General features: G+C 51.7%; 3 protein-coding genes across 5 annotated transcripts; all 3 read left to right on the top strand.

The window, feature by feature from the left end:
- The first annotated feature begins 6,242 nt into the window (after positions 1-6,242).
- LOC144266954 (sulfotransferase 1C2-like) lies at positions 6,243-13,339 on the top strand. Its single transcript, XM_077820550.1, has 8 exons — positions 6,243-6,383; positions 7,681-7,950; positions 9,245-9,370; positions 9,440-9,537; positions 9,783-9,909; positions 10,510-10,604; positions 11,029-11,209; positions 11,840-13,339. Exons 2-8 carry the CDS (start codon positions 7,782-7,784, stop codon positions 11,950-11,952), a joined length of 909 nt encoding a protein of 302 aa, XP_077676676.1. The 5' UTR covers positions 6,243-6,383; positions 7,681-7,781; the 3' UTR covers positions 11,953-13,339.
- Positions 13,340-25,916: 12,577 nt separating this feature from the next.
- FUS (FUS RNA binding protein) lies at positions 25,917-40,352 on the top strand. 3 transcript variants are annotated; one of them, XM_077820540.1, is made up of 15 exons: positions 25,917-26,005; positions 27,330-27,354; positions 28,353-28,507; positions 29,458-29,599; positions 30,036-30,235; positions 30,694-30,886; positions 32,514-32,548; positions 34,029-34,061; positions 34,388-34,497; positions 35,476-35,605; positions 36,979-37,080; positions 37,712-37,850; positions 37,945-38,033; positions 38,177-38,327; positions 38,970-40,352. In XM_077820540.1, exons 1-15 carry the CDS (start codon positions 25,993-25,995, stop codon positions 39,007-39,009), a joined length of 1,557 nt encoding a protein of 518 aa, XP_077676666.1. In that variant the 5' UTR covers positions 25,917-25,992; the 3' UTR covers positions 39,010-40,352. The 3 variants fall into 3 exon arrangements, with proteins under 3 accessions (XP_077676666.1, XP_077676665.1, XP_077676667.1); XM_077820539.1 differs by having other exon boundaries at positions 37,945-38,327; XM_077820541.1 differs by lacking the exons at positions 34,388-34,497; positions 35,476-35,605.
- A 13,011-nt stretch (positions 40,353-53,363) lies between these two features.
- PRSS8 (serine protease 8) lies at positions 53,364-60,231 on the top strand. The gene is made up of 6 exons (XM_077820548.1): positions 53,364-53,412; positions 57,054-57,080; positions 58,087-58,249; positions 58,744-59,015; positions 59,402-59,568; positions 59,854-60,231. The coding sequence occupies exons 1-6, from the start codon at positions 53,364-53,366 to the stop codon at positions 60,229-60,231; spliced, it is 1,056 nt and encodes a 351-aa protein (XP_077676674.1).
- The last annotated feature ends 717 nt before the right edge of the window (positions 60,232-60,948 follow it).

Below are 60,948 nucleotides of genomic sequence, written 5' to 3' on the forward strand. Positions count from 1 at the left end.
CCCAGGCTAGCCTGAACACTTCCCTCCTGAAGGCTGCTGTGTTATACCTTCTGTTTGCTCTGGTTTGTTGCATAGTTTTGCTTTATCCTCTTTGGTGATTTTTTGTAAGTGTTACACAAATAAAATTCTTTTCTGCATCAAAAAAAAAAAAAAATTGGTCGTTTTGGTCAGGTGCCAGCGAGGTTACCTTTAGCTTCTTAACCCTTTCCAGGTGAGAGGATTTTTCCTCTGGCCAGGAGGGATTTTAAAGGGGTTTACCCTTCCCTTTATATTTATGACAGGGGCGCTGTGCTGCAGGGTGCCAGATGGGGGGCTCAGTAGGGGGTTCCCCTCGTGCCACACTGGAGTGAGCACGGTCTGCCGCAGGAGAGCGCCCCTTATCATCTCGCGGGCATTGGGGACTGTACTGAGTGTGAAGGGGAAGTGCCTGCACCCTGCACCCTGCAGCACAGCGCCCCCAGCAGCTGGCTCCAAGGAACTGCGCTACCAGCTCCCTTTCCCGCCTGCCCCTGGCCAGCCCAACCCCGTTTGGCTCAGGAGAACGGTTCTGAGAGAGCCCCGTTGGCGGGCTCAGCCTAGCCAATGCGTCCCCATGGTTCCTTGCGTGGGGCGTGCTACCGCCGCCCTGATTAGACGATTCAAACACATGTGCTCTGGGTCACAAAGTGGGTGCGGGATGGACTCGGGGGCCATCAATCACGCCAGCAGCAGGGTATTTGAACAAGAAGGAGCCCTCGATAAGGCCACTCCCTGCTGGTTCGCACGGCACAGCTTGACTGACCTGCATATAAAACAGGAGGGTTTATTAGTCGACAGGAACACTGTCTAGAACAGAGCTTCTTAGCACAGAAAGCAGGAACAGGCAGTAAAGTCCATCTTGGGGGAGGGGAGCCCTGGCCCTCCCTCTGAATCCCAAGCCAGGAGAGACTGGCCACTTTCCAGAGCTGCCATCATGATATATCACAACTGGCTGACATGTCCCCTCTATTCCTACCCTGGCACAATTTGGAAGTTCATGGCACTTTCACTTCTGCCAGCTGTTTGATCTTCAGGAGTAGCTCCGTCAGCTGGTAGCAGCAGAAGGGTCTTATCCTCTCTGGGAGCCAGTGCACTACAAGGATATGTCTACACTGCATTGTAAGCCTGGTCTGTGGGGCTTGTGGACTCGGTGGGTACGTCTTCGCTGCAATAAAACCCCCACAGCTAGCCGGGGTCAGCTGACTTGGGGTCAGGCGGCAGGGCTATAAAATTGCAGTGTAGACATCTGGGCTTGGGCTCCAGCCTGGGCCTGTGAGGTGCCAGGGGGCCCGGGCTCCAGCCCAAGCCAGCACATCTACATTATGACAGGTTTCAGAGTAACAGCCATGTTAGTCTGTATTCGCAAAAAGAAAAAGAGGACTAGTGGCACCTTAGAGACTAACCAATTTATCTGAGCATAAGCTTTCGTGAGCTACAGAGCTTATGCTCAAATAAATTGGTTAGTCTCTAAGGTGCCACAAGTCCTCCTTTTCTTTTTGCACATCTACATTGCAATGTTATAGCACCTCAGCCTGAGTGCTGTGAGCCCAAGTCAGCTGCCCCGGGACAGCCATGGGGGTCTGTCATGGAGTCACAGGACCAATGCTCTGGAACTGCTCCGAAGGGAGCCAGTCAGGACTCTTGTTTAGCGTGTCTCCTCTCTCTGAGCTTCAAGCTCGGGGCTTGCTTACCTATTAAACCCCTAGACAGTAGAAATAGTGAGAGGGGAAACAGAACCATCTACAGCTCTCAAGGGTAGTGAAATCCAGACATGGGAGGAGTTCTTTAGGGTAGGGTAACAGGGGCACTCGCCTCTGGAGCACCTCCTGCTGCCACGTGCGGTACCGCAGGCCTTTCCCATTCCTGGGACCCTCAGGGTGGGCTGCCGACATCACCTGGCAGGTCTTCAGTGAGGCAGCCCTCTGACTGGGTCACTCTCAGCAGTCAAAATGAACCCCTTCCAGGGTAGCACAGAGTCCAACAAAACGGTCTGTCTGCCCTCACCCTCGCCAGCCCCGAGGCAGGGCCAGGCTGGGCCAAGACAGGACCTGCTAAGCACCTTTTATCTGAGCCTGCTAGGCTCACATTGGCTGCATCCCTGTGCAGCCTCCCTTGGCAGACCTAGAGGGCCTTCCTCTGACGCTGCTTGTGTGGGGCAGGGTGTAGTAAGACCAGGGGTTCTCCAGCAGGGGGCGACAAAGGCCCAGGAGCACCCCGGCACAGGTCGCGATCCGCATCGAATTCCGGGTGCGGGGATTTGGACGGAATATCAGGAAAACCCCTTGTGGGATGCATCGGAGTCGGGAATCGCCTCCCAAGACCAGGGCTGGGATCTGGAGCCATTTAAAATTGACATTAAGATTAAGATTGAGCAAAGCCTTGGAAAGCTGATTGTAGGGAACAATTCTGTACTGGAGGAGCACGGGGGATAGACTCTGAATAGCTCATAGCGCCCCTTAGCGCAGCATTGAGGTCAGCACTGACTGCCAGGGGAGAGCGCCCCCTACTGAGCCCCCCAGCTGGCACCCTGCAGCACAGCGCCCCCTCGTGCCACACTGGAGTCAGCACGGTCTGCCGCAGGAGAGCGCCCCTTATCATCTCGCGGGCATTGGGGACTGTACTGAGTGTGAAGGGGAAGTGCCTGCACCCTGCACCCTGCAGCACAGCGCCCCCAGCAGCTGGCTCCAAGGAACTGCGCTACCAGCTCCCTTTCCCGCCTGCCCCTGGCCAGCCCAACCCCGTTTGGCTCAGGAGAACGGTTCTGAGAGAGCCCCGTTGGCGGGCTCAGCCTAGCCAATGCGTCCCCATGGTTCCTTGCGTGGGGCGTGCTACCGCCGCCCTGATTAGACGATTCAAACACATGTGCTCTGGGTCACAAAGTGGGTGCGGGGTGGACAGTAGCCGGTTGGACTTGGGGACCATCAATCACGCCAGCAGCAGGGTATTTGAACAAGAAGGAGCCCTCGATAAGGCCACTCCCTGCTGGCTCGCACGGCGCAGCTTGACTGACCTGCTGCGCGGAGTCTAGGTAAGTAACTGTGCCTCGGCCTTTTCTCCTGCGTTCTCTGGCCGTCCAGCCCTTATCAGGGGGCGATGGTGGCTGGCTCTGCATTCCTCTGGGCCCCCTGAACTGTACATCGACGTCTTCCACAAACCGACTGGCAAGTCGTGCATTGTGGAATTCAGGGGACACTGTGCTTTAGTTATAATCCTAAATGCTGCATGACTGGCTGGCTCAGAGAATAGGCTCGGGACCTTTTCCCCTCAAGGGGGTGCTGGCTCTGATCCAGCCCCAGGACAGGGGACTGGCTGGTTTAGGGGATCAGGGAATGGGATGCAGGCCTTTGCTTTCTCAGAACAACAGCTCTGATCCAGTCCCAGGGCAGGGGGACTGGCTGGCTCACGGGGCGGGGAATGGGACACAGGAGCTTTCTTCTCAGCCAAAGTGGAAAGAAGATCCAGGACCCCTGGATCGCAATCTTCCACTGTAACCATTAAACCACAGTCCCCCCGAGAGCTTGGAATAGAACCCAGGAGTCCTGTATTCTAGCCCTCCCCCCCGCCCCCTCTCTAACCCACTAGACTCCACCTCCCTCCCAGAGCCAGGGATAGAACAAGGAGTCCTAGCTCCCAGCCCCAACCCAATGGGCCCCATTACCCTCCCAGAGCCAGGGATAGACCCCACAAGTCTTGACTCTCATCCCCCCCGATGTAACGCCCTAGACGCCGCTCTCCTCCCAGAGCTGGGGCTAGAACCAGGAGTCTAATGTCCATTCCCCTGTCTTCTAACCACTAGCTCACCCAACTAGCTCAGCCTCCTGTGTGCTGTTACCACTGGGATACCAAGACATCAGGCACCTTATAAATATAACAGGGACACCTACATGTCAGGTTTTCATCAGACGGTAGCACTCAGAGGATGTATCTACCCCAGCTTTTCCCTGCAAACTAGACCCGGCGCTAGCAATCCTCAGCGCTTTCACTGTCCCGTCCTCTAGAACGGCTGCTGTGAGCCTTGCCTGTTTTAGAGCTCCCTCCATGGCTACCGGCAAGGCCACGGGGTCTTCTTCCAGCACAGCACAAAGATGTTATTAACCACTGGAACAAACTTCCAAAGGAAGTGGTGGATTCTTCAGTTCCAGAGCAGTTGCCTTTCTGGAAGAAGTTCTAGTCAAACACAAGTTATTGGGCTCGCTCCAGAGGGAACTGGATTACATTCTCTGGCCTGTGCCACACAGAAGATCAGAATAGATGGACAGGTGCGGAGAAGGGCTACTAACAGGGCTGGTGCATCCACTAGGCAACCGAGGCGGCCGCCTGGGCCACCAAGTGGTTGGGGGCGGCCAAAAGCGCACTCCGGGGAGGCGGTGGAGCGGAGGTGAGCTGGGGCAGGAGGGCCCGGGGATGGCCGCCTGCAGCAAGTAATAGGCTGGGGATGGCGCGCAGGGGAACCGCTCCCCGCCCCAGCTCACCTCTGCTCTGCCTCCTCCCCTGAGCACCGCCCATTCTGCTTCTCTCCCTCCCAGGCTTGCGGCGCCAATCGGGAGGCGGGAGAAGCGGAACTGCGGCGGCGTGCTCGGGGAGGAGGCGGCGCAGAGGTGAGCTGGGGTGGGGAGCTGCCGCATGGCTCCCCGGGCCGAGGGAGGGGGAGCGAGGAGCTCCCCGGGCCGAGGGGAGAGAGGGAGGGCCGGGAAGCTGCTGCACGGCTCCCAGGGCCGAGGAGGGCGGGCGCAAGCTGGAAGTTTCACCTAGAGTGCGAAACATCCTTGCACCGGCCCTGGCTACTAGGATGGTCAGGGGAATGGAGATGAAGGCTGGAGGAGCTTGGCTTGTTTAGCCCAGGTAAATGAAGGCCAAGAGGGGATCTGTTTGCTCTCTATAAATACCTCCAGGGGCAAGCCAGCAGAGAGAGAAAAGAGCTCCTGAAGCAAAGGGCAGTGTTGGAAATCCCAGGAGAATTGGGCTGCAAGCAGCGCCACCTCTTGCTTCCATCAGGATCCTCCTCTCTTACTTCAGTAAGCATTTGCTGATTGTGCGAGAAAGGGCTGATAGCAATAGCTGGGCTAAGCTGGAACGAAGAAGCATCTGGCAAAGATGTAGGAAGAGGAAGCTACCCCCTAACCTTGCTCTAGCAGAAGCCTAGCTTCTCTAGCTAGCCAGGAGAAAAGCTGGCCCTGGTTCTTTCATCTCACTCATTTCTCTTTGGTTTCGGTGTCACCATAAAACAAGCACTGGTGTCCTGTGTCCCATCAGGAACCTCCTGAATTCCTTTAGGAATTGCCATCTAGGGTTCAGAGCAGGGGGGCTGGGAACAACCAGGACTCCTGGGTTCTATCCCCAGCTCTGGGAGGGGAATGGGGTCTAGTGGGTTAGAGCTGGAGGGTGGGGGTTAGCCAGGACTCCTGGGTTCTATCCCCAGCTCTGGGAAGGGAGCAGGGTTTAGTGGGTTAGCGCTGGGGGACTGGGAGCCAGGACTCCTGGGTTCTATCCCCAGTTCTGGGAGGGGAGTGGGGTTTAGTGGGTTAGAGCGGAGCTGGGAGCCAGGACTCCTGGGTTCTATCCCCAGTTCTGGGAGGGGAGTGGGGTTTAGTGGGTTAGAGCGGAGCTGGGAGCCAGGACTCCTGGGTTCTATCCCCAGTTCTGGGAGGGGAGTGGGGTTTAGTGGGTTAGAGCGGAGCTGGGAGCCAGGACTCCTGGGTTCTATCCCCAGCTCTGGGAAGGGAGCAGGGTTTAGTGGGTTAGCGCTATGGGGCTGGGAGCCAGGATTCCTGGGTTCTATCCCCAGCTCTTGGAGGGGAGTGGGGTCTAGTGGGTGAAAACTGCGTGGGGAGGCTGGGCATTCAGAATATCTGGAGACTAGTCCTAGCTCACAGAGGAATTGGAGTCACAGTTCCACCCAGAGTTGAGAACAGACCACAGGAGTCTTGATTTCCAAACCCCACTCTGATCCACTAGACCCCTCTCCCCTGCTTTAGCTAAATAAACCACCCTGCCTCTGTACGTCTGATCTGGGCTCTTTGACTCTTCCCAGCTTCGAGAAGGCCCATTCCATTCACACTAGCGCTTCCTGAGGGTGGAGGGGCCACACCAGGGTTTCAAAGAACAGCGGCAGGACTCTGCAGCAAATGGGGTGAGGAACAGAAACTGCCGAGTCATGGGAAACTGACCAACTTGGATTAAAAATGCTTCCTGCTAAGAGCCGCGCCCTGGCTTTGCCTAGCTGATCTAGAAGGAAACTTTGCTCCCCAGCAGGAGAAAGTTCAGTGTCCAGATTAAGCAGCTTTATAGACCCCGTGTGACCATTTCGGTCACCCATCGGGGGTGTGAAGGAGGCTGGATCAGCTTGTCAAGACAACAGGCGGAAGGTAAAAAGCTGGGGAGGTGTAGGAGGGAATCTTGTCTCAGAGCCACTAAAAAGCCAACAGCAAAATCCATACTTAAGGTCTCTAACTTTTATGGCGTAACGGGGGCCTTAGTTTTAAAGGTGTTATTGCAAGAGATGAACTGATCACTCCCAGAGTTTGGTGATAATTGCGTACAGATTGGGATTCTCTGGTTACTACAGTTCAGCTGGGATCAATCAAATGAGCAAAATAAAAGACAGTTTAAGGCATGAGTGTAACCTGAGAAATGAGCGAGTCTGTTGAAGTCAGGACACCTGGGGTCTCTCTTTGCCACTGACTTGCTGGGCAAATTCTCTTTGTGAATTTCTCCCCTGGCTGGGCTGGATCGAATGGAGTTGGACGTCTCTGGGCCTTTACGCCCACATCTGCAAAACAGAGGCTTATTCATGAAATTATACACCGTATCTATGGTGTTTATATGCTCCAATTATCCTAGTAGCTGAGCACCTCACAATCTTTAATGTATTCACACTCAAACACCTCTGTGGGGCAGGGCAGGGCTATTATACCCATTTTACGGATGGGAAACTGAGGCACCAAGGGTACAGCTACACTGCAAAATAAACCCACAGGAGCAAGTCTCCAAGTCTGGATCTATATACACAGGCTCAAGCTACAGGGCTAAAAACAGCCATACACGCATTCCTTCTCCGGCTCTCAGTTGCACCCCTTTTGCTAGGCTCCAGAACCCTGGTGGGAATGTCTACATGGCTCTTTTTAGCCCCGTAGCACAGGCCCAAGTCTGTAGGCCCATGCTCTGAGACTCCCTGCTCTGTGTGTTTTTCTGCTGGGTAGGCATACCCAGACAGACTAAGTGATTTGCCCAAGGTGACACAGGAAATCTGGCAGTTGAACAAGGTCTGCTGAGGCAAAGGCTGCTGCCCTACCCACAGATCCACCTGTCCTCAACACTTCCTTGAAATGTACAAATGAAATAACTGTTTATTTTCAAAAGCCAGCTTTCGACTCAACTGTTTTGCTCTATGAGCGTGAGTATCAGTGTCCTGTCTTGATGCTTTAACAGCGGTTTTACTCGGTTAGCTTGGTGGAATCAAGATCTGAGCCAGACTCGAATCCGACGCCTGCATCGCACACAGGTTGTTCTTTTTTCTTAACTCAGTTCAGACTGAAGGCCTATTATTGCTGATGGGAGAAGGGGAGACCCCTTCTTATCTCTCTGATCCCCGGCTTGCTTTACAGGGTTGGTATCTAGGCACAGATTAAATGGAAGACAAATACTCTCTTGTTACTTTTTCAGCATCTCAGCCGGGACACTAGTGGGTGTTTAACAGTTGCTGTGCCTCACCCCAGAGGTGGCTGCATTTCAGTGCTGGGTGATCATCTAGTCTGCGATACACTATGTCCAAAGAACAGACTAAAGCGCTCACACCGGAAAAAGAGGGACGTCCAGAACTGGGCCAAGTAGAGGGGATTCTGCTCTCCCAGGCCACCTGTAATGAATGGCAGCGGATCCAGGGTTTCCAAGCCAGGCCCGATGATCTGCTCATCTGCACCTACCCCAAAGCAGGTGGGTGTTTGCTGAGGGGAAGGCTATAGAGAAAGTTAGGAGCCCTGAGACGGCAATGTACGCCCATTCCTGTGGCCGGGAGCATCGTTAAAGGGCTTCTTCCGCTGTGGTGGGGAAGATTCAACAGGCTGCTCAAAGAAGAGCCTTGGAGGTGGTAGACGGCTGGTCAGGTATCATGCAGAGGAGTGTCCGGGTGGGCTAGCTCTTAGATGGGAGATGCAGGGAAAATCCCCGGGTGCTGCAGGAAATAGCATTGGTGACTCAGTAGCAACCTAATACCCTAGTGTGGCACTAGGGGGCACCATGCGGCAGGGGGTGCGGGGCTCAGTAGGGGACGCTCTCCCCTCATGCTGGCCCCAGCGCGGCATTAGGGGGCGCTGGGTTGCAGGAAGCGGGATGGCTGGGGTACTCTGGTCTTTAAATCAGTACTATAACAACCTGACCAACATGGCACCTGGGGGCACTGGGCTGTGGGAGATGATGTCTTGGAGAAGATACACGGAGAATAATACATCCTTACCCCTTTTGGACCTGAGGGAACAGGGAATATTTAGGGTCCTGAGGGTTCTTTTGGTTAGAAAGAGAAACTGAGATTGGAATTGGTATTTCTTTGATGCAATTCTGTTTATTTACAAGGAATATAGAGAGTCCTCTGACCTGAACACAGCAGGGATCAAACCACAGGGGACTGGTTCTTTGCTTACAGTTCCAAGACTCTTTTCCAGCCAACCCTCCACCCAAAAGCTCTCGCTCGCTTAGCTTTGTCTCAGGGTCATGTTACCAGGGCTTTTTTGGCTGTCTCTGGGGCTTGATTGCTGCTGGCTTCTCTTAGACACACAGCTGCAACCAAGTGAGTCGCTCCCCAGCCTCCTGGATTTCCATTCAATCCAGTCTTTGAGCACTGGCTTTTGTTATCAGTCCCCTGGGTGGCTTTTTCCTTTGTTTCGGCTATCACTAAGCAAAAGAGCATTTAGTTGCTCGCTCATGCAGGCTGAATGGAATATCCCTAGTTCTTATATAGCATTTTCTATCATCACATCTCAAAGCACTTTGCACAGGAGGTTGGCATCAGTATCCTAATTTAAAGATGGGGAAACTGAGGCACGGAGTGGGAACGTGACTTCTCCAAGCTCCCCCAGCTGGCGAGAGCCGGGACTAGAACCCAGGTCTCCCAACTCTGGTGTTTTATCCACTAGGCCTTGGTGTCTCAAGGCAGCCAGTAACCCCAATCTCCATAACAATATGGGCACAGCAGGTTTGGCTGGAAAAAACACTCCACTCACCTCCTTTCTAGGCACAACCTGGATCCAGGAGATAGTAGACATGGTCCAGCAGGACGGGGACTTGGAGAAGTGCAAGCGCGCCCCCGTCCACAGCCGGCACCCCTTCATCGAGTGGGCTCGTCCGCCCCAACCCTCAGGTAGGTGCTGCTGAGGTGGGTGGGGTTGGTTCTTCACGCACAACATCTGAACCTCACTCCCACTTGCAGGTGTGGAACAAGCCGAAGCCATGCCCCCGCCACGGACCCTGAAAACCCACCTCCCCACCAAACTCTTGCCTCCATCTTTCTGGGAACAGCAGTGTAAGGTAATCCTTCCTCTAAGTACCATGCCCGCCATGGCAGCCACTGCGCCCCACCCCAGAGGTGGCTGCACTTCAGTGCTAGGTGAGTGATCCCTGTGCAGGGCTGCTGTGTGGGTATTTCACAGCTGGGAACAGAGGTGTAAGGTAACCCCCGCCTCCCAAGCTTGAGCTTAGAGACCCCCCTTGCCCTGCAGCAATGACCCAGAGCAAACCCCTCTCCCTCTGTCGTTCTTGCCCCGTCTACCCAGTTCCTGTACGTGGCTCGTAATGCCAAGGACTGCATGGTCTCCTACTACCATTTCCAGAGAATGAGCAAGGTGGTGCCTGACCCGGGCCCCTGGCACGAGTATTTTGAGAGGTTCATGGCGGGCAAAGGTGAGTTCAGCCCAGCTCCTTGGCTTGGCATCCAGAACTTCCTCTTCCTGTTGTACGTCCTGGGGGGAGCACCCCTGCTGGGAGTCACCCCACCCCCTCAGCCCTGGGGTCCCCCCTAGAGTATCCCACCCTGGGGAGAGAACTCCCTGCTGGGGAGATGTCCCCAGCCATGTGCTCTCAGTCCTGAGGTCCCCCATCCTAGGGAGAGCACACCCTGCTGGGGAGACCACCCCCATCCCTGTGCCCTAAGCCCTGGAGTCCCCCTCGAGCCCCTCCCCGCAGGAAAGTGCCCCCTGCTGGGGAGAGCCCCTGTACCCTTAGCTATGGGATTCCCCCCCTTAAGCTCCCAGCCTGGACAAAGCACCTCCTGCTGGGGAGACACCCCACCCACATGGTCCCACCCCTGGGGTCCCTTCCCAGTGACTCCAATCCTGGGGAGATTGTCCCCTGCTGGGGAGACCCCATCTCTACGCTCTCAGCTCTGGGATCCCCCTAGTACCCCTGTGGTCTCGGAGAGCAGCCCCTCCTGGGGAGCCCCCCGCATTGCTCCGCAGCCCCACTTGTCCTCACGGGGCCGTCTCCCTGCTCTCTCCGCTGCAGTGGGCTGGGGTCCGTGGCATGAGCATGTGAAGGGCTGGTGGAAGGCGAAGGACAAGCACCACGTGCTCTTCCTCTTCTACGAGGACATGAAGAAGGTGAGCGGCTCTGTGGGGAGGCTTCGGGGGGGCTGAGCTGCAAGCCCCATAGGAGCTTTGAAACTGCAGCATCGGGGACTCTGCATGGGAAGGGAGGAGAAATGAACCCTTCCCAGCTTGTGTCTTTCAGGGGAACAGGAGATGGGATTCCAGTGCTGTGAACTTCTCTGCAGCATTGCCCTGCTCTAAATTCTAGGGCTGTGAGCTTCCCCATAGCTGTGTCCTGATTCAAGCTCAATTAAATTCCAGACAGTAGTGCCATGGACTGGCAGGGCCTCTAGTGCTGTGAGCTTCCTCGCAGCAGTGTCCTGTCAGTGCCTCACAGGGGCTGTAGCACTGTGAACTTCCTCGCAGCAGTGTCCTGTCAGTGCCTAGCAGGGACCCTAGTGCTGTGAGCTTCCTCAGAGCAATGCCTTCCCCACAGGACCCAAAGCGTGAGATCCAGAAAGTGGCCCAGTTTCTGGGGAAGAACCTGGACCAGGCGCTTCTGGAGAAGATCGTCTATCACACGTCATTTGATGTCATGAAGGACAATCCCATGGCTAACCGCTCCGGCGTCCCCCTGTCCATCATGGACCAGTCCATCTCCCCGTTCATGCGTAAAGGTAACCCGGTCCTTAGACCTGCCCCTGGGATGGGTTCCAGGGCACCCCCTGCTGGTGATGGATGTGTGACACCCCCTCCCCCGAAAGTAACACACTTCCGAGACAGGCGGTACACACCTCGTTCTTGCCTGGACCTGGGTTGGCTATTAAGCTTCAGAAGGGCATTTAAAAAGGGGATTTGTGGTTTGGGTACCTCATGCTCCCATTCTCCTATATGAGTCACACTTCCTGGCTGGACAACAACTCCCATGAGACACCACAGTCTGCCCCTCCTCTTGAATGCATCCTGGGACTCTGGGCCATGGTGCATCATGGGATATGTAGTCTGGTTAGGTAGCCTGGGAGTCCAGCGTCCAAGGTTCTAGCCCTAGGTCTAGTCAGGACTCCTGGGTTCTCGCCTCAGCTCTTCCACCAACTCACTTCAGAAGGGCATTTAAATGTCGATAGAAGTTTGGGGCCTTGCCCTGCTTGGCTCACAGCCGTGCTCAGCAAGGCCTTGAGAGCTGTGAGCTTCCCCAGAACAGTGCCTTGGCAGCTGTGTTAGGCCTGGGGCAGATGCTGGCTGTGTCTAAAGTCCAAGCCCTTCCCCTCACACGGCAACTCCTGTCTCTGCATCTCTGTTGTCTGCAGGGTCTGTCGGGGACTGGAAGAACCACTTCACCGTGGCGCAGAATGAGCGCTTTGATGAGGACTATGAGGAGAAGATGACTGGGACCAATCTGACCTTCTGCATGGAGCTCTGAGGACCCTGCCTCTGAGCCTGGCAGGATCCACCCAGCCTGCTGCAGCCACCCCTGCAGGCCCCTGCATCTCTACCAGTCTCTTCCAAGGTGATGGACTTTCTGTCACGGACCATTCCCAGGCTCAGCCAAGCCCCAGGGCTTTTCTGTGGGGCAGCGGTGAGGGTTCTTCCATTGTATAACCCTGCCCTCTCTGTCCCATTTTCACCTCTTCTTCCCTTCCCATTCCCACCTACTGCTCCTTCCCTCCTCCTCACCCACCATGGCCCATCTTTACAACTGGCTGGAAAATGGGAGCTATTTCCTCCCATCACAAATGCCAAATTTTTTTGGCAAAAACCTGAATCCACACAATTTTAATTTCGAAATGCTGCCTCATGGGAGTTGTGGTTTGGGTACCTCATGCTCCCATTCTCCTATATGGGTCACACTTCCTGGCTGGACTACATCTCCCATGAGAGACCACAGTCCTCCCCTCTTCTTGACTGCATCATGGGAATTCTGGGCCATGGTGCATCATGGGATGTGTAGTCTGGTTAGGTAACCTGGGAGTCCAGATTCCTAGGCTCTATCCATAGGTCTGGGAGGGGAGTGGGGTCTAGTGGGTTAGTGCACTGGAGGGCTGGGAGTCAGGATGCCTGGGTTCTATCCTCAGCTCTTCCACCAACTCCAGAATTCTTTTTGATGATCAGGTGTTGAGATTAATTCGTTGATTTGAGTTTGATTTGGCAATTGTCATTAACGCTGGTCCCCGTCCCCCAAAAAAATCTTGACTGAAGACTTTTCCATCAATGGTGTATGGATCCAAATTGAAAGGTTTTGTTATCAGCTAAGCTTTTGACAGAAAAAAATCTCAACACAATTCTGAATCAAAATGGAGTATTTTGTTTTGACTTGCTTGTTTTGAATCAACTTATATTGTGAAAGATTAATTGTTGTGCTAACTTGATCTTTTATCACTGAGTTATTAAAACATTCTGATCAGGTGGTGGGCAGGCTTCTGAATCAAAAATTTTCTTTTGAAATTTCCTTTCCATGAAAGCTGCAACTGCTCATCTGGATTGGCAACAAAATTCAGTAATAATAATTTAACTTTGGTCGGGTGGGGGGGTGATTTGAAGTGGCTTTAATAAAATTCATAAAAAGGTACCGAGACACGCCCCTTCCAGTAAGCAATCTGGGTCTGGGTGAATATCCTTGAAGGTCAGGGTGAATATCAGCTGATCAACCTAAAAACCTGACCTTCTCCTCTAAGTTAGTCTCTGTGTCTTACATAAGACAAGTAACGGACAATGAATGGACTGCAAAGCTTAGCCTATGGGTGACAATAAGTGATCTGAGTACACGTGATTTATTTTTTGCTATCAAGTGTGAAATTAATAAAATATGAATGGTCTTAGTTTAATCTCATTCTAGTTCTGTTTATGCTCACAATCTGCTGTTGGACAAATCCTAGGTAAAAACAGATGGTTTTCAGATTAACACCACCTCCCTTCTCCCTACAAGGTATTCTTGGACTCCTTCAGGTTCATCTTCACAGGCGGCCTACCAATGGCTCACTCATTTGGGGCTGAGGCAGAGCTGACAGCGGGGTGGGGAATGTCGGTAGGTAAAAGCCTCACAGAAACACGGCACAGGGATGGCGTGCGCCGGGCTGAGATGCAGCCACCTCTGGTGTGGGGCATCTCAGTTCTTTGGGGATAAAATCTAGGAGTCCTGGCTCCCAGCCCCCCGCTGTAACCAGCTAGACCCTGCTCCCCTGCTAGAGCTGGGAATGGAGGCCAGGAGTCTTGGCTTCCAGCCTCCTCTTCCTTTAGCTACAGGACCACAATGCTGCTCTGTACATCTCATTATACTGCCAGCATTTTCATTGCTAAGGACATTTGCATTCTTAGCATGTCCCCATACCCCTCCTCGTGGCCCATGCCATCTCTTTGTGTGTGTGCAGTGGTGGATTAACCACTGGGCCAACGGGGCTTGTGTCCAGGAGCCCTGGCTAATTTGGGGAACCCCTGGAAAAATGGGCACCCCTATGCCCCAACCCCACTTCCCAGCAGGAGCGCCGGGCAGGCAGGGGAAGCCCCCACACCAGCACCCCAGGAGTGCTGTGCATGGGGCAGGACAGGGCAAGTCCCTGCGCCCTGACTCCATTTCCCCCTGCAGAAGTGCTGGCGAGGGGGCTGGGGGCACTTGCTCTGGCCCAAGGCCCCACAAACTCCTAATCCACCTCTGCTATGTGCCACATTGTCAGCATCATCTCTGTGTATGGAATAGAACCCAGGAGTCCTGACTCTCAGCAGCCCCCACCCCTAATCACTAGACTCCACTGTCCTTCCAGAGGCAGGGATAGAATCCAGAAGTCCTGAGGCCCAGCCCCTGCTCTAACCATCACTCCCCACTCCCCTCCCACTGCTGGTAATAAAACCCAGGAGTCCTGGCTCCCATGCTAAACAGGCTCGAGGTGTGAGATCTTTAAGTCTGGCTTTGCTGTTCAAGGGCCTTCTTAGAGTCTACTTTAAGGAGACAGGGCCCTGCTTGTGAATTTGCCTGGGGGGGTGTTTTATGCATCTTCAAATACAAAGTCTTGCTCGAAATCCTTTCATTAAAGAAAGGAGGCTAGGAAAGGACCAGCTGACCTGGTGCTGCGGCATTCAGAAACCTGGCTCTTAAGTAACTAGGATAAAACACAGGGCCAAATTCATAGAGTTTCTTGCCAGAAGGGACCAGTAGATTAGATCATATTCCGGTGTAATACGGTTTCACACACAAGGCACTCCTGTCTTGAGCCCAATAACTTGTGTTAGACCAAAGCATCTTTCAAAAAGACATCCAGGCTGATTTTGAAAATTTCTAAAGATGGAGAATCCACTGCTGCCCTGGGGAGTTTGTTCCTGGGGTTAATCACCTTCACTGTTAAAAATTGGTGCCTTCTTTCTGACTGGAACTTCGTCTCGCTCTAACTTCCAGCCCTTGGTTCTCCTTCCACCTTTCTCTACTAGTTTAAAAGGGCTGTGGATACTTGGGATATTTGCCCCACAATGGTTCTTGTACACCAGCCTCAAGTCACCTCTCGATCTTTTTGATCAACTAAACAAACCGAGTCTCTCACTCTCAGACATTTTCTCCAGCCTGCCAATCTTTTTTTTTTTTTAATCTCTTCTCTGCACAGTCTCCAGTTTCTCAACCTCCTTCATAAAAATGTGTGCGCCAGAACTGGACCCAGCATCTGTGTCACCAATGTGGTGCAGAGAGGTTAAATGGCCCCTCTACAGATTCCCAGCTGGTGGATATCAGCAGAACTCCCTTGCCTTCAGTGGCACGACAATGATTAACGCTGGCGGACAGTCTGTCCACTCTGTGATAACCAAGTTACCCCGGCCCTGACTCTCTGCCGCCTTGCACCTTGTGCAGTCCCGGGTTTACAATGGCTCCAGTGGCTCCATGGAGCTGGGCCCATGCTCAGAAGTGCCCCAGGCTGCTCTGCTTGCACTGTGCCCCGAGACTCGGCTGGCTCCCCCTGCCCACCACTTGCTCCTCTCTGCCCCCTAGCCAGATCCCAGTGCACCTCCAGCTCTGGGCAGTCTTTGCTTCCCACCACCTGTGGGGCCCCCCGTCTCCCTGGAGCTGAGCTGCCTGTGACTGGTGCAGAAGCCTGGCCAGTTTCAGCCAGGTGTGGGGGAAGAAGAGGACAGCATGGGGAGCTTGGCTGGGCCCGTCCAGGCAAGTGCGTCTTGAGGGAGCCCGGCCGGGGCAGGCCCTGACCTGGCTGATCACACCACTCCCAAGGGACCGGAGCGATTCCTGGCCCCGGGACCAGCCCTAGCTGCGCTGCTGGCTCAGCCTGGCAGATGCAGTAGGATTACCATATCTGAACATTCAGAAAAGAGGACACTCCATGGGGGGGCATTTGCTCACACTCCCCCCAGCCCTGCCCCAACTCCACCCCTTCCCCCACCCTCATTCCAACCCCTTCCCCAAAGTCCCCACCCCAACTCCGCCCCCTCCCTGCCCCAATGGACCCCTTCCCCAAATCCCCGCCCTGGCCCCGCCTCCTCCCCTGAGCACGCTGCATTTCCCCCGCCCCCTTCTGTCCCAGCAGTGCAAAACAGCTAGGGGGAAAAGCGGGCACTCTCGAGTGATCAACATTCACTCTCTTTCTTGAATGATCAACTCTTCTTTGGGGAAAAATAATAAATGGCAAAATCCCGGACATTTTTAGATATTTAAAAATTCCTCCTGGATGGCAATTTAAGAACCAAAAAGCCAGACATGTCTGGGAAAATATGGACGTACGGTAACCCTAAGATACAGTCTCCTCTCAGCAGGGCCAGTGAGTGCAGCTGGGAGGCAGGGTGTAGGGGAGTGGGTCTCTTGGGGATCTGGGGTGGGGGATGCTGGGCTGTGAGGGGGCACTAGGGAGTGGGGGGGGTTCTGTGGGGGGTGCTGGGCAGTTGTGGTGGGGCTGTGGGCCGGGGGGCGCTGGGCAGGAGTGGTGTTGTGCAGGGTGCTGTGTATTTGTGTGGAAGGGGCTGGGGGGACGCTGGGCATAGTGGGTCCAGGGTGGCTCTGGCCATAGGGAGTTAGTAGGGTCTTGGGTGAGGGGGCTGTGTGGCACGGCATGGGCCCACCCCCCGAGGGGAAGGGTCACGCTGTCAGTACAGGGCCCAGCAGACCACTGTGTGGCTGGCAACTGCCGGCTTGTAAATAGTGCCCTTGCACTGGGCTGGGCGGAGCGGGGCCGCCCCTGCTACGCCATGCCCCATTGCCCCTGGCTGGCCCCTTGCTCTGGGGACTGACTTTCCTACGCCATGGTCCACTGCCTGCATGGGGGCCCACAAAAGGTTAATCCGGCCCTGACCTTGTGTTGCCATTTAAATCATATACTTGGTAGTGTGGCCCTAGTGGATGCTGGCATCCCGTTTTCTGCCTGGGGCACACAACAGTTAATCGTCTGATGATTGGAATGCTAGGCCTTGTCTACATGGCCACTTTACAGTGCTGAAACTTTCTCGCTCAGGAGTGTGAAAAAACACACACACCCCCACGGCGATGCAAGTTTCAGCGCTCTAAAGTGGCCATGTAAATAGGGCACCAGCGCTGGTAGCTACACCCCTCGGGGGAGTGGGTTTTTTACAGCCCTGACCACACAGCCACGTTAACATGCTGCCACAGCAACGCTTTAACGCTGGTAGCGAAGACATACCCTAAGTCTCACTAAAGTTGTTGGGCTCAATATAGGGGTATTTATTTGGGTGTAATTGAATGGCCTGTGAAATACATATTAGCTGATCTAATGGACTCTTCTAGGCTTAAACTTTGGGCAACTGGGGCTTAAAGAGAAACACCATATACTGAGAAAAGAAAAGGAGGACTTGTGTCACCTTAGAGACTAACCAATTTATTTGAGCATAAGCTTTTGTGAGCTACAGCTCACTTCATCGGATGCACGAAAGCTTCTGCTCAAATAAATTGGTTAGTCTCTAAGGTGCCACAAGTCCTCCTTTTCTTTTTGCGAATACAGACTAACACGGCTGTTACTCGGAAACCATACACTGAGAGAGATGTATGCAGTGGTTGGATCTGAAACGGCTTTTCATTGATGAAATATAAAAGTGAGGCTGTCCCTTTAAAAAAATAGAGAGTGAAATGCAATTGATTCCTGTAATAAAAAAAGGTAGCACTAAAACCAAGATTGCCCTAGGTGACAGCTCAGAGGAAAACAACAAGGTTTTCAATTTCCCATTCTATGGGTGTGTACAGGTGATCCGTATCTGGCTCTGTGTGTTGGCTTGGTGATCTGTCTTTGGGCTGGAGGTTTTTCATTATATGTGTGTGTGCATGTGATGTGGGTGTATCTGTACGACCATGTGTGAGGGGGAATATTTAGGGTTGGCCGTTTTTGCTGGGCTAATAGACAGGGCACTGGAGTGAGACTCAGGACTCCTGGGTTCTGTTTCTATCTCAGCTGCTGGGTGCCCCAGGTAAGTCATTTCCCCTCCCCGTGCCTCAGTTTCCCCATCTGTACAATGCTACTTATCTCCTTTGCAAAGCTCTTTTGGGACAAATGGATATAAACTGGCCACCAGGAAATTTAGACTAGAAATTAGACAAAGGTTTCTAACTATCAGAGGAGTGAAGTTTTGGAACAGCCTTCCAAGGGAAGCAGTGAAGGCAAAAGATCTATCTGGCTTTAAGATTAAACTCGATAAGTTTATGGAGGAGATGGTATGATGGGATAACATGGTTTTGGTAATTAAATATTCATGGTTAATAGGGCCAATGGCCTGTGATGGGATATTAGATGGGGTGGGATCTGAGTTACCCAGGAAAGAATTTTCTGTAGTATCTGGTGATGAATCTTGCCCATATGCTCAAGGTTTAGCTGATCGCCATATTTGGGGTCAGGAAGGAATTTTCCTCCAGGGCAGATTGGAAGAGGCCCTGGAGGTTTTTCGCCTTCCTCTGTAGCATGGGGCACGGGTCACTTGCTGGAGGATTCTCTGCACCTTGAAGTCTTTAAACTACGATTTGAGGACTTCAGTAGCTCAGACATAGGTGTGAGGTTTTTTTCAGGAGTGGTGGGTGAAATTCTGTGGCTTGCGTTGTGCAGGAGGTCAGACTAGATGATCATAATGGTCCCTTCTGACCTAAATATCTATCAATCAACTGATGAGAAGCTCTACAGAAGCTCTTGTGTGTGGGCCTGTGTGAATCTGTGTGGGATTGGATGTGGGTCTGTGTGTATTTGTGCGGGGCTGGATGTTTCTGGTGACGCATGTGTGGGTCTGTGCAGATCTCTCTGTGTGTGGATCACGGTTCCCTCTAAGCTGTGCACGTGTGCGTGTGCACACAGATCCTAAACCCCGCGCACACGGCGAAACACCGCGCGCACAAACATTTGCACAGAAGAAATTTTTTGCACGCAGGGCCTGTCAAAAATTAGAGGGAACACTGGTGTGGACCTTTAGAGCTCTGCGTACGCCTGCACTCTGTGGTAGGGATCCGTGTGAACCCGTCCTGCACTGAGCCAGTGACCTACTTTCCACGGTTGCCTTGCCAACGCCCAGCAAGGCCATTCATAAATGGCGCATGGGCCTCTGAGCCGGACTGAACCGGTTTCAGCGACACAGACAGGAAAGCCTTGTATTCGGGAAGAAACCATTCTGAAGAGACGAGGGGGATGGCAGAGAGGAGAATCGAGTTTCTTCCTGAATCCTGATCCAAGACACCGACCAAACCTTTTCTATTCTATATAGGTTCTTATACCCCGCTCATCACTGCAGTATCTGACCCTCTGACACAGACCATCCAAGACACAGAATCCAGCCCTACATTTTGTTAATGGGCTTTTTTTCATTTGCAAATTCAGCTCACCTCCCCACGCTCCTTTTTTTAATCAGTCGACTTGCATTCATTTTTTGTCCTGAGGAGAAACTCTGCACCTGGCAATAATTCCATGCCACTGAATGGCCTGTGATCCTGAGGGGTTTTAAAAGAAAGGCTGCTTTAAAAAAAACAAAAACCTACAGTAACAGTTGTGAATCAGATACTCTGGTGATGGGTACAACAGAATTATTATTATTTGTGTTATCACAGCATCTAGGGGCTCCACACCCAAATGTTTCCCCAGGCAAGGAGTGTCTCTGCCCCCCTTCCCCATCTGTGAAACTTTTTAATATCTTATTTTTTATTTCATATGTAGCCCATTTCACGACTTCGATGCACGATTTGCACGCATGATTTATCCCTGTCATACAAGACGATACATTTGCACGCTATAGGATCTGTGTTTATTCATGCCATATATAAGCAAATAAAGAAAAGTGTTTCCTCTAAGCTTATAGAAACTTTTTAATTTTAAGAATAACTGAAATGTACTAACATCCAGAAATTGAACGGTCATCAAACATGACGTGTTAAGCATGGCAAAAGACGTAACAGTACTTCTTTTATATTAGTGCGTAGATAAGGGTTCAATAGATATCTCTGGCATCTTTTTAAATATGTCCTCTATTAGTTGCTATTTACACTCTTCAAGTCTTAAAACACACTTACACAATAAAACAAGGTTCACAATATAGCAGCCGGGCTCTCACTTTAATTTGTTCTTCTATCTCACTGACTGCCTGGTGACGCCCTGCCCCGTATATACCCGTGAGGGCATGGCTGACAGCACTCTAGGAGGTTTAAGGAAAATGTAGTTCTCAGAAAGTCTGGAAGGTTCCACGAGGTTCTACAAAGGTCCAGAACATTCTAGGAGGTCTGTGGAAAATGAATCCACGTACGGACCACCTGAAACCTGTTACTTCAAACATTCTACCTTCCCTTTTGTCACTAACAACAAAAACAGCACCCCGAGCCTGGCACTCCCCAAACCCGGCACCTCAGGCGGTTGCCTGGGATGCCTGCCCCTAAATCCAGCCCTGGGCTATAGTCATGAACTGTATTGGGCCTAAGGTCCTTGGCATGGCCAGGCGCTGTATAAACACAGAACAAAACATAAGAATGGCCATACTGGATCAGACCAAAGGTTCAGCTAGCCCAGTATCCTGTCTTCTGACAGTGGCCAATGCTAGCTGCCCCAGAGGGAATGAACAGAACAGGGAATCATCAAGTGATCCATCCCCTGTCGCTCATTCCCAGCTTCTGGCAAACAGAGGCTAGGGACACCATCCCTGTCCATCCTGGCTAATAGCCATTGATGAACCTATCCTCCATGAACTTATCTAGTTCTTTTTTGAACCCTGTTATAGTCTTGGCTTTCACAACATCCTCTGACAAGGAGTTCCACAGGTTCACTGTGCACTGTGTGAAAAAATACTTCCTTTTGTTTGTTTTAAACGGTGGTCCCTACCCCAAAACATTTACAATCTAAGTATAAGATGAGAGACAACAAATGGATCTAGGTAGAAGAAGGAGTACAAAGAAACAATGAAACATTTGTGGTCAGCACTCCAGCAGCCTAGTCCTGTTTAAAATAGAATGGAGCGAAAATCTAGTTTAGATGGTTGACAGTCAGACTGGGCTAGATTCCCCTGCTCACACCAGTTTTATCCTGGTGCAACACCAGGGGTGTTGCTCCTGATTTACACTGACGTAAATGGGCTCAGAATTAGGCCTTTACTCTGATTAAGCTCCTACTCAGTTCCAGTTCTGTGTTTTTAAAACCCGACATTTTATTGTTACTGAAAAGACGATCTGAATGAGAGAGAGGTTTGTTCAGAGACTGTAAGAATATAAGAACGGCCAGACTGGGTCAGCCCAATGGTCCATCTAGCCCAGTGTTCTGTCTTCTGACGGTGGACGGTGCCAGCTGCTTCAAAGGGAATGAACAGAACAGGCAAATGTCTTGCACTGCATTAAAAGAAGGACATGCTTTAAAAACTGCCTTCACGTCAATGCAGAAAAGCGCATCTCTGTCCAGCCTTGGCTTGTCCAAATTCTTGTTTCCCCAGGGATCTGGAGGCTTTGCATACAGAAAGGGGCTTTTTGAGCCATCATGGCGTTCATGAGCTTCTTTAAACCCAGTGACTGATATCTCACCACACTGTGCAAATGATTGATCATGCTGATTAATTAGCCTAGTAACCGATTAATTAATTAGAGAGACAAGGTGAGTGAGGACCAACTTCTGTTGGTGAGAGAGACAAGCTCCTGATCCTAACAAAGTTCTTCTTCAGGTCTGGGAGAATGAGTTAATTAGCTAAATAACTGCTTTGAACCAGTAAAGGGTCTGGTACTAGCTCCTCTAGGTCAGGCCCTCAGGGTATTTAGGTACCTAATTCCTGCTGAGTTCTGGGCCAAAGTCCCCGCTGCCACCCAATCTGTGCAAATGGGGGTGACAGATATTGCAACCACATGCAGTATCTTTGGGGGCCATGTTGTATTAAGTTCATGGTTTATGTCTCACTGTGGGTCAGGGACTGTATGTGACTCCAGTAGGCCACAGCTTCTTCAGGAACAGTGGGATGTGATGCAGGTGAGTTATTTAGGCTGTAAATACCTAAGAATACCCTAAGAATAAAGGTGTGTTGCCTTGGGAAGTCTGGTTGATGACCATCACATACTGTTGTAGCCCCTGAAGAAAAGCTAATCTCAGGTGTTAGACCCCAGTCCTGGCCGAGGACTCAGTCACGCTAAGGGTTGTACAAACGCAGAAGAGATAACTCCTAACAGCTTTCGTTCCTATATACCAATCCCTGCTGAGCCAGCCAGATGGGGAACCAGGGTCCTAAGGGGGAAAGACTCTTCATCTTCCTTCAACAACGTGCTCTGGAGCCAGATCAGAACAGGAGAGGAAAGGCTGTTTTTTAGGATGTGTTATGTTATGGTTCTCTTAAAATAGGGAAAAATCTGACTCCGTTCTCCCCCACCCAAGGACTGATGTCCTTCCTGCAGCAAATGGAATTACGTTCTAAGGCCGCACTAAACTGGGATGATCCTAAAAAAGGAGGATTCTGCCACCCTGCAAGCCACCCAATCTGTTGCCCTGTAGGACATTGGAGTTAACTGGACCTAAATCACATGGGCAATAATGTGCAAAGTCTTGGGTGACTTCTTAAGACTCATAGCTGCGGGTAACCTTATGCTCTCAGATTCTCCTTGGGACAAGAATTGCTTATGAGAGTTCAGGACCTGCCCCTCTCCCAGGGATGGCTTAGTGGAAGAGCTATCAGATTTGAAATACCCAGAAATCCTGCAAACAGCTCTTTATTTTACCAAGATCTTGTCTCCTCCAGCAAAGGTCCCATGATGCTTTTTTCAGAAGAGCACGGGTTTGCCCTTAGCTCAGCAGGCCAACAGTGGTGGTGGTGTATGTGGCTTGACCACCAGGCTCCACCCCAGAGATGGCTGCACTTTGGCAGAGAAAAGCATAACAAGAACCAGTGGGTGGAACTGAAGCCAGACAAATTCCAATGAGAAATAACAAGGTGCTAACTTTTAACAATGAGGGTAATTAATCACTGGAACAAACTCCACAAGGGAAGTGTTGGATTCTCCATCTTTTCATGGCTTCAGATCAAGACTAGATGCCTTTCTGGACAAAAAGAAAAGGAGTACTTGTGGCACCTTAGAGACTAACCAATTTATTTGAGCATAAGCTTTCGTGAGCTATAGCTCACTTCATCGGATGCATCGGTGATGTGGAAGGTCAGGCGATTGTTACACCAGGGGAGAAGAGGGAACAAGGGCAAGTCATGGGTCTTTAAAAGGGATCAGGGAGTCAGATGCAGAGAAGAAACTTCTGTATATTATCCTTTCTATTGCAGTAGCACTTAAGCCCATTGTACTAGAAAAAAGTGACTAGAAAAGTGCTATTTACCCTTTCACACAATACAAAAACCAGGGGTCACCCGAAGAACTTAATAGGCAGCAGACGTCGTACAAAGAAGAGGAAGTACTTTTTCAAAAAAGTACTGGATAAATGGAGGATAGGTCCAAATAGCTATTAGCCAAGATGGTCAGGGACACAACTCCATGCTCAGGGCGACCCTAGAACTCTGACTGCCAGAGGCTGGGAGTGGAAGAAAGAGGTGAATCACTCTAAAATTAACCTGTTTTGTACACTTCCTCTGAAGCTCTGGGTACAGGCCATTGTCGGGAGACAGGATACTGGGCAAGACGGACCATGGTCTGATCCAGTATGGAAGCTCTTATGTTCTTATATTAGGCACCGGACAAGCCCAGAACAAAGACAGTTCCTGCTCCAAAGAGCTTGCAATCTAATTTATGACGCACTCTTCAGAGATCTTTTTAATCCTTTTAAACACCCCTCCCCCCAATCAGTGCTGAAATCCAGCTGTTCTAAATTCTAGGCAATCTCTATATTGTGCAATCTGAAGTGGTTAAAATCTCCCTGTCTTTGGAATTGCTCTGGCCTGATTCCACCATTAAAATCAACTCTTACTTTTATTAGCATTAATTCTTTCCTGGTTTGTTATCGGAGGGTGGCTCATTAATAAACGTCCCTACAGAACATCATAGCATGGAAGTACTTCTAGGATTTGAGAAGAAGGTGTAGTAAACAACTGAACTGTTGTTATAAATATTTAGATATGTGAACTTTGCAAGCCAGGGAATAAAGGTCAGCCTGGGTTCCCACTAAGCTTTATTAAGCAATTGAACTGGCTTGCCATCTCAAATCAAGAGCAAGACTGGAAATGTGAACGCACTGTATGCCAACACATGATTAATCCAGATTAAAACAGCTTTTGGAAATACCATAAACAAAAATGCACAGGATGATTCAGCTCCTGGAGAAACAAACACAGATCCACACACAGATTTAGACACAAACATGTACCTATCCATCTATATAAACCCATGTACTCAGTCCTGCATATACACACACATACCGTAGCTCTTATCTAGTGCTTTTTGTCTGTCAATCTATAAGCGCTTTACAGAGAAGTTAATTCCTGATTTAATTAGGGAAACTGAGGCACGCCAAGGGGCAGTGACTTGCCCAAGATCACGCAGCAGTCCAGTGGCCTAGAACCCAGGAGTCCTGAGTATTGGTCCAGTGCTTTAGCCACTACTCCACACTGCCCTAAAAGCAACACAACTGGACAAATCCACCGTCTTCAACCGATTCAATGAGCTCTTATTGGTATAACAAGTGTTGCCTGCACACAGACCCACAAACCTCTCTCTCTCTGTCACACACACACACCCCTGCCCACAGACCCACAAATCTCTCTCTCACACACACCCCTGCACACAGACCCACAATGCTCTCTCCCCCCCACGCCGCACAAAGAGCTCTCTGGTTTCAGAGTAACAGCCGTGTTAGTCTGTATTCGCAAAAAGAAAAGGAGGACTTGTGGCACCTTAGAGACTAACCAATTTATTTGAGCATGAGCTTTCGTGAGCTACAGCTCACTTCATCAGATGCATACCGTGGAAACTGCAGCAGACTTTATATATACACAGAGAATATGAAACAATACCTCCTCCCACCCCACTGTCCTGCTGGTAATAGCTTATCTAAAGTGAGTGGTTTTAAACTTGGAGAGTGGTCAGTTTGGATGAGCTATTACCAGCAGGAGAGTGAGTCTGTGTGTGTATGGGGGTGGGTTTTTGGAGGGGGGTGAGGGAGTGAGAGAACCTGGATTTGTGCAGGAAATGGCCTAACTTCATTATCATGCACATTGTGTAAAGAGTTGTCACTTTGGAGGGGCTATCACCAGCAGGAGAGTGAATTTGTGTGGGGGGGTGGAGGGTGAGAAAACCTGGATTTGTGCTGGAAATGGCCTAACCTGATGCTCACTTTAGATAAGCTATTACCAGCAGGACAGTGGGGTGGGAGGAGGTATTGTTTCATATTCTCTGTGTATATATAAAGTCTGCTGCAGTTTCCACGGTATGCATCTGATGAAGTGAGCTGTAGCTCACGAAAGCTCATGCTCAAATAAATTGGTTAGTCTCTAAGGTGCCACAAGTCCTCCTTTTCTTTTTTAAAGAGCTCTCTGTCTCTCTCTCACACACAGACCCCCATCTCACCCCACAGGCCCACACTGCCCCAAGCACTGACCCTGCACACAGACCTCTCCCTCGCACGCATCCCGCCACACACAAAGAGACCCCCCAAAAGCCCATCCCCCACGCACAGAAAACACACACACACACACGAAAACTGCTTCCCCCCCCCCGCCACTTTGGTTCCTTCCACCCTGCCCCATGACCTCATTCCTCTTCCCCCGGGTGGCCTGCGCCATTCCCCCCCGGGGGGGAATGCAGAACAGGGGCTTTTTGTGCACAGCGAAAAGCCCCCCTCCCCCAACCCTCGCCCCATGGACAACAACGCGCCCGGCTGCGGGGCGGCCCCGGAGGGGGGGGGAAGATCCCGCAGCCGCAGCCCCGCGCTGGGGCCGCGCCATCCTCCCCCTGCTGCCGGGGAGTTGGTTCAGGCCGGCGGCAGGGGGTGGGGGAGGGGAGAGTATATGAGGCGCCGGGTGGGGGCGGGACGCTCAGTCCAGCGGCGGCGGCAGCAGCAGCAGCAGCGCGTGGAGGGGACTCGGGGCGGCGGCAGCAGCGGCAGCGATGGCGTCCAACGGTGAGGCGCGGAAGGCTGCGGGGAGCGGGGCGGCGGGTTACAGGAACCATCGGGGCCGCGGGCTGGGCAAGGGCCGCGCCAGACCCCCCCGCCCCACGTGCACCTTGGGGGGCTCGGGGCGGGAGCCACCCCCCTGTGCGGCGGCCGCCGGGGGGAAAAAGGGGCTGAGGGTGCAGCGCAGTCGCCCCCCCGGGGGGGGTAAGTTACCCCGCGGTAACAGCTCCCGGGCGGGGCGAACCCCGCGTGTCCGTCCGTCCGTCCGTCCCCTGCAGAGGGGCTGGGCAAGGGGCGTGGGTCGCTCTCGCCATCAGAGCAACCCCCCCCCAACCGATGCTGGCGGGATGGGAGGCCCAGTGCATTATGGGAAAGGGGTGGGTCCACAGCTCCTCTCCTTGTGGCTGCCGTTTCGTACCTTCTCCGTCCTCGACGCTTTAGGGGCTCGGCCAGCGCCGCCGGCCCCCCCCCTCCGTTTTTTTTAAACTGCGCCACCAAAGCCCTTGGCCGCCATTTTGTGCGGGGGGGGGTAACCGCTTCCCTTCTGCGCGCGCGAGGCAACGGCGCCTGCGCGCCGGAGGCGGGAGGAGGCGCGCGCGTCGGGTGGCCGGTCAGGGCGCGCGTGGTGGCGGAGAAGAGGAAGGGCGTCGCGCGGAGTAACGCATGCTCGGTTGTGACGATCAGGTGTCTGCGCGCGTCTCTAGGAAAGTGAGGGTGCGCATGCGCGGCAGAGGGGGCGGGTGTCGCCCTGGGCACGCATGCTCGAGTTGGCGCATGCGTGCTCCCTCTTTTTTTGCCGCAGTCTTTCATCCGGGGACTTTCTCGCTCCGCCTCTCTTGATCGCGTTTGGCGCGCGGCGCGGGTTCATTGGACCTTAACTGCCCAATCAACCGTCTCTTCCCCCCCCCTTTGCCTTAAAGGGGCCGCCCAGCGCAGTGTGTGAGCCCCAACTAACCCCCAGTGTCCCGTCTCCCCCGGGGTAAATGCTCCCTGATAGCTCCCCTGCGGGGTAAAGGCCCCCCCTTGCCACCCACAGCTGGCTGGGGTGTAAATACACCACCCCTGACATTTCTGCCTCAGTGCTGTGCTACCCACATCAGGGTGAATCCTGGTGATCCATTCCCACTGCACTTGGGGGGAGGGCATGGGGGGGTTGGGTCGGGGCAGTTGGGGGCAGTCCTGCACACACGCAAGGACTGGGGGCTGTAGCAGCCCCCCCTTTCCCCATCCATGTCAATCCCCCACTCCCCCCCAATGTGTCCTCACAGGAGCTGGGTGTTGGTTTGGGATCAGGGCTTTGGTGTCTAATTTGTTCCTTTTCCTCTTGCAGATTACAGCCAGCCGGCCACCCAAAGGTAAACGTCCCCGCTTTTCTGTTTAAAGTGGGGCAGCATAGATTGGTGTTAGTATCTGGTGCGAAGGACGGGAGAGTTAGATACCCCTGCCGAGCTGTCAGTCTGGGCTCTGCAAAAGGGGGGCAGTGCTGGCTCATATCACTGGAACACTGGGAGGATTCATCCCAGGAATCTTTTCCCTTCATCCCGCTTTCATTGGTGTCTTACATCAGTGGTACCATCAAGCCCTGGATCAGAGCCATGGGCCTGCATAGCCCAATAACCCAACCCCTCCCTTATGCCCCGGATTAGACCCAGGGGCCTATCTAGCCTGGTATCCATTCTTGTTCCCTGTGGCCTGGATCGGATCAGTACACCTATCTACCCCAGTTCTTGTTTTTCAACAGTGGCCGGCATTAGCTGGTTTAGAGAAGTCCCCCCAATAACGCCCCACTACAGCGGAGTTAAGCAATAACCTGACCATAAAGGGAGCTTCCCTAGACCCCCTTGATTTGTAAGCTCTTTGGGGCGGGGACTCTGTATCTAGCACAATATTGCAAAGGGTCATGACTGAGACTGCTAGTTGCCACATTAGGACTTGAAGCTTTTATGTCCCTTGCAGGGTACTCTTAAACTCTGGATATTTTTATTGTCCTTAGGAATGTCCAGTTCAGTCATATGCTTTAGGCCCTAACCTGTCATTTTGAATTTTGAGGGTTAATCACTTAATACTTCAAACATGGCAAAAAGCTCTTCTCTACCTGTTGCCCTGTAGGTCAATTGACAAACCCCATCAGTCCCTGCTGTTAAATTCATTGATTTGTGGCTGCTCAGGGCATTCAGGGCTCCTGACATGTTGTGATTGCTCCCAAATTGCACCACATACGGTGCCATGATGTGTCATGGCAATTTCCCTAGGTATATGGGACCTTAAACTGTTGCAGCCTTAACTATGGAGCCTTGCTCCCTCTTATCTGGAATGTTTAATCTGAAGGGTGTGTCTGATCATTCTCCCTCAGCTATGGGGCCTACCCAGCACCACCGGGACAGGGATACTCTCAGCAAACCAGCCAGCCCTACAGCCAGCAAAGCTACAGCGGTTATGGCCAGTCTGCAGACACCTCAGCATATGGACAAAACAGTTACAGTTCTTCCTATGGCCAGAGCCAAAGCTGTAAGTGCCAGAGTCTCTTGATCCAGCTGCATGGTGCATTCTGGGAGATTTTCTCAACTCAGACTAAAGTGAAGCAGGTTTTCACTGGCAGCAAGTCCAATCACTTTGAGTGCTAAGCATTATTTATCGTGTGACACAGAACCAAGTATTTGCCCTTCAGTCTGCTCTCCAGATGGCCAGTCCCATCAAGTAATCAGTTTGTTAATGCAGCTATATTGCTGGTTCAGTCCCTACCCCAGCAACTATTATAAATCCAGTATAACCTTTCTCTGGTACGTGCCTCGAGGATGTGTACGCTCTTTAGCCCCGGATATCCAGGGTAGTTACTCTGTTGCCAGCTTCCTGAACAGGTCATAGTAGCACCTTTGTAACACTTTTTACCTCTGCTGCATAGTACAAAATCTGGCTCTTCTGTATCACCGTCCATCCTGCATGGGGGAGACAGTGAGTCTCTGCATCACCTGATGTATGTACAGGTTAGGAATTGCCTAAAATTTGCTGCACTACTTGGCTTCCTCCCCTAAGCTGTGAATTGTGCATCTGTTAACCAGCTGCTGTATCACATCCCCAGAGGTACCTGCATTTCAGGGCTGATGGAGGGATTGCCCATACATAGCGGTTTAGGGTGTTAATGCTTATTTCTTACCTAGTGCTTTAGAACAGTAAATCTTGTGTCATTGTCCCGGTCTTACAAATGGGGAAACTGAGGCACAGGGCAGCAAAGAGGCTGCCCAAGGGCACCCAGCAGGCTGGTGACAGAGCTGGGAATAGAACTTCTCTCCTCAGTCATGATCCAGTACTTGATGCACTAAGTAACACTGCCTTCCCAAAGCAGCTGTGGGGACATGAAGTGTTGATATGTTGGTGCCTCTCAGTTGTTTCAGTGCAGCTCAGGTATAAAAGGGACCCAGCTTCACCATGTTTTAAGGAGCTCTTAACTTTTTTACTAGCTGGCTACAGCACTCAGTCAACACCTCCAGCTTACGGAACAACAGGATATGGCAGCAGCCAGACCTCTCAGACATCTTATGGGCAACCCTCATCCTATCCTAGCTACTCCCAGCCACCGGCAGCCAGCTCAACAACGGGAAGGTACGGCTAAAGAGTCTTAGTCTTCCCATAGATCTCCCTACATGTGTCCCTTCTCCCCTTTCTAGCACCCTGTGTCTGGATCTTAAAGCACTTTGCAGACGCTTCTATATTTAACATCACAACACCTACTGTGAAGTTTTAATCTCATTTTACAGATTGTGGGGGAGGGGACTTGCGCAGAGTCACAGTCAGTGGCAGAACTGTGTGTAGAACCCAGGAGTCTCAGCTCCCCCTTCCCCCTGCTCTAGCCCACTAGACCCCACCCCCCTGCTGTAACCTATTAGACTCCCCTCCCAGAGCTGCAGAGAGAACCCAAGAGTCAGTCTGGTGCTCTATCTGTTGGACCTAGCTATCTCCCTGATCAAGCCAAATACCTGGTGGGTTGAAAAGAGGCTTGATGTGTACGTAAAGGGCAGTGATCTTTTCTAATCCGTAGTTATGGAAGCAGCTCCCAAAGCACAAGCTATGGCCAGCCCCCAAGTGGAGGCTACAGCCAGCAATCCAGCTACAGCAGCCAACCGCAGAGCTCCTATGGGCAGCAGCCTTCTTACAACCCTCCACAAAGCTACGGTCAGCAGAGCCAGTACAGCAGCAGTAGCAGCAGCGGAGGAGGCGGTGGCGGGGGCAGCAGTGGATGTGAGTTGATCCTAATTGTGCTCTGTGTGTCAGGGTTGAAAGCTGGGGAAACTTGGTGTAAGGGGAATCCAAATTTGTGCAGCCTGATAGTGAGCAGTAGTCACTACAGTCCTCAAAGGAGGATTACACGTGTCTGTCTTAAAGCTGATACGTTACCCTTTTTTTAAGGGTTATTCATGCAGGCATCTTACTTTTAACCCCATGAGTTTATTTCCTCTCCTCCCCAGCCTGCAGGCTTGGATATTGAGAGACTGTTGCAAGGTTATGCAGCAAGTTGGTGGCAGCTCTGGAAATGCAACCTAGGAATATGAACTCTCAATGCTGCTCTAACCCCTTAGACCCTACTTCCCTTCCAGAGCTGTGGATAAACCCAGGAGTCCTGATTCCAGTGCCCCTGCTCTGACCACTGAAATTGTCCTCCTTGTGTAACTTTGAGCACATGTTCTTCTTCTCCCCAGCCAGCAGCTATGGCCAGGACCAGTCATCCATGAGTGGTGGTGGTGGTGGTGGCAGTGGCGGCTACGGTAGCCAGGATCAGAGCAGCTACGGAGGTGGCCAGCAAGACCGTGGTGGCAGGGGCAGAGGAGGATATGGCCGGGGTGGCTTTGACCGTGGTGGAAGAGGCAGCCGTGGCGGTCGTGGAGGCATGGGGTAGGTGTCTAGACGCTTGTGGTGGGAGAGGGAGTGGGTTGAAATGTTACTGTCTCTAGCACTGTCTGAAATTAACATGTTGGGGAGGGTGTGTTGCCTTATGTAGAAGTTCTTCCTGGATGCATGGGTGGAATGCCATGTCCTCATACTGCATGTGTTAAGGGAGTTGCAATGTTTTATGGGGGGTGGAGATTGAATGGCTATAAAAGCTTTTCTTGTATGTATGGGGCAGAGTCCCACTACTGTCTACCTTAAGAACCAGTGTAGGTTCATATTTACAGTAGACAATTTATGCATGGGGGTAAAATACCCCACTGGTGGTTACTATCAGAGTTGTGTGTCTGACATCAAACGTGTGTCTTAACATATGAAATGCACAATGAAAGTTCAGCAAGCACTTGGAATTCACATGCTACTCTGTCTAGGTATATACTGAAGGTTTATAAATATTGCTATTCAAAGGGCGTATAAATCTCTCTACATCAAGGGTTTATTTGCAATTTATCTGGTGCTATAATCTGTTCACCAAAGCACCTGGGTCATCTTGGTAAGAAACAAGGGATGTAAGTCTCCTCAGTCAGAGGAGAAGTTGTGTCTTCTTCCCAACCTGGTTGCTTACAACCTGTGTTGCAAACTTGGTTAACTCTGTGGTCCATCCACACACTGGAGATATTCCATGGGTTAAAGGATGTATTTGGGCACCCAATTAGCAGCTTCAGCAGCTGTGATCACATTTATATATGACTTGCTTTTGGTTTATCTCACTATATACACACAGAAAAGCAGTGTCTTAAACTGCCCTGGTGTAACAATCCTCCCTCAGCAGAGGGTTGCTCAGTGGTCTATTAAAAAGAAACGACAGGTTGAGAAACAGTTGTTAAATAATACTGATTGTGAACTCTGTTGATCTGGAGTTTAAATTGTGTTTTTTAGAAAGGTGAGTATTAGGTTGGGGGGGAAATCAAAGTATTGATGTTACTTGTTATCTGCTGTTAACACTACATGTTATCTGTTAACAAACTCTGCGTTTTATGTGCTACAGGTATGAAAGTCAATGAACTTTATCAATTCTCCACCTTCCACATGTTAGCTAAGGGTGAGGAAGGGAGAGAGCTTATGTTAGGTCCAGGCTTAGTGGTCAATCAGTTTATTATGCTATGCTAGGGAACTTGGGTTAGCTTTTTTTATATGCTTTCAAAGCAAATATTCTACGTATCAATGTTTAGGTGGTATCAACACCAGGGCGGGGGGAATACACTGTACAAATAAGTTGTAACATGCGGTTCGTGGATTCGTACGCACGCTAGGACTGCATCGAGGAGTCAGCATTGTCTCAAGTGTACATCACGACGGCTGAAGTAATAGGAGAAGGTTGGAAGCCAAAGTTGCACTTGTGTTAGATTTGTCCATTCCAATTTTACAAGACAAAAAGGGTGTATTTAAATAAATAAATAAATAAAAAAGCCTAAATATGCTGAGGGACAGAACAAGGTTGAAAGGAGCATTCTTTAGGCTTTCAGGAAGAACTGGAAAAAACAAGTGTTGGTCAGGATTTTAAGATCTGGTAGTTTTAGTGAACCTTTTAGCCATGGAAAAAGCTTCATTATCTTCTAACTTATCTCCTCAGCGGTGGTGAGCGTGGTGGCTTCAATAAGTTTGGTGGTAAGTCCAAAGAGTTCAAAACTTGAACCAAAAAAAGTATATATATATTTTCCAGAGACTTGTCTTTCATATGCAGAACCTTTATGCGTTAGGAAAAGCCACCATTTATCAGATATAACCTATGGGAGCACCCTCTGCAGCCCTCTATACCAAATGAGTTCTTGAGATACATATGGTGTCACTTATTTCTACATCCACTGGGCTTCTGCTTTGACCAAAGTTCTTGGTGCCAATACATCTTGGTTGAATGTTTTGCAACAAGACACACACAAAAAAGTGTGCTTTGGGGAATGAAAACAAAAGTGCTACTTCCTAGAAGTGTCTGGTCTGTGTGTGGTTCCTTTTTTAAAAAACAAAACACACAAGAAGCTTTAAGTGCTGGTGATTTTTTGGAGTTAAAATGTGGTGATGGAATTGCATGCAATCCTGAGGATAATGATGCAAAGAGTTTACGTACCTTTTTATGGTTACTGGTAAAGAAAATGGGGGACGTCCCCAAAAACTGGAATGAATTTTTGGTCTTGTGTAAACTTCCCTTTGACTACATCACATGGTTTTGTAAGCTTATACCTTAAGAAAGATGGTTTATATTTAAGCTTATATCTTAAGAAGAAAAAAGGTATTTTTGCACTCAAACATACCAAACAAAATGTATCTGAACACTTCCAGGAGAGTTCCCATGGGTTTGCTGAAAAGGGTTTGGCATGAATGATCTCTTGACCAGGTCAATTTAGTTTTAAGAGACCAGTGTTGGGCATATGCTTTTAGGTTCATTAAGATAATTATTGATCTGATCTGGGTGTGATTAAAGGTATAATGGGTGAAATGTCTAAATATAGCAAAAATACTAATATATAAATGGTTTGTATAGGTAAATAATGGTTTAAGTGAAACAAAGCTATATTTATGCAAGGTTAGTTCACTGTAAATGTGTGGCATGGGCTAAAGCCACTATATCGCTGCATAAATCTTAAAGCTGTTAAGTGTGTGGTTATATACTGTGACGCTAACCAGGGTAGCAAGTGGTATGATGCTACAACCTGATGTTACGGAAGGATGTGAATGACAAAGGTGTATAAAAACATGTGGACAAAGATCTCTTTGGGTAGCAGCTCCTTAAATTGTATACGCAAAGGTCTCAATTTAAACAGACCTCAGAACGTGATGCTAAGCAGAATTAAACATGTGTTAGGAGGGCTTTTGTAATTGACCTTCCACGTAGAGTTGGAAAGAGGCGTTTTCTGTGTGCAGTATGACATCTGAAAAAGGAGTTGTCACTGGTTTTGCAGCACTGTCTTCGAAGTACCTTAAGTTCTCTGACTTCACAGAATTTTTGCCTTTGGCTAAAGTAAATGTAGGCTCAACATTCAGAGCACATGTACCAACACTGGCCTGCTGTCTTTAATATGTTTAGTATGTGTGGGAGAGGAGTCGGTTTCCACCAACTAACTAGATCTCTCCTTATTTTCATGTGCAAAAGGGCCCCGGGACCAAGGACCGCGCCATGATCCTGGTAGGTGACTGTTCCCAAATAAGTGTGGGTTCACAGTATCAATTACCTCTTGTGTTGTGGGAGTATTTTGTGTTAAATTAGATCAACTTCAGATCATCTCCCTAAGACATAAGCATCATACCCATTTCACAAAAAGAAAAGCTAATTTAGAGCAGCTTAAACTGAAAGTATGCATGAAATTCTCGTGTAGCCGGAGTACCTACTAAGGTGTGGTCTTGTTAAAGAAGCTGTTACACAGCTATTGCTGTAGCATCTACAGCGGGATAATTTTTTCTCAATCTTTGATCCTTGGGTATGAAACTGAGTGACACTCGCTTACTTTGCAGCTTCTGAACAGGATAACTCTGACAACAACACCATTTTCGTCCAGGGACTCGGTGAAAATGTCACCATCGAGTCGGTCGCTGACTACTTCAAGCAAATAGGAATCATTAAGGTACCAGCACAGGGAACTCAATAGTCTGGGTTAGCAAGAACAGCATGGCAAAACAGCACTTCTCTTGTCCCTCTGCGTCTTGCCCTTAACGTACAATCCAAGCACTCTTACTGTGGAGGGAGTTTGGTCTACTAGCTGAGAATAAGAGTCAGGACTCCTGTATTTCTGGTTCAGGGAAGGGGGATATTGTGGGATAGGGCAGGTGAGATGAGGGCTCAGCACTCCTGCATTAGACTCCCAGTTTTATCACTATAGAACTGGGATATATGCTTCTAATGAGCAAGGTTTAGTTTGTTAAAAAGCTTTGAACGATGGAAGGTACTCAATAAGCAGTATACAGATATTACTAGTACCCTAGACTTGTGCTGTGCCAGTGTGGATCTGACTGATAAAAAGGCAGTCCCTGCTGTGACCATCTTGCAATCCTTGTGACTAAGGCTATGTTTGTCATGGAAATCAGGAATCCGTGACTTCCAGAGACCTCCCTATTCCATTCTCTACTGCAGCCCCAGGGGCCGAGGGACTGGAGCTGGCAGCCAGCAGGGCCTTAGGAGGGTTCCAGCAACAGCCTCATGTGGCTCCCTACAAGGTCCAGCAACAGGTCACAGCCTCCTGAGGGGACCCTCCTCAGGGTTCTAGCGAGGGCAACGGCCTCATGTGGAGGGAGGGGAACAGGGATACCTAGGGCGAGCGGGTGTCCTGTTTTCTCTTTGGAAATTGTTTATTGCTTGTGACCTATCCATGATTTTTTTACTAAAAATAACCATGACACAATTTTAGCCTTACTCATGACTTATTGTTGATGGTTTTCAGAGATCCTTTATATGCCAATTTCTCAAATAGTCCCTAGTCTAAAGCAATAGAATATTTCCTTCCATTTTTCAGTCTGCCCAATAAGGGAGGTGAACAGGGTGGCCTTCAGCTGTAGGTTACTCCAGAAGCTAAGATCATGAGATGTACCCCTTGTTTGTGTTTCAGACAAACAAGAAAACTGGGCAGCCCATGATTAACCTGTACACAGACCGTGAGACCGGGAAGCTAAAGGGGGAAGCCACAGTGTCTTTTGATGATCCCCCATCTGCCAAGGCAGCTATCGATTGGTTTGATGGTAAGTTGCTTCCATCCAGCTGGGCCAAGGAGCTCCTGAAGAAGCAGCATAAATGGTGGAGCTGGGAGCCAGGACTCCTGGGTTCTGTCCCTGGTTCTGGGATGGGAGTGAGATCTACGCTACTGGATTAGAACAGGGAAGGAGGAGTTCTAATTTTAGTAGTGATCTGTTGCTCAGTCACTTCCCTTCTGAACCTTAGATTTTTCTCTTTGTGAAATGGGGATGATACTTATGTCTTGCATAATACTTGGCTACTGTAGCATCCGATGCTGCAGTCATTTGAGTCAAGGGCAGGGCTTCAGTTAACTTCAGCATGAGTAGGATTCATTCTTCATGCCATGTCTTAAGGCTTGTCTACATTTGGAAATTAATTCAAATTTAAAAGTGGGAAGTGAATTTTAAATGCAGTAGTGGTTCTGGAATAGCTCCATGTGTGGAAAAGCCCTTGGCTGTAGTGCCCTGCTTTGATTCAGAGACAGAGGGGTTAAAGCGCTGCTGGTCAGGAATCCTGCTGGTTTGTTTCTCTAGTGGGAAAACAAGTTGCCTTGAAATGAGGTTTTGGTTTTTTTTTTCTGTGGGAAAATTTCAGTTCTGCTGGAATTTTGTTTTCCATTAGGGAAAATCCATTTTTAGTTGGGAGGACATTCACCTGCATCAATATGGCAATCACAGTCCTGGGAGTTGCAGTTCAGGTCCTCCTCAGCCCATTCTTGGCTTCCAAAGCTAGGCTTCCTGGCTGGACGACATCTCCCACAATGCACTGTGGTCTCAAACTAACAAAACACAGCCACGGAGTTGTGCATTGGAGATGTATCTTTAGCAATTCTAAGGCCAGAAGAGGGACCACTGTGATCTAGTCTGATCTCGTGTGACACCAGGCTAGAGAGCTTCCCCCAAAATAATTCCTGGAGCATGTAGGAAAAACATCCAATTTTGATTTTAAAATGGTCAGTTATGGAAAATCCACCGCAACTCTGGGTAAAGTGTTCCAACAGTTAATTACTCACTGTTAAATGTACACCTTATTTCCACAAGGCATCTGAACTGCAGCTCCCTAAAGAGTACCTGCTGGGACAGATAGTCAAGCCAAGCAGAAACTCCATATTTCTATCTAGCAACATCAAACTGGTTATTTGAATCAGAACTTCCCAATTTTAAAAAATTGATTCTAAGTTTTCATCCCAACATGGGACAAATCAAATCCAAATTTCCATCCCAGGATAGGAATTACGTAAAAAAAAAAAAAAAAAAAAAAATTCAACCAGCTGTGGGTTAAAGTGGGGTGGGAACATTCCTTTTAGACCATCACAAAGCCAATCGTAAAGCTCTGTATGAGGTGAAATTGACATGTCTGGTTTCTTTCCTCCAATTAGGAAAGGAATTTTCTGGCAACCCCATCAAAGTCTCCTTCGCTACCCGGAGGGCGGACTTCAACCGTGGCGGTGGAAATGGACGGGGTGGCAGAGGCCGTGGAGGTATTTAGAAATGTGTTTGCTCCTGATGGGGATGGGTGCTCCACCCCAACAGGAGAGTGATCTGTTCTTCAGGATCTGGATACTACCAACCAAGTCTAGCAGCCATTATAGAGACTGAGCTAAGGCCTAGCCATATAGACTTGTGTTAAAAGTCAGCCCTGTTAAGAGCCCCCCTCCCTATCACATGAGCTTGTCTGTGGGTTATAGGTACACAATACACTTATGGGTCAGCCATGATTTTTGTATCCACTTTTCATCTGTGGCATAATCTTATCTGTGTCAGTGCACGCTGGGAAAATCTGCCTCAGCATGTGAGTGACCAGATGTAACAAAACATTTGTGGCAGTGCATTCTGGGATACCCACTGTCCAGCCAGCTCTGCAGCAAGAGAAGCACAGTTAAGGGGTGTGGCTGAGAGTGAAATAAGTCGTGATCTGGTTATAGGAAGTTAACCAGAGGCTGCTAGCAAGAGACAACTGCTGAATCCAACTCTCAGGTGCTGTTGTGGTTGAGCTTGGGGAGTGGCCTGCACAAAGGATCAGCGCTCTGCGGGTTGTGGATGCAGATAAACATGTCCCTTTCAGTGAGGCGGACCCCTTTGATACCTCTCTCCTTCCCCCTCCTTACGTAGGGCCCATGGGTCGTGGTGGATTTGGTGGCGGAGGTGGAGGAGGCAGTGGCAACAGTGGCTCCAGTGGAGGTAACAGAGGTGGCTTCCCCAGTGGAGGCGGTGGCCAGCAGCGCGCAGGGGACTGGAAGTGCCCTAACCCGTAAGTAGAGGCTCTGGCAAGTGGGGGAACCAAGGGTTAAAACTCTTGGGTTTACCTGACACTAATGCCTCTCCTCAAATACTGCATCTTCCAGGACCTGTGAGAACATGAATTTCTCATGGCGTAATGAGTGCAACCAGTGCAAGGCACCAAAGCCCGATGGGCCCGGAGGACCACACATGGGTAACTTACACCATTCTTTCTCCTGCCCACCAGCAGGGGGCAGGCCTCCATGGGTGGGTGCGATTGTGTATGCTCCGAATGATATTGCCTCGGCGGTATTCTTGGCACCAGTCTCACTCCTGTGCATGTTTTTCCCTCTGCAGGAGGAGGATTTGGGGAAGAGCGCCGCGGAGGCAGAGGTGGTTATGACCGTGGCGGCTTCCGAGGAGGCCGAGGTGGTGATCGGGGTGGCTTCCGAGGAGGCAGAGGCGGAGATCGGGGCGGTGGATTTGGGCCAGGAAAGATGGATAACAGGTAAGCAGATTGGCACAGAAAGGGCATGATGTGATCATCTGTCATGGGTTTTACTCCTGGTTCTGTACAGCTGCAAGTGTGACTCATGGTCTGCAAAAACCTGCCTACTGGTGACCATCTCAACCCAGTCAGCTAATCCAAAAGACAGTTAGGGGGCGTGGCTTGATCAGTCTACAGGCACACAATTCTGTGGTTGGCAACTGAAGCCAGACAAGTTCAGACCCGGGGTTATTTGTTTAAATCGTGAAAGTAACTAACCATTGGCTCAACTTACAAGGGTGGTTCTGATGGATTCTCTGTCACTTGGGTCTTTAAATCAAGCCTGGTGCCTCTCAAATGTCATCTGTAGCTCTGCCACACATCATGGGCTGGATGCCAGCATCGCTGGGTGAGATTCCGGCCTGTGTTGTACTGGATGGTCAGACGAGAGGATCATAATGCCCTATTCATCTATGTTAAGGTCAGAAGGGATCAAGTCACTTCTCCTCTTGTAAAATGTGGATAATGCCACAACATCTAAAACAGTTATTGACTTGTTTCTGTTTATAAGCATCACTAAGCTTCACCCACAAGCAGCTGAAAATACTTCCTTTATTCTGGCCCACGCCAGTCAGTCCTAATCCTTCCCCTTTCTCTCCACAGGGGTGACCACAGACAAGACCGCCGTGAGAGACCCTATTAAGACTGTACAAATTCCCAGACTATGTGACTTACTTTTTTATTTTGTATGTCAGACTTTGTGCTGCAGACTGTAAAGCTCGTTCCATTTGTGTAAAACTTTGTATTGCCCTCTCAATTTTACCTTTTTTTTTCTTCCCCCTGTATCTGGAAGAATCCCCTACATTAAAAAAAAAACCCATTGTTTTAGTTGCCGTGTGTAGCTTTCTTGGGGCCAGGGCTTCAATAAAGGCAACTTCAGTTTATACCAGAAAGCTGGGGTCACTGTACTGGAATGCCCCAATGCTAGCCATGGGTGTTTAATATACATAAATACATTATGCTATGAACAGTATTAACATGTAATTGAGCAGACGTATGCAGAGAGAGGCATCATGAGCTGTGGTTTCAATGCCAAATTCTTGATTTACCCTTGTGCATTAACATTTGAGTTCTCATCTTTACCTGAAGCACCATCCTCCAGTGTAGGAGTGTTCAGCTTAGTAGGGACATTGTCAATGTGTGAGCCCTCTGATCAGTGTCTACATGGAAAGTTTGCTTGCTGAGGTTTTTGGGGGGGCGCAGGGAATGGATGGTGAACAACTTGTTTCTGGGTTTTTGTGCTACCCCATGGAAAGTGTGGTAGCTGCAGAATTAGAAAGCTATATTCTCTAAAGATCTGATACAAATAAGATGTGTATATACATCATGCAAACTACAGGGATATCCATCGACACACAACCTTGAATGTGTTAGACACAGATATGTAAAAGTGTCACCTCATGCACCAAATGTCTGTTTTGTTCATGCATAATTAGTAGAACTATTAAATTCCAATAGATACTCAAATTATGTACACATCTATGCAATCCTATTGCAGACTAGAGAGTTGCACAGGTGAAACTGACCAAAGTTGTTAGTTTGCAAAATGTTATTCCTTGGCCAAAGGTACAAGAGAATTTTTTTTTCCTTATTAGGGTGAATTTGGAGCAATAGTCTATGGTGATGAGCCACACAACTAGGTGAACAAAAAGCATCCCTGTTTTTCTAGAATCGGAGTTTGTAAGCTAAACCCACCCAAGCAAGGATGTGACCAGCAGTAGTTAAAGCTTATCCAGGGTGTTGCTCATACAATCAGACAGCATTGTTGTCCACCTGCACAAAAATGGGAGCATGGGTAAAAAGGTGGACACACATCTGTGTCTGGGACTGGTAAACTTTTCCCAGGGGAAGTGCTGTTGTAGAAAACTTCAAGGGAGCAAATTGTCTAGGTCAATATTTCTTATGGTTGGAGCTGCAGTGTGTATGAATGTAATAAACTTTAACTTAAACATGCTGAATAAAAAACAACCACAGGTTATAAATGTGTATCACTGTTCATATGTTTCTTGATTTCAGTTAGGAGCTGCATGGCTTTTTAAGCAAGGCAATAGTTCCTTGTGCTCAGCTGTAAGAAACCGCAAAATGAAACGTGTCGGATGTAGGGAGATGTTGCATGATTTTAAAAATCACAGCTCTGGGCTGTGAAATAACTGCAAAGGGATGGTGTAAAGGAAGAGCTTTACTTCATGAACATGTAAAAATTTCAACAAACTTTAGGGGTCTAGTCCTAAAGTAAGGAGACCATGAAACTTGAGGCAGGAGGTCTCTTTCCAAACTTCATTATACTAACATCCGCCTGTATGGAACCACTGCAGCTGTTCTCACAAGAACAGGATGGATTGTTTTGGGAGTCTGGTCCTATTGCAAAAGCTTTACATAGCCCAGTCGGTGCTGCTGGGCAGGAATGTCGTTCCAGGATGAAAGCATCATCTGGTTTGCAGTGGAATCCAACTTGAAAAATATTTGCAGGTGCAATCTGAGTTGAAGTGTAGGCCAGAGTCCCAGGTAGCAACAGTTCAGAACCAGCTGCTACAGACTTCCGATTGCAGTCTCCCCACTCGCGTAAAAGTCATTGCGGAACGGAGTTGCTCTTGTTGAAATTAGAGTGCGTGTGAGCTGAGAGTATTGCAATACACCAGTTGTGGCTGTGTTACTGGCCCTAAACCACTTGTGATAGAGGATCGACAGGGGTCTCTTTCTAGACTGATGCCATGGTGTGATTGATGGGGGGGGAGCTCAGCAGTAGTGGCTAGATGCGTCTGTGATGGGGAATGCATATAAGGTTCTACGTAGACCATTTACTGTCATATGAACAACTTCTCTTTTTGGAGGGGGATGTTTGCCTCTAACCTTTTGAACCCCAAATAATTTTTAGGTGACAAATCTGTGGAAGTGTCCTGATCGAGGTTTATAAATTTGTTTCAAAAATCCAACTATGTGTAAACAGTAATAATTCATCAAGACCAGCTGGCCTTCATCCAAGAGTTTTGAAGGCACTCAAATATGGAATTGCAGCACTGCTAACTGGGGTATGTAACACGCTACCAGCAAACTGGAGGATAGCCAATATAATGTTTTTGTTTGAGTGCTTGCACATGTCCATTCCACTGTGTGCCCCAGGCTCAGTTGCTGGAAATGTCCCTCGGTGGTACTAGTGGGGTTGGGAGAGGCTCCCCTGGGTGCTGTGTGAGCAGAGCACCATTATAAAGAGCCCAGCTGGTGCCACGGCTCCTCAGTTCCTTCTTACTGCCCCCGACTACCAAACTTATGGCAGTGACTGCTCTCCTTGCTCGGCCAAGCTGGTCTTCGTTTTTCATTTCTTCATATTGTGTATAGTTTAGTTGGCGCTTCTCCATCAACGGAGTTCTGTCCGCTGCCTTTGCTGAGGCATGCCTCAGTCACAGGGCTTCAAGGCCCTGTGTCTCCTGTAACAAGGCTTTGTCTTCGGGCAACCTGCACTGGAGTTGCCTAAACTGCTTGGGTAAGGCTCACATGGACAATCCCTGTCAGATCGGCCATGAGTTGAAACCTACAAAGGACAGGGAGGCCAGGTTAAAGTGCCTATTGACGGAGGTAGCGCTCAGACCTTCTTTGAGGTGAGATGGTCAGACTTGGCACCAAATGCCTCACCGTCAGGGCAGAGCACTCCTCCCGCTGTATGGGAGTCCTGGCATTGTGTGCCATGGCTGATGCTGAGAAAGATGCTAATGGCCAGGGAGGGACGCTCTCCAACTTTGAAGAAGGTTAGACATGGGGAGTAGAGCTGAGTGCAACCACTATTGGCCACTCTTCTGCTTCAGCATTGCAGGCTGGCACACCTTGACTACAGCCCATTCTCAGGCACTGTTGAGTCTGGTCCCAAATGAGCCATCTGCCCTGGAGGGACAGCAGGGCACCAGGGCCGTCCACTCCAGAGATGTTTCCTGCAGCCAGAGACCTGGCACTTCTTGTGGCACCGTTGCTGGCAGTACAAGTCAGCGGTGCCGGTGAACAGGAGGGAACATATCCCCAGTTGCCATCCAGTTCTGGCCCCCCGCTACCATCTAGAGGGAAACCATCCTTGCTGGACCTGGTGTGGTGCAAGCCTCCCGGCACCGCTCTCTGGCACTGGTAGGAACCACACCCCCATGTTCCCTGGAGAAGAGCTCATCTGATTCAGAGGATGGGTCATACTTCTCTTGTTCAAGGAGTCACCCTCGTTATCCCTCTGGTCATCCTTACCCCGCCATGTGCCCCGAGTGCTGGGCCTAGCAGTCAATGGCCTATGCTAATGCAATGGCCCTTTTGGAACCCATGGGGGTTTCCCCTGACACCAAGGCCCCATTTGAGATGCTTTTACTCAGTGGCCCCTGAGGGAAGGGCACCTCTGTCCCACGGGGCAGTGCCCGACCCGGCCTCTGGAACAGAGCCCAGTTCTGAGCTTCAGGACCCGCATCTGTGGAATCCCATTGGTGCAGAATGAGAGGAGGGTGGTGCAGGCCACCTCCTCCTCCCTGGCCAAGGCAGTGACCGGGCCGGACATGTCGCTTCAACACAATGATAAGGTCCAACAGGAGCTACTGAAGACGGTGACCTCAAACTTAGGCTTGCAGTCAAAGAGGTAGTGAAAGAATCCTCTCACGGCCTGGTCAACATCCTGGCCGCAGTGGGCCCATCTAAAATGGCTCTATCTCTCAATGAGGCCATTATGGATGCTGTGAAAGCCCTGTGGCAAACTTCCCCCTCCCTTCCCCCCCACATCAAAAAGAGCCAAGAGGAAGCACCTGGTGCCTGCCCAAGATTATGAGTTCCTATACTCTCAGCCCACCCCACCCTCCCGGTCCCTGGTGGTCTCTGCGGCCAATGAAAGGGAGGGGCAGGGCCTATGAGTAGCGACTCCCATAGCAAAAGACCCCAAGAAACTGGGCCTTTTCAGTAGAAAGGTTTATTCGACTGGAGGACTACAGCTCAGGCTCACCAACCGGCAGGGGTTGCTGGGCAGATATGACTTCAACATGTGGGACTCCATGTGGAAGTTCAGAGATTGGCTTCCCCAAGAGTCCAGGCAGGTGTTCTCCTCACTGGTGGAGGAGGGGAAGGCCACAGCCAGGACCTCCTTGCAGGCAGCCCTGGATGTAGCGGACTCGGCTGCCAGGTCCATGGCCTCCTCAGGGGCCGTACATAGGAGATCACAGGTGCAGCCTCCTACTGCTGCAAGTGCCCATTACGCAGACAAAGCGACACCACCTCCCCGACTGGCATAGAGCCACGGTCGATGTAGTTTGACACATTGCTAGTGTAGATACTGCATAAGTTATGTTGACTCAAACTGTCCTCCAGTAGCTCTCCCACAAGGCCCCACGCTGACCGCTCTGGTCACCACTGTGAACTCCACTGGCTGAAAGCCCCTCCTTCCCCTTTAAAGCCCTGGGAAGTTTTAAAATTCCTTTTCCAGGTTACCTGGCTTGGCGAGCACACCTAGCAGCTCTCTGTTGTTTAGTGCAACCGCCCAGCTGACCATGTCTGGAGCCCGTGTAGCCAGCGTGGTCCTGCCCAGAGCAGACAGGAGGTATTGGATCTCCCAGGCCTGTGGGGAGAAGTGGCTACGCAGGCCCAGCTCCAAACCAGCTGTAGAAATGTTGACATCTGTGAGCAGATTGCTCAGGAGATGCAGGAGAAGGGGTACGACAGGGACCAGCAGCAGTGCTGGATGAAGCCAAGGAACTGTGGCAGGCAGACCAGAAGGCCGGGGAAGCCATTGAGTGATCTGGTGCCGAGCTGCTGACCTGCCACTTTCCCGAAGAGCTGCACGCCATCCTCGGTAGAGACCCCACCACTGCCCCTAACAGCACGGCAGATACCTCTGCAGAACCGAGTCACAAGCCCCTGCCGTGAACCGCGAGGAGGAGGTGGTGGACAAGAAATGGAGTATGGGGGATGGGCAACTGGGGATCCAGCTGTGCAATCCAGCCAGTGGAGCACAGGCGAGCCTCACGCAGGGAACGGAACTTGGGGTAAGTGTGTAGATTAATTTTCCATTATTGGGATGCCCCTTCCCCCGGTAAAGGAACAGGACACAATCTTTTGACTTTTCATTAATTTTGCTTGTGCTAGACAAGGTTGTGGTCCAGGGCTGCTGTCTGCTTTTCCTTCCTCTCCAGAGTTAGGCGTGAGGGCGTGCGGAGCAGTTTGCTTACGTACACAGGGATGACCCTGGAACCGTCCTGAGAGATCGCACTGGATCTTCCATGGAGGTACTCTGCAACCCTCGGCCCCCCGTTTCTGCGGAAGGCTGCCTTATTTCTTCCTCCACGGTAGGAGACTTTCCAGCGCCAGGCCGCAATAACTTCAGCAGGCACCATTGCACCACACGGACTAGCAGCATACAGGCCTGGGCAGAATCAGCTGTACGCTCTCTGCCTCTGTTACCCTCAGGAGCGAGAGATCAGCACAAGTCACCGTCGCCTGTGGAAAACGGTGCCCGTGTTCGATGCCAGTGCCCTACGCTACTAGAACCATGCACATGAGCAATTCCTGCCTCATTTCCCCTGCTGCCATGGCTGGTGCAGTGACTGGCGCCATGCACAAATAATCCCACACAGGAATGAGAATGTAGTGCGGACAGGGGAACAAGGGGAGTGAGTTCAGCATCTTAAATTTCACTTTCTGTAGCGCGTGCGCTGACCGTGCTACCTGGGTGTGACGTTGCAGCCTTCTGGGTCTCCCCCTCCACGCTCGCAGATCGCCTGAGCCAGGTGAGGAGGAGAAAGAAGGGGACTCGGGGTGATGTGTTCCAGGAGATCCAGCAAACCAGTGCGGCATCAGACCATGAGCAGCCTGGAGGATGAACCGTGTGGACAGCCTGGAGAAGGAAAGAGTGGACAGGAGAAAGGCCCAGGAGTCCCAGCAGGAAAAGGAGAGGGAGATGCACCAGGACATAATAGGGCCTCTCTGGCAGCAAACACAGATGCTGCAGACTCTGGTGGACCTGCTGATTCAACAATCCTGGGCTTGCCTCCCTCTGCAGCCCACTGAGACCTCAAGATCAGGACCTCCCTATTCCTATCAGTCGACCACAGGGACTATTGAAGACAATCACGGCTTCACATACATGGGCCTGTGAAAGCCACGGTGGTTGAATGGATAGCTGAAATGGACCTGAATGTTCTTTCCCAGCATAAGTTCTGTCCTCTTGTTAAGTGTGTGGTTATATACTGTGACGCTAACCAGGGTAGAAAGTGGTATGATGCTACAACCTGATGTTACTGAAGGATGTGAATGACAAAGGTGTATAAAAATGTGTTTTATTAAGTTTTTAATGTATTTGTTTTAAAATTGCATGTTTGGTGGTGGTTGGGGTGTTTTGGGTTTTTTTGCACTAATTTTGTTAAAATAAAATTCTGTTACTTGGAACATCTTCATTAGTGCAACACATGCTACTGAGTGCTCAGCCATTCTGAAGGCGACCAATTACCTATAAGTGGATGTCACACAACTCACACGAACAAGACTGATAGTTGTAATGACAGTGTTATATCTCTGCACATACAGCAATCACCATGTGACTCCTACCAGGCCACAGAAGAGCAGGGCCAGGTAGAGCATGTTACAACAAACACCATGCTGCCCTGGCTCACTGTTTAAAATGGTTTTTCAAAGCCTCCCTGAGCAGTATAGCTCTGTATTGAGCTATTCCAATAGCCCTTGTATCTGGCTGTTCAAATTCAGCAGACGGCTGCTCCACCTCCGACCCAGTGGAAATGTTTCCCTCTTTGCTTCACGTACGTTATGTGGGACATAGCAGACAGCTATAACCACTAGGATATTTTTCTTACTGAGGTCCAATCTTGTGAGTAAACAATGCCAGCGACCCTTCAAACAACCAAAAGCATATTCAACTGTCATTCTGTACCTACTGAACCAGTAGTTGAATCATTCCTTGGTGCTGTTGACATGGTCCCTGTATGGCCAGGGAATCAAGGGGTTGGCTGTGTCCCCCAGGGTCACGATTGGCCTGTCCACGTTCTCAATGGTAATCTACTGATTGGGAATGAAAGTCCCTACCTGCCGCTTTCAGAATAATCCTGTGAGTTTAAAGATGTGAGCGTCCTGCACCTTTTCTGACCAGCCCACACTGATGTCACTGAAGCATCCCTGGGGATCCACCAAAGGAGGCGATTAATGGCCCGGCACACTTGCCCTACAACGGCCCCTGCAGTGGATTTCCTGACTCCAGATTGATTCCTGACCAGCCAGTAGCAATCCAGCACTGCAAGTTTCCACCATTCAATCGCCACACACTTCTCCTCTGTCAGTACAGGTCTCATTGTGGGGTCGCTGCTCTGGAAGGCAGCTATGCACACGGATCCAGGAATGTGGCCTTGCACACCTGAAATTTCTGCAGCCACTGCCAGTCATCCCAAGCCCACACTGTGATGCAATCCCACCACCCAGTGTTTGTTTCTCAGGCCCAGAACCAGTGCTCTAGCATCTGCAGCTGCTCTGGGAATGCCACCAACCACCTTAAATTGGTTGTCCCTATGTCCCACAGCAAACCGTCTTCCAAGGAATCGTCATGTTCCCCACTAGTTCAGTTCTTCCTGTGGCTCCGCAGATACACCAGGATCATGCACCCTGTGCTTGCAACACCCGTGAGAATAGTGCCGAGCTCCAGGTTTCTGTCAGAGTTGGTGGACAAGCACTCCTGGTGAGTACGCGCACCACCGACACCAGGAGCCAGGTGCGGGGACAGTGTGCCGACGTACCTGAGTCGACATAAGTTTGTAGTGGAGACATGGCTTAAATTTCCGAGTGCCAGAAGCTGGGACTGGACGACGGGATGGATCACCCTACATTGCCCTGTTCTGTTTATTCCCTCTGAAGCATCTGGCACTGGCCACTGTCAGAAGACAAGATACTGGGCTAGATGGATCATTGGTCTGATCCAGTGTGGCCGTTCTTATGGATGATGGTTGCAAATAGGCTGTTCCATGGAATGAGGAGGGTGCATGGAGGGATTGGAGAGGGAGGAGCTTGAGTAGTGGCAAAGGCTGAGTGAGTTGGGAGCGGGGAGCCCAGGACTGGGTAGCATGGGGGCGCTGGGATTGAGGAGCACTGGCAGATTTTGCAGGGGAAGGGGGTAGCTGAGGGCTGGGATAGTAGGTTGTTGCTTGCTAAGCCCCTGTTCCACCCCACTGTACTCCACTGGGCTGGAGATAGACCCCAGGAGTCCTGACTGACAGCCCCCTCCCACGTCAGTTTTTGACATTTACTCCTGAGCTACTATCTCTCTCTCTCCCACACACTCCCCCACCGGGGCCTTGTTTTTTCTCCCCTCCCCTTCCCTGCCGATGGGAGGCTTTGGCCTGCCAGGGTGGAGGAGCCTGGCTCCAGGTGGGCATCAATAGCTCCAGCTGCTTCTAGCCAGCCGGAGGAGCAGCTCAGGAAGTTGGGTGCACTTCATAAATGGGAGCTAGGGCAGTGGAGCAGGGGGAAACCTCACATCCCTCTGCTGAACTGCCTGGAGGGGTGTCACCCATCTCTGAGTGCCCATTGATCACTCCTTCCCCCTGCTGCCACCGTTCTTCCCTGCCTTAACCTCCCCTTATCCCTTACAGCAATGCTGACTTTTAAATAACCACCATTAGGTTTCAGAGTTAACATAATTTGTCTAAATGGGACAATTTGCCGCCTCTCACTCATGGCTTCACATTTCTGCTCAGGCTGCACTAATACATCTGGAACACTCCTCTTCACCCCTCTCCACACACACACTGCCCGCCTACCCTGTCCCTGAACCCACCTGCCTCTGAGTTGTAGTCCTGGTTGGTTTCAGGCTGTGTCAGTTGCGAGCAGAGGCCTTGGAGTTGGATTTTATTTTAGGAAGCACCACCTGGTGCCTTAGTCTCTGCCCTTACTTACAAGGAGTAAAGTGTTATTCAGCTTGAAACTTTAAAGCTCATCATTAGTTTTCAAAGTTAACAATGCTATTCAGATGAGCTGGGGTGGTTCACACCTGGTAGATAATTGGCTCAGGCTCTCTGCAGACTCAGGCAGCCATTGCTACAATGGTTACGTTTTCCATTTGGAGGGCGGGAGACATAATTTTATAACAAAGGAAAGCTGAGATTCTGGAGCACAATTCCGCAGGGCTGTGACTTACCCACGTACACAGAGGGACCTGCTTGTAGGACAAATGAAGAAGGCCAGCGACATGCTTTAAGTGACCAATATACTCAAAGGCCAGCAGGGGGCAGCATGACAGAAAAGATGGATGGGAGGGCGCTGTGTGCTTCTAGGCTGTCTCATACTCACAGGCCAGAAGCGACCATCATGATCTAGTCTGTTCTCCTGCACACTGCAGGCCACAGAACCTTACCCCCCACCCCTGCTCAGTCCCGCTCCTAAGCTCTGAAGTCCTGAGTCTCTGAAGTCCTCAAATCGTGGTTTAAAGACTTCAAATTACAAAGAATTCACCATTTGCACGAGTTTAAAACTGCAGTGGAAGGCGAAAACCCCCAGAGTCTCTGGCCATCTGACCTGGGGGGGGAATAATTTTTTTGGCTGCGTGTCTGGATGGCTAAAGGGAATGGGATGTTGAGATATGGAGGCACTGTTTTCCACTCCCTGTTCTTGTGTTATGTCTGTTTTTAACTCCTTGTCCTCAACAGGGACCTGGGGCCTTTCTCCTCTAGGGGGCACCAGCTTCAATCCAGATCCAAGGCCCCACGGGGCCTTGCCCGTCTAAGCCGCTAAATCTAAGGTGACTCCATATTTTCAACGTGCTTCTGTCTGAAATGTGCTCAGCGCCCGGTGAGCTATCCCCATGCGGCGCAGCTGTTCCCCAGATGTCTCAGCCCAGAGGCAACTGCATGTCTGGTCCTTTAAGCCACCAGCCTCGTTAACCCTTCAATTATTGGCAGGGAGGATGCTCTGCCCTGGGGTAATCACAAGCTTCCTGCTGTTGGGGAATCCACGCCCAGCAACTGACCAAGGACTCACCCGGATATAGCCTGGCTGTTTATGTAGCCACGTGATGTGGGCAGATACTAGTTAGCTGCCTGCACGTCAACCCTGGCAGCTGGGACACCAGCTCATTCCTCAGCTGTCCCCTGGTGACTAAGGGCCAAGTCACGGGAATGTGATGCAGTGCAGGTGACTGGAGGCCGGGTATGGATGGGACAGGAGGACTGGGGACCAGGTCAGAGAGCTGTCGGCTTGCCCAGCACAGCAGTTGCCCAGCCCCACAGGCAGCTGCATCTGAGTGCCTGGTGAGCCATCCCGGTGTGGTGTTGCAGGGCAGCCGTTATCCAGTTGTCCCTCCCCAGAGGCAGCTGCATCTCTACCCAGGGTGACCCATCCCTGTATGGCAGTCTTCGCTGCAACACTCTGGTAGCAAAGGGCCAGTTCCCTGTACATAGGCTGCCCCTGGGGTGGAGGCGGGAATTAATACATTGGCTTGGTGTGTGCGTCTGGGGGCTGCCACCCCCTCCTGCCGGTGATGGTGAGCAGTTACACCATGGGAGGGGGTGGATGCCATGGGTCATGGGGAGAGTGTCACTGGGGCATTGCTACCCTGCTGGGGTGGGTGTCAGTTCCCAGCAGGGCTGAGATAGGGCAGCTGCTCCTTTTGGGGTGGGTGGGGGGTGTATATCTGTCCCTGCTTCCCTCTAGTGGCTGTGCAGGGAGGAGGGTCCACTGCCCCCTACTGCACTGGCTGGGCATATTTGTGTTTATATTCACCACTGCCCCCTACCCGACTGCAATGTCCATGCCATGCCAGTGCTGTGTGTGTTCTTTCTCTTCTCTGGCTTTCCCGAAAGGGCTATTTGCTCTGAGGCCAATAAATGAATCAAGCTATAAAGATGAATTAAAAAGGAAATGATTCGAAAAGGCAGGGCCTTGCCTCCGATACCAATGATAAGAGGTAGCAGGAAGATTAGAAAATGTACTGAACTGGAAGTAGAACCCAGGAATCCTGGTTCCCAGCCTCCTCTGCTTTAATCCACTAGATCCCACTCCCCTTCTAGGGCCAGGGCTAGAACCCAGGAATCCTGTACCTCTAGCTCCCCCTGCACTACCTCACTCCCCTTCCAGAAACCCCAGCCCTGCTCCTCTAACCCACTAGATCCCACCCCCCTCCCTGAGCTGGGGATAACACCCAGGAATCCTGACTCCCAGCCCCACCCTGATCCACCCCACTAGACCTCACTCCCCTCCGAGGCCTAAGGCTGGGGACAGAACCCAGGCATCCTGACTCCACTCTGCGCTGGCCGTGCGAGTTTGTCCAGGGGTGCCCTCTTCAGTCCCCAACCCCAAATCCGTGATCAGTTTTTCCAGCCCATAAACTCCAGCCACCGAAACTCAGAGAGGTCGGGATCTGGGGCCCTGTGTGCGTGTGCCCAGCCATTGTGTGTCACCTGTCCGTGAGAAGCGCTGCAGGAACCTGTGTGCATTCATTCCCTGGCAACTATTCATACCCCCATCCCCCTTAGATAATGTCACATTCTTCACAGATCACTGCTTGATAAAAGCCACTGGAGTGCATTCCTGCCTCACTTATCAAGGGCAGCTAAACCGGCTCCAATGACGCTAACTAGTTACCTATTCACCTGTTCCAGACTTTATGCTTGGAGGCAGATAAGAACAGAGACTTCAACCTAGGGACAGCGGTCCAATAAGGCCCCAGAGTGGGGGAAGACATTAGCAGCTGGCTTTGCAGGGTGGGGAACGGGACATGGGGCCTTTCCCCTCCAGGGGGCCTTGGCTCCAATCCAGTCCTAGGCTGGTGGGACCGGCTGGCTTAGGGAGACAGGGAATGGGAGATGTGGCTTTTTCCCTCTAGGGAGAATGGGCTCTGATCCAGCCCCAGTGTGGAGGGCTTGGCTGGGCCAGAGGTAGGATTGTTAATTTATTCCTGGAGGTTTCATCACATGACAGAATCTTTCATGAAAGATTAATCTTGGATTCCTGGAGACACCAGGACAATCCTGGAGGGTTGGCAACCCTGCCAGGGTTGGTTGTTGGGGGTAGGGAAAGGATACGGGGCCTTGTCACATATCCCCCCAGCTTTCCTAAAAGTGAAAAGCTCATATCTAGTTCCCACACACCCCTGAGTCCAGTTAGTTGAGTTGAACGGTGTTCATCTCAGGGGAAGGCGATTTTAACAGCTCATTTAACGACACATTTGCTTGGCTTTCCCCTTACCGATCTGTGCTTTTGCCTCGTGGGCTTTCAAATTGGCTGGATGCCCTGGAAAACCACAAGCACACTCACCACACCCTTGCTGACCTAGGATAAACCCACCCAGCTCATCACACTAGCAGACTGTTTTGGTCTAGAGGAGAAATGTCACCGCAATGGGGTTGCCCCTAGCGTAATGGTTGCGGTCGCCAGCAAAGTTGCAGTTGCCAAAAGGAGTAGGTGCAATAGATACTGTCAAACTCTAGGGGGAGCCAGGCGAAGGCCCCCAGCCTGCTGCCCGCAGCACAGCGCCCCCGAGCGCCACATGGGAGCAGTGGGGCCAGCCCTGACCTCATAGCTTCATTCACTCCCTGTCCCAGTGTTAAGGTCATTCACACGCTCCAGCCCAAAGGAAGTGGGGTGTGGGGGAGGGTCTGAAGGATCCCCCTCCCCATGGATCAGGGCTTTCATCCCCAGGGCAGGTGTGAAAAGAGCCAACCCACCCCCTGCTGAGCCCAATTAGCACCTTCCCTCCCTGCGCCCAGCCCAGGGGCCCTGGGAAAGGAACTGCACACATCACATACACACTGACACCAGCAGCTCCTCCCCTGTCCCCCCACAGCATTCACACACACACACACACACATCCCATTCACACACTCCCATTCATACGTACACACTGCATTCACACACACGTCCAATTCATACACACACTGCATTCATATCACACACTGCATTCACACACACACGTCCAATTCATACACACACCCACTGCATTCACACACACCTCATTCACACATACACACATCCAATTTCACACGCACACACTGCATTCATACACAAACACACATACATCCCATTCATACACACGCACTGCATTCAGACACACACTGCATTCACACATATCCCATTCACTCACACCATTCATACACACGCACTGCATTCAGACACACACTGCATTCACACATATCCCATTCACTCACACCATTCATACACACGCACTGCATTCAGACACACACTGCATTCACACATATCCCATTCACTCACACCATTCAGACACACACACTGCATTCAGACACACACTGCATTCACACATATCCCATTCACTCACACCATTCAGACACACACACTGCATTCAGACACACACTGCATTCAGACACACACACTGCATTCAGACACACACAAATCCAATTCATACACACACACTGCATTCACACATACCCACTCATATATACACATTGCATTCAAACACACACACATCCAATTCATACACACACACATGCATTCACACACACAGATATCCCATTCATACATACATACTTCATTCAGCCTCCATTCATACATACACACTGCATTCACAAACACACACACCATTCATGCATACACAGTGCATTCACACCCCCCATTCATCCACACCCCCATTCATCCATACACCCCTCAGTCACACACGCATCCCGTTCATACATTCATGCTACATTCCACCCCCGATTCGCCCGCCCACCCAGCTTCCCCCACGCCCTCCCCAGCACAGTGCGAAGGGCCCAGCGCCCCAGGCAGCCTGGCAGGGCTGTGGAAGGGGGATGGAGGGCCTGGCTGGCCTGTCACTAGTGACCCTGCCCAGGCAGCGGGGCCCCAGCCCTGGGGTGCTGATGAGGTGAGCGGGACATGGCTCACGTGCATCAAGGCAGGAAACAATTTTTCCCTTCCGGCCCAGGAGAGTGAGTCAGCCTCACATTAATGGATCGTGAAAACAGATCCAGGAATGTCCCGGGACTCACCGAGAGACCCTACCATAACAGAGGCGTCTGATGGGAGTCCCCACAATAACAAGGTGGCATGTGCAACGGAATGAGAGACCCTACAACTACTGAGCAATGTGTGCAAGGTACTGAGAGACCCTACAAATATCAAGGCAGTGTGTGCCCTGCAAGGGGAGACCCTACAATAACAGGGGGGGGTGGGGGGGTGCAATGGGATGAGACCCTACAACAAGTGAGCAATATGTGCAGTGTAAGAGGAGACCCTACAATAACAGAGCCGTGTACTGAGAGACCCTACAATAACAGCGGGGGGGGCGGTGACCGAGCGGCCGGAGCGGGGCCGGGGCCGGGGCCGGGGGCGGGCCCGGGCGGGAGGTGGATCCCTGAGCGGCAGGTTGGGCCGCTTCCCTGGCACGGGGCCCCGTGAAAAGGGGAGGGAGCGAGCGCCGCGTCCCAGTGTCCCCGCCCGTGTGGAGACAGCGCACCTGCCCGCCGCTCAGCTCCGCCAGCCGGCCAGCGGGACCCCTCGCCGCCCGGCCAGGAGATGGGGGCGCCCTTGGGGGCGCTGCTCTGCCTCCTCCTCAGCCTGGGTGAGTGCGCGCGGGGCCGCTCGACCCCTGTCCTCCCTCCCCCTTCTCTCGTTCCCCAACCCCCCCTTCTGCCTCTCCCCAAACCCCCCTTCTCTGGTTCCCCAAACCCCCCCTTCTGCCTCTCCCCAACCCCCCCCCTTGTCTGTTTCCCCAACCCCCCCCTTCTGCCTCTCCCCAACCCCCCCCCCTTGTCTGGTTCCCCAACCCCCCCTTCTGCCTCTCCCCAACCCCCCCTTCTGCCTCTCCCCAAACCCCCCTTGTCTGGTTCCCCAAACCCCCCCTTCTGCCTCTCCCCAAATCTCTTTCTCCCCCCTCCCCTCTTTCCTTTGCTCCTTCCTTCTCCGAGTCCCTCTGTCTGTCCCGGTCGCCCAGCTCAAGGTCCCAGCTCCCGCTGCGGGGCTGGGACCTGGGCAGAACTGGGTCTCGGGGCGCCCTTTGGTGCCCCAGGGCCATAGATGCTGGAACTAGGGGTGCTGGTTGTGCTGCCGCACCCCCTGGCTTCAAGTGGTTTCCATTGTATACAGAGTTCAATGGCGCTCAGCACCCCCACTATGCAAATTGTTCTGGGGAGGAGCGCAACATGGGGCTGAAAATCACCTGCGTGTGGGGCGGGGGGGTTATGGGTGAGTGGGTCTGTGTGATCCTGTATGTGGGGTGGGTGTTGTTGTGGGTGTCTGTGTGATGCCCGCGTGGTGTGAGCCATGTGCGGTGGGGTGAAGTGGGGTGTGTTCCAATGTGTGATGCCTGGGTTGTGTTACAGGTGTGGTATGCGCTGTGTGTGTGTCCGGTGACATTTGTGTACTGTTACAGGGGTGGGTGGGTGTGTCACGCAGTGTGTATGCGCATTTCTGCAGGATGTGTGGGCCTTGTGTGGTGGGTGGGTGTGATGGGAGTGAAAAGCACCTGCCAGTTGATTGGTTTGAGGATTTGTACATTCCTGCAGGGCAGGTTTCCCTGGTCTGAGTTATCCAGGTTTTTGTGTGTATGTGTGGGGGGGAATGGTTAATCCTGATTTAGGAAACGGTTTTGTCGGGCTGGAAAGGTTTGCATGAAATCAGAAGCCAGCAGGGCTCCTGGGGTCTGTTCCCAGCTCTTTTGGAGGAAGTGAACTCTAACGGTTAGAGCAGGAGGGACTAGCAGTCAGGACTCCTGGGTTCTATTCCCAGCACGGGGAGGGGAGTGGGGCCTAGTGGGTTGGAGCAGAGGGATATGGATGAAAGGCCCCATTGCCAGACCTCCTGAGCCTGCCAGTCCCCTTTGTCTCCTTGTACAAACAGTATTTGGGAGACTGTGAAACTCCCTAAGGTTCACCTGAAACTCCCTGTAATCAGACACTGTGTGAAAGGCCCTGAAACCCAAGGCACACCAGCAAATGGCCCATCAGCCCCTGCATTGTGTGAGTGTCTGTGGTCAGCTTGGGTGGCACCTGGGCTGTAAACTACAGACATGAACACCTGACCTCCCCCTCCAACCCCCCAGCAGGCTATGTCTACTCCTAGTTCTGAATGCAGCAAGCAATAGGGCTCTGGGTGGCCAGGAACAGGGAATGGGCCACCGGGCCTTGCCCCGCTAGGGGGCAGTGACTCTGATCCGGCCACAGGGTGGGGGCAAAAAGAAAAGGAGGACTTGTGGCACCTTAGAGACTAACCAATTTATTTGAGCATAAGCTTTCGTGAGCTACAGCTCACTTCATCGGGTGCATACTGTGGCTGGCTGAGTCTTGGGGGCAGGGGATGGGACAGGAGGCCTTTCTTCTCTAGGGGGTGCTGGCTCAGATCTGGCCCCAGGGAGGGGGAGCTGGCTGGCTCGGGACAGGGAGCAGGGAATGGGAGATGTTCCCATGGCTGAGGTACGTGAGCAAAGGTCTGTGTGAGCCTGGCCCCCGTCCTAGGGTTACGCAGAGAATCCAGCCTTCTGATTTGCCCCCATGCCCAGTGCAAGGCTGTGGCTCCCTGGGGTAACGGCACAGAACCTAGTGGAGGTACAGCCTGTGGGTTGGGTTGGGTCATGTCTAATGTTGTCCCAGGGCTGAGCCAGGCTCCCACTGCCCCGCCAGTGTCTCTGAAGCTGGCTCAGGTTCCTCTAGCAGAAGAAGTAACGAAGTAACCTGTCCTGCAGGTCTGGCTCTATATTTAGCCTCTCTGCTCAGGCTGGAGGAATGTTGGGCGGACAGACAGCCACAAATACCTATTGGTCCATGACTGGGTCCCAGGCTAATGCAGGTCACTTGAGGTGATATTAAATCCGAAGCACCCTCTCTGTGGGGAGCGAAGAAGATGGGTGTATGTGGCCCATCGAGCCCCTGGCTGAGGCTGGCTCTTGTGGCCTGCTGGGAACTGGGCTGAGACCTGTCAAATTCGCTTCACTGAATGGGACATCGGGTTGGGTGGTTTTAGAGCAATACAGGTCCAAGCTGGCTCCCCCTAGAGGGTAAAGGCCCCGTGTCCCATTCCCCACTGCCTTGAGGCAGTCAGTTGCTCTGCCCTGGGGCTGGATCGGAGCCAGCGCCCCGTAGAGGGAAAAGTCCCTGTGTCCCGTTCCGCTGAGTCAGGCAGAGCCTTGAGAAGTGAAACTGACAACTTGCCTACTCGCGGAAGAATCTGGAATGACGCTGGCAGACCAGGGCCCTTCCTCTGAACAGGGAGCAGTTCCTGGGAAAGGAGGTGGCACGGGCTGGGAGACAGAGACAAGGCCAAAAGGAATAACCCTGCCAGGCTGCAGTGACGCGGCTGCCTTGGCCCAGGGGCTGTGCTGTATCACGTGGACAGCTCAGAGAAACCCAGGGGCCTTGGTGTTCCCGGCTCAGAAGATGGCGCTCTTCCCTCCGTCTGCTAGGACTCCTGCATTCTAGCCCTGGTTCTGGGAAGGGAGAGGTATCTAGTGGGTTAGAGCAGGGTGGGCTCGGAGTCCGGACTCCTGGGTTCTACCCTTGGCTCTGGGAGGGGAGTGAAATTGAGCAGGAAGAGTTTAGCTATGACTTGATTGCTATATATCTTTATTATTGCCTACTGTGTGGGCCCTATCCCGGAAATCTGACCCTCTATTCCCCCATCAGAAATGGAGATGCCCCTTTCCCAATTATCCCTGAGATGCTTCATTTCAGTGGCCCTGGGGCTGATGCATGTTGTCCTGGGATGCATTCCTGATGGTGCCTCTTTTTTTCCTCCTCTGAACAGGTGTACAGGAGACCTCCGGACAATCAGGTAAAGATCTGGCTGGGAACTCGGCCCATACGGACAGCCAGTCGCTTTTCTCCTCCAGATCGTTTTCCCGCAACCCGCCCTTTAGTCATGTCTTCAGCCAGTGTCATTTTCCTCGGTGGTTATTTGTGTAGCCATGTGTCAGCATCTCTAGGGGATATTTGTGTTCAGTATAACCAGCCCCCATAGTGATGGGAGGAGGATCTGAGCCCACCATCTCCTGCGTTTAAGGCATGAGCTGCTATCAGTGAAGCTAAGGGAGCAGCTCCCTTGACTTGCAGCTATTGTAGGCTCATTAACCTCATATGTGAGCCAGCCGCTAGCGGGAATGATGGTGCCCCCCAGAGGGGAAAGGGAATGAACATATCCTCCCTTAGGGGTCAGGTCTACATTAAAAAGTTAGGTCCACCCAGCTACCTCCATCGGGGACGTGAAAAATCCACACCCCGAGCGACATAGTTAAACTGACCCAACCCCTGGTATAGACCGCACTGCGTTGACAGAAGGATTCTTTCATTGACCTAGCTGCTGCCTTTCGGGGAGGTGGATTAAGTACAGCGACGGGAGAGACTCTCCCATTGGTCTAGGTAACGTCTACACCACTGTAGCGTTTCAAGTGTAGACAGGCCCTTCGTCTGGGTTACATCTCTGTTGGGAAGTTGTGGTGAAGAGGGTCTCCAAACTTTTTTGATGGCAAAAATTGAGTTTTCAACAAAACTTTTTTTTTTTTTTTTCTTCAAAAAAGTCTGTTCTCGACAGAAAATGTAGAGGTGTTTGTGGACAAGCTGAGCAACCAAAACCCCAAAACAAACAAAAATATGTTTGGGGCTGAAACGTGGGCTTCACAGGTTCTGTTCCCAGCTGGGAGTGGGGTCTAGTGGGGTAGAGCGGGGGAGCGGGGAGTCAGGACTCCTGAGTTCTAGCCCCAGCTCTCAGAGAGGAGTGGGACCTAGTGGTTAGACTAAGGGGCTGTTTCTGGTTCATTCACTGCTGCTCTGCTCCCCTGCAGGAACATGTGGATCTGTTTTCATGGGCCGGATTGTGGGGGGCACAGATGCGCAGGCCGGGCAGTGGCCTTGGCAGGTCAGCCTGAATTTTCAGAGTGTTCATGTGTGTGGCGGCTCCCTCATTTCCCCCCAGTGGGTGATCACCGCAGCACACTGCTTCCCACCGTAAGTACAGGGCACGGAGGGGGTCATCTGGGCTGGGCCAGGCTCTGAGTGTTACCGGAGTCAGGGGGGCTAGTAAGGAGGAGCCTGTATCTTCCATCCATTTCTGACCCTACATCTGTTTGACTGGGTTTCTATGGACAGACTCCCAGCTGCCCCCACTCTCCTACCAGAACCAGAGTTAGAATCCAGGAGTCCTGACTCCCAACCCCCGCATCTCTAACCACCTAGACTCCCCTCCCAGAACGAGGATAGAATCAGAACCCAGGAGTCCTGATTCCCATATCCGTCCCACTCTAACTCACTAGACCCCACTCCCAATGTGTGTGTGTACCTCTACCCTCCACAACATAGAATCTGCCCCCGCATGGCATGTTTCCTTGCCCCTACACTGCTGCTATCTAAGGGAGATTCCCCATTAGTTGAAGCTTTCTGCAGCCTGAGGTGCTGGCTTCTCTCCTTGCTGAAGGCCTATGTCTCTCTCCCCCACCTTGCAGGGAAAACCCCATCGCCGGCTATGAGGTGACGCTCGGAGCCTTCCAGCTGTCCAACCTCCTGGCTGACATCGTGGTGGTTGGGGTGGAGCAGGCCATCAAGAACCCCGACTACACGGATGAGGGCTCCGGCGGGGACCTTGCGCTGGTGAAATTGAAAAGGCCCGTATCCTACACGCGTAGCATTCGCCCCATCTGCCTGCCGTCCGCTTCCGTCAGCTTCCCTAGCGGCATGACCTGCACTGTGACTGGCTGGGGGAATGTGCTTACTTCTGGTGAGTGAAGGGTTAACACAGCCACCTCTGGGGCGAGGCAGCTGGGTAATGATGTCGCACCTGGGGATGCAGCTGTGTCTGGGGTGGGGCAGCTGGATAACAGCGGTCAACAATTTTGGAGAGGAAGTGCAGGTGAATTGTGTGTTCAGTTGACACTGCAGGGAGGATTCTAGGGCCCGACCAGCCCCCTGAACCTCGCTCTGGGATCTGGACTCACATCACTCCCCGCTCCCCACTAAGCCTGACTTAGAGCCTGGGCTGCTGTGGAGTGAGTCTCTTGGCCCATACCCCACACCACAGCGCCCCCTGGTGGCTCCCTTTCCCCCCACCTGAGTGAGGAGTCAGCTGCCCACCCGGACTTGGCTGATTTCTTTCCCCCCATGCAGTCAGCCTGCCCAGTCCCAAAACCCTGCAGCAGCTGGAGGTGCCCCTGATTGGGCTGGAGACCTGCCGCTGCCTCTACAAGATCAATGCCAACCCAGCGGATCCCCACGTGATCCAGGACGACATGATGTGTGCGGGCTACGCCGAGGGCAAGAAGGACGCCTGCCAGGTGAGCGGGGTGCTGGGGATCCATCTGTCCATGGCACTAAGGGTGGGGCTACTGGGAGTCAGCGCTGGGTACTATGAGCACTGGCCCAATGATTGGGCCGTAGATTTCCTATCTCTTCTGGGCTTAGGTGCCACTCCTTAACCTTTAACCTCAAGGCCCCCACCCCCACTCTGCCAGGCTCCACCCACCATGGCTAAGCTTTGTCGTAACCAGCCAGTTGTATCCCACTGCACCCACCAATCCCCCTCCTAATGCCATTTCCCTCTCCCCACCCTGTTCTTCCAGGGTGACTCCGGGGGACCCCTGTCCTGCCGTGTGGGCAGTGCCTGGCTGTTAGCTGGGGTGGTGAGCTGGGGGGACGCGTGCGGGTCCCCCAACCGGCCTGGCATCTACACCCGCACCTCGGCCCACACAGCCTGGATTAAACAGATCATCCCGGCGGTGGAGATGAGCGACGTGCGCGTGAATCAGGAGCCAGTCTCGGAGGAGGGGCTGTGCCCCAACACCACCAGTCGGCCTGGCCCCTATGATGGCATCCAGCCCCATCCTGAGTGGCCCCGGCCAATCTCCCCCAACAAGCCACTGGACCACGCTACCTCCCACGTCCTCGCTTCCAGCCTGCTGTTCTTCTGTCTGCTACTTCATGTACTCCCTGCCCTATAGCGCCCCTACTCTCAAGGTCAGCTCAGCATGAGACCCCACCCCCGATGGCAGTCCAGGGGCATCCTGCCCCCCTCCCAAACTGAGCAGGATGGTCCCAAGATTTCAAAGACTTGGTTTCCCGCCCCATCCCCTTATTGTCCCCGTTTGTGTCCTGTGTTGTGCTGCTCTGTCACGACCAGGGCACCGAGCTGGCAGCAGCCCTGTTCATGGCAACGTCATTTCTGCCTCCAGTCCTGCAGACCCCTTAAGTTTTGGCCAACAGGGTCCTGCAAACCTCTCCCAAGCCTCGCTCTGGGATCAAGGCTCACGCCAGCCCCTGAGCCTCGCTCTGGCATCCGGGGTCACGCAACGCCTCCAGCCTCGCTCTGACCCCCCCCAGGGCCCCACTCTGGGAGAATCAGGGCCCTAGCAGTAGGCAGCTCCCCGACCCCTGTTCCCAGGCCTGGTTCTGTCACCACGACACCGCCTAGGGCAGCCTAACAAGCTCCCAATCTCCCTCTTCCCACCCTGATTTTTCCAGGGCGACTCCGGGGGACCCCTCTCCTGCAAAGTGGGTAGTGTCTGGCTGCTAGCCGGAGTGGTGAGCTGGGGGGATGCATGTGGGGCCGCCAACCGGCCCGGCGTCTATACCCGCGCCTCAGCCCATGCTGCCTGGATCAAGGAGACCGTCCCAGAAGTGGAGCTGAGCGACGTGAGGGTGGATCTGGAGCCAGTCTC

The sequence above is a fragment of the Eretmochelys imbricata genome, chromosome 6 (genome assembly GCF_965152235.1).
Source record: "Eretmochelys imbricata isolate rEreImb1 chromosome 6, rEreImb1.hap1, whole genome shotgun sequence".
Taxonomy (NCBI): domain Eukaryota; kingdom Metazoa; phylum Chordata; order Testudines; family Cheloniidae; genus Eretmochelys; species Eretmochelys imbricata.

Excerpts from the sequence above, each read along its gene's own strand:
- LOC144266954 (XM_077820550.1), top strand. The coding sequence starts at position 7,782 with ATGTCCAAAGAACAGACTAAAGCGCTCACACCGGAAAAAGAGGGACGT. Across the intron at positions 9,371-9,439 it reads TCGTCCGCCCCAACCCTCAG|GTGTGGAACAAGCCGAAGCC; the intron begins GTAGGTGCTGCT and ends TCCCACTTGCAG. Across the intron at positions 11,210-11,839 it reads CTCCCCGTTCATGCGTAAAG|GGTCTGTCGGGGACTGGAAG; the intron begins GTAACCCGGTCC and ends TGTTGTCTGCAG.
- FUS (XM_077820539.1), top strand. Across the intron at positions 35,606-36,978 it reads AGCTATCGATTGGTTTGATG|GAAAGGAATTTTCTGGCAAC; the intron begins GTAAGTTGCTTC and ends TCCTCCAATTAG. Across the intron at positions 37,851-37,944 it reads GACTGGAAGTGCCCTAACCC|GACCTGTGAGAACATGAATT; the intron begins GTAAGTAGAGGC and ends TGCATCTTCCAG.
- PRSS8 (XM_077820548.1), top strand. The coding sequence starts at position 53,364 with ATGTGCAACGGAATGAGAGACCCTACAACTACTGAGCAATGTGTGCAA. Across the intron at positions 53,413-57,053 it reads TACTGAGCAATGTGTGCAAG|GTGTACAGGAGACCTCCGGA; the intron begins GTACTGAGAGAC and ends TCCTCTGAACAG. Across the intron at positions 58,250-58,743 it reads GCAGCACACTGCTTCCCACC|GGAAAACCCCATCGCCGGCT; the intron begins GTAAGTACAGGG and ends CCCACCTTGCAG.